Genomic DNA, 72,089 nt, shown 5'->3' with positions numbered 1-72,089 from the left:
GGTGAAATTAAGCTTCCTGCGTTTAGGGGGCATCTCATACACCACCCAGCAACAACAAACACACCCGACAAACAATCGACAATACACACCCAAAAACCTGACAAAAATCTATACCACAAAAAACTAAACAAAATCTAAACACACAAGGACACAGCTAATAGTAATTCAAAAAGAAACACGCACCAACAAACAAACAAAAAACAAACCCCAAAAAACAAACACCAAAAAACAAACACCAAAAAACAAACACCAAAAAACAATCAGCAAAAAACAATCAGCAAAAACAATAACAAACAAATTAAATAAATACACTTCTCAAAAACAAACAACAACTAGACTCTCCAACTCCTCAAACACTTTTCTCACAAACACAACTTACCAACACACAAACAAACAGAGCAGAAGCAAATTGCTCATGGAAGGGGAACAATGGGATATACTTTAGCAAGGGAAGTGTGTGTGTGTGGTGCTTTTTAGACACAGGGCGATCCTCAAACTAAGTACACTTGGCCTTTTACCTATCTCACTGATTGCGCCGAGATCAGTTCTGCACATGCCCAGTGAGGTCCCGATTCGTGCGCGCATGCGCAGTACGGCCGGCGCCTCATTTGCATGGGGTCACGGCTCATTACAATGAAGCACGCCCACTTCCTTCCCACTTGCAAAAACCCCGCCTTACGCCTCTGAATTTAAGTTACGCTGGCGCACATTTAGACGCAAATGCGCTGTGGATACGGCACTTACGACACCAACTTAGGGCAACGTAACTTAAATGACATAAGTTAGGACAAACTAAATTTGCACCGCTGGCTGAGGATCTGGCCCATTATAATTTTTTTGGAAGTGGCACACAAAGTCACTAAAATTGTATTCTGTCCTTTTGTAAAAAATGCTGAGTTTGGCATTTGAAGAAACATATTGTAGCGGTGTGAGGATCCATAAATCTCAACATTTATTTATTATGTTTTAAGTGTTTGTCTATCCATATCAAGAAAAGTAAGAGGTCTTTCTTTAAAAGCGTATATCTATTTATGAAGGTGGCAGATTCATTTGTCAGTTAGCTCTAAATGAAAGACATTCATGTCAATATGGCACCATAAGGCCTTGTGCCACTTTATCAATTATATACATGATTGCTTATGAACAAACTCACTGGTTGATGTATCATTCAGCAAAGTGAGGGCATGGGACGCACAAAACACCATATGGTATTTGGTGGACTGGGTGTTGAGACAGCACACAGTGATGAAGCAGATTACAAACATGTGTCAGAAGGCACAGTTGAGACTCCCAGGGCATTGTTTGCTGGATTACAAATTCAAAGTTTTAAATGTATGTTATAAAAGTTGTAGAAAAAGAATGCAAGGGCTTCCTTCTTTCTTGCCTAGGCACAAACAAGGTCCATAAAGACATGGATGAGTGAGTTTGGGGTGGAGGAACACCTTTGGGATGAAGTAGAGCAGAGACTGCAAGCCAGGCCTTCTCATCCACCAACAATGCTTGACCTCACAAATGCGCTTCTGGAAGAATGGTCAAACATTCCCATAGACACACTCCTAAACCTTGTGGACAGCCTTTTCATAAGAATTGAAGCTGTTTGTCACGATCAGCAGCTAAGGAGACCAGACACAGAACTGAGACCAAACAAATAAACATACACAGCAATCAGTGAGAACATATATACTGTGATTAATGTATTTTTTTCTTAATTAATGATTATAAAATGTAAATATTTATATATTTATGATAACATTTTTAAATTGTATTCATGTCTCTCTATCTATCTATCTATCTATCTATCTATCTATCTATCTATCTATCTATCTATCTATCTATCTATCTATCTATCTATCTATCTATCTATCTATCTATCTATCTATCTATCTATCTGTCTATCTATCTATCTATCTATCTTGTTAAATTCCCTGGTTGCATCCAGGATGCAGTATATATATGTCCTAGGTTCAGGCTGTATGCCAGTTTGTACCTCTAGGGGGGGGGGTGCTGGGAGTCCTGCTGGGAGGACTTGATGAGCCCATCTGAATTAGGTGGGCTCATTAGGTCCTCTACAAAAACTCCCAGCATGCTAAAGGAGATGTTCCAACCTGGAACCAGATCTGTGTGGATAATCTGGGGAGTGTGATCTCTGTGCGGTGAGACAAAGCCTGTGTGGCTATTACTAAGAACTTTAAAAAGCAGGGAGTCAGGGACTGGGGGCAGCACAAGGCTGTACCCAGTTGTTAGTTAGGGACACCATTGTGAATAGCGAGCAGGTCAAGCTGACCAGGATTTTTTTTGTGTTTCTTTTGTTTTCTGTTATATTTCTTTTTTGTATATAGTTCAAATAAAACCGCAACTTTTTGTTTTCCACCTACCATTGTCTGCTGTGCCTAACTTTTTGTGTGCTGAACCCATCCAGGGGGTCACACACACCTGCTGCCGGGCTAACCCCCTCACACTATATATACACACATACAATGCTGTGAAAAAGTATTTGCCCCCATTTTTTTTTGGCCCATTTGTCACACTTAAATGACTCAGAGCATCAAGCAAATTGTATTATTACACAAAGATAACCCGAGTTAATAAAAAAATTCAGTTTTTAAATGATGGTTTAATTTATTAAAGCAAAAAATCTGTCCAAACTTGCCTGGCTTTATTTTAGATATCTAAAAGAGGTAGTGACTAGGGTTGAGCGAACCGGAACTGTAAAGTTCGGGTTCGATACGGACTTTGGGTTTTTCCCGAACCCGAACCCGAATAATTGAAAAAAGTTCGGGTCCGGGATCGGAGTTCGGAAAAAAAAAAATGTGCGGAGGTCCCCGCAAATTCAATAACCAGACCCTTTAGGTCTGGTATGGATATTCAGGGGAACCCCGCCGTCAATTTAAAACAAAAATGACGTGCGGTTCCCCCTAAATATCCATAACCAGACCCTTCAGGTCTGGTATGGATATTCAGGGGAACCCCGCCGTCAATTTAAAACAAAAATTACGTGCGGTTCCCCCTAAATATCCATAACCAGACCCGTTATCCGAGCACGTTTACCTGGCCGGCCGCAGAAAAGAGGGGGAGACAGAGTGCGGCCCCCCTCTCCTGAACCGCACCAGGCCACATGCCCTCAACATGGGGAGGATGTCCCCATGTTGATGGGGACAAGGGTCTCATCCCCACAACCCTTGCCCGGTGGTTGTGGGGGTATGCGGGCGGGAGGTTTATCAGAATCTGGAAGACCTCTTTAACAAAGGGGACCCCCAGATCCTGACCCCCCCCTGTGTGAAATGGTAATGGGGTACACTGTACCTCTACCATTTCACGAAGGAAGTGTAAAGTATTGTAAAAAAACACACTGACACCAAAGAATAAAGTCCTTTATTAAAAAAAAAAAACATCCAGCGGTGAGAAATCCACTCGTTCCCGGCTTCCTGCGTTGTCCTGATCCTGCGACGGCTGCGGGTGATCTCCCGCGATGAGAAGATCCTGCGTCAGGTGATCTCCGCTCCGGCGATGAGAAGATCCATCCATCCAGCGCAGCAGCATCCCGGACCTCCTCTCACTGCTGGGCACAGCCCAGCGAATGAGCGGCTGAAGCTGTGACATTTCTTATATAGAGGAGGCAGAGCCACCCGTCATGTGACCCCGCCCCCTCTGACGTACCCTCTGCTACGTCACTGGGTAAGCCCAAGAAGAGGAAAGACCTTTAAACGTGCTCGGATAACGGGTCTGGTTATGGATATTTAGGGGGAACCGCACGTCATTTTTGTTTTAAATTGACGGCGGGGTTCCCCTGAATATCCATACCAGACCTGAAGGGTCTGGTTATGGATATTTAGGGGGAACCGCACGTCATTTTTGTTTTAAATTGACGGCGGGGTTCCCCTGAATATCCATACCAGACCTAAAGGTTCTGGTAATTGAATTTGCGGGGACCTCCGCACATTTTTTTTTCTAAAAGTCCGTGTCCCATTGACTACAATAGGGTTCGGAGTTCGGGTTCGGGTTCGGGTTCCCGAACTTATTTTTTAAAGTTCGGGTTCGGACCCGAACCCGAACATCCAGGTGTCGGCTCAACTCTAGTAGTGACTTGCAGTTTACAGTCTGAGTGAATTAGCGGGAGTACAGTATGATCTAGTGGATATAGGATAGATTAATCCCAGTTCACCCGAAATCTGCAATAGTCACCAAATGTGTTAACTTCAGACAAAGAGATTATCAAGAGATGTATGAGTATCGTCAACATAGAGAGATATACACTCTTCTATGTTATTTATAGGAAGACCCTTAAAAATCAGAGAGCTACAGATACTTACAGAAAGGGGCTCTATAGCCAAAGAAAACAGGAGGGGCAAAAAGGGACACCCCTGCCTGGTGCCTCTAGTAATTGGAAAGGGCTCAGTGACCTGAGAGTTAATTCTCAGCCAGGCAATTGGTGATGTGTAGAGTAGCCGTATCCACACAATGAGTCGAGGGCCAAACTCATACAGTTGCAATACCCGAAATAGATAAGGCCACTCTCCGGCCAATCCCCAGACGACGTTCTATAATGACGAAACGCGTAGACGGGGAATCACCGTCTGGGTCAAGTAGTCATCCAGTTGTGCATTAGAGTAGTGGGCACCAGTAGTGTATAAATCACGATAGAAGGCGAGGAAGGCATCTGTTATCTCCTGAGGGACATCGCTAACCTTATCCTGAGAAGTTAGAATCCTAGGAATGGAGATGGGTGTGCGATTCGGCTTAGCTAGATATGAAAGTAGGTGACCCGCCTTACTGCCATGCTCAAACGACTTCTGAGTGACATAGAGCATACATTTTTTAGTAAGGTCAAAGAGGCAGAGCTCATATTCTCTACGACTATGTAGCTTTGGTGTCCGGGTAGCTTGATCAGGATTCACAGCATATGCTGCTTCTGCAGCTACCATCTTATTTTCTAGATCCTCAGTGCACTGCTGGGTGTTCTTGCGCAAAATTCCAGTAATGGGCATAAAGGTACCTCGTAGCATGACCTTAGAAGTCCCCCAGGCAAGACATTTTTCTAATTCAGATTCAAAAACTATACATTTTCTATCATTCAGAATGCTCCTCTGTAGGTCTTGGGTATTCTCCATTGAATTGTCTGTTCTAGAAACTTGGAACAGGGAGATGTGATGCAGCCAAAATATCTGGAATATGGCTTGCATCCATGGTATTATTTCCATCTACTGAGATTTCCACAGTTACATCCAAATCCATATTTAAATAATTTTCAAAATTTTGTAATTGCTGATCACAAATATCTTCACAAATAGAATTTGATTATAAATCAATGGGTCAAATTGAGTGAGAGGAGATTGGTTTTTACTCTGTGTGTCTTATTTGCTCTGTGTCAGATCTTATTGAACTGGCAAACTGTCCTCACTATTTATCAGTTCACTAGCACTTCATGTGAATCAAACATTTACCCAATCCATTTTAATTACTAGTGAAGTAGATCCTTTATTACTGGCTTATGTCAGTAAATTTCCCACGGCAGATAGTGTTTTATTATGATTGAATAAAACTCTTTGATTTTACTCTTTTGTTCTTTTTAGGGTTGTCCCCATACCACTTTTTTGAGACCGAGTACAAGTACTGATACTTTTTTTCAAGTACTCGCCGATACCGATTACTGATACTTTTTTTAATGTCATGTGACAGTGGCAGTATTTTTTTTTTACAATTTTTTTACAGTAATTTTCTTCTTCTTTTTTTTAGGGGGGGTGGATTGTCAGTGTTTTTTTATTTTATTTATTTTTTATTTACATTTTTTTTTTTTTTATTATTTATTGCAATTTTATTTTATTTTTTAATCAGCTCTGTTGGGGGTCTTTGGAGAGATATCAGGGGTCTTAACGTACCTCTGACATCTCCCCTTTAAGACAGAGAATATGACTAAGGACACAGATTCCCCAGTCCCTTTCTCAGCAGTCTCAGCTAAAATGAATGGAGAGAAGCTTCTCTCCATTCATAAACTGAAGCATCGTAAAAACACAGGGTACGATGCTCAGTTATGTGAATGGACAGTCAGTGATCACTGACTCTGTTCATTCGGAAAAGGTAGGAGCCGGATTTAGCGGGTCCTACAGTACCTCCGATCTCCATCCTGACAAATTGAGGGGGAGAGCGGCACGGAGGGGGAGAAGACGGCACAGGGGGAGAGCGGCACAGAGGGGGGAGAAGACGGCACGGAGGGGGGAGAAGATGGCACGGGGGGAGAGCGGCACAGAGGGGGGAGAAGACGGCACGGGGGAGAAGGCAGCACAGAGCACAGGGGAGAAGACAGCACGGGGGAGAAGGCAGCACGGAGCATGGGGGAGAAGGCAGCACGGAGCATGGGGGAGAAGGCAGCACAGAGCACATGGGAGAAGGCAGCACAGAGCACGGGGGAGAAGGCAGCACGGAGCACGGGGGAGAAGGCAGCACGGGGGGAGAAGACAGCATGAGGTGAGAAGGCAGCACGGGGAGAGAAGACAGCACGGGGAGAAGGCAGCACAGGGGGAGAAGACAGCACGGAGAAGACTCCCCTGCCGCACCGATCACCCTGACTGCCCAGGTATTGGGTGAAGTATCGGAGCATTTCCCCCGAGTAAAAGTACTCGGGGAAATGCTTGGTATCGGTACCAATACCGATACTAGTATCAATATCGGGACATCCCTAGTTATTTTACTACCTGGTGGACAACTGCCATAAAAGTCCAGTCGGGGCTCTCTTCTTTGGTTTATATATGCAAGTAATTGGCAAAAAATGGTTATGGGGATCTGAGTAGTGCCCTGGGGGACATGTATCAATGCAAATAGTGATTTTAATGATGCTTTAAGTGCAACAGCAACAAATCTAAATTCCTTTAACCACTTAAAGTGGAGGTTCACCCTAAAAACGATTTTTTTACATTAAAAAGTACAATAGTAAGTACATTTCATTTCGGCAGTTTTTTTTTTTTTTTGCTCTGTACTTACCTTTATATCCGGATTTTGTCCAGGGCTTCCGCGTTCTGACGACTCCGGGACTGGGCGTTCCTATCCCAGCCTCAGGGTTCCAATGACTGCGGGACTGGGCGTTCCTATCCTTCCGTTCGATGATTGACGGCTTGTGAAACAGGTGACCTGTCGCACAACGCGCGTCACCAGATTTCCGGAAATACCCGAGCTAAGAGTCGGTACTATACGGCGCCTGCGCCTGCCGCGTAGAGCTGACTGCGCAGGCGCCATATAGTGCCGACTCGCAGCTCGGCTCTTTCCCGACGTCTGGTGACGCGCGTTGTGCGACAGGTCACCTGTTTCACAAGACGTCAATCATCGTACGGAAGGATAGGAACGCCCAGTCAAGCAGTCATCGGAACCCGGAAGCCCTGGACAACATCAGGATATAAAGGTATGTACCAAGAAAAAAAACGAAATCTATTGTCCTTAATATGCTCTATCTGCTAGATGCAATTTAAAACATTTTTTTTGGGTGAACCCCCGCTTTAAGACCTGGACCATTATGCAGGTAAAGGACCTGGCCCTTTTTACGATTCGGCACTGCGTCGCTTTAACTGACAATTGCGCAGTTGTGCAACGTGGCTCCCAAACAAAAATGGCGTCCTTTTTTTTCCCACAAATAGAGCATTCTTTTGGTGGTATTTGATCACCCCCCTTTTTTTTATTGAGCTATAAACAAAAATAGAGTGACAATTTAAAAAAAATTCTATATATTTTACTTTTTGCTATAATAAATGTCCCCAAAAAATATATAAAAAAAAGTTTTTTTTTCCCAATTTAGGCCGATAAGTATTCTTCTACTTAATTTTGGTAAAAAAAATTGCAATAAGCGTTTATTGATTGGTTTGCGCAAAAGTTATAGTGTTTACAAAATAGGGTATAGTTTTATGGCATTTTTATTAATATTTTTTTTTTATTAGTAATGTCGGTGATCAGCGATTTTTTCATGACTGCGACATTATGGCGCACACATCGGACACTTTTGACACATTTTTGGGACCATTGTCATTTTTACAGCGAAAAGTTCTATACAAATGCACTTATTACTGTGAAAATGACAATGGCAGTGAAGTGGTTAACCACTAGGCGGCGCTAAAGGGGTTAAGTGTGTCCTATTGTGTTTTTTTACTGTAGGGGGGCGTGGCTGGATGTGTGATGTCACTGATCGTCGTTCCCTATGACAGGGAACAGACGATCAGTGACAAGCCACAGAGAAGAACGGGGAAGGTTTGTTTACACTCACCTCTCCCTGTTCTTCAGCTCCTGTGACCTGATCGGGGGACACCGGCGGCGATCAGGTCCGCGGGTCCTGCGGAGCTCAGGACTAGGTTGCGAGCGAGTCATGAAATTTGAGCAAATCACATATTTCTGTAGTGTTTCCTTATCTCTCTCCAAAACGCTAAGTGTGCTTTCTCTTTTTTTTTTCTCAATCAAAGGTTTTTATTTAGAGATAATAAACATAGCAAATAAAGGGACAATTCCATTACATGGATTCTGCAGGATACAAAACAAGTACAGATAACAATATATGTCTGTGAACAGTAGAATTTAGCCAAAATTGGTAAATTACATTCAGATAATTTAAAACATATAATAATAGTTCGTAAGTGGGAGGGGGGGGGTAGGTGGGCAGGAGGTGAGGGGAAGGAAAGGAGGGGGGGGGATGGGGAGAGGTGTGGGTAGGGGTTGCAAAATTGAAGGCATTGGTAAGTCTATCGACGAGTGTGTATAGGGTATTTCCAGGGTAGGACGGGTGCTACTTATTTCAGCTTCTTAGTACAGGATTGGGTGTGTGTTTGTTGGAGATAACATGTCAGTCTAAACATACAAGTAGGGAGGGTACAAGAAAATCAATTGCATAGAGACTGGTATTCAGCAGAGTAGGTAAACAGGAACCATGGTTGCCAAAGATCATTGAATTTTGTGCTATTTTCAGTTTTCATGGCCAAAATTTCCTCCATTTTGTAAATGTAAGTGATTCTATCCAACCATTCTTTGATCTTAGGTGTTTGGGTTGACTTCCAATATACAGGGATGAGGGTTTTGGCGGCATTCAGTAGGTGTCTGGTAAGGGACCTTTTGTATTTGCTAATGGGTAGGTGGTTGACGTGGATCAGGCATGCGACTGCGTCTAATGTGATTTTTGTTTCCGTGATGTGCCTGATCCAGTCAGTCACCTGTTTCCAGTAGGCTGAGATTGCGGGACAATCCCACCAAATGTGCAAGAAGGTGCCCATGTCCTTACCGCAGCGCCAGCATGTGTCTGATGCCGTCTCAAACCATTTTTTGGCCCTTTGGGGTGTGATATACCACTGTGTTAGTATTTTGTAGGAAATATCTTGGTATCTTGTGCTCAAAGAACACTTGTGTGACCATATGCATGCTTTTTCCCATTGTTTGTCGTCTATGCTAATACCTAGATCCTTCTCCCATTTCATTTTGTGTTTGCTCGTACCTTCTTGCATTGGTTGGATTAGCCAGGAATACGCCAAGGACGTAGCATGTGGGACTGGTCGCCTTTTATAGCAGATGTCTTCTAGGGTAGTTAGGGGTCGGCTATAAGAGGGAATAGATCTGGTGTTAACTAGGAAGTTTTTCAGTTGTAGATATAGCCAAGGGCCTGGGCACATATCACCAAATTCCTCCCTCATCGTGTCTAGGGATTTGACTGTGGTGCCGGAAAAGCAATGTAGGGCTAGTAAGTCTGGAATTTTTTTGCCTTGGAGACCTGGGGGGAAATCCGGGTTATCGAAGATCGGGGTGAGGGGGCCCGGTGTCGTGGACATTCCATGTTTTGCCGTTACCGTATGCCAAATTTTGAGTGTGTTTGCTATTATTGGGTTTTTAATTGATTTGCTTGTCTTTGAGTGGGAGGCCCATGGGGAGAATAGTGTGTGGTGTGGGGCTATGTACCTCTCTAGTTGGACCCAATCTTTTTCTTTGCTGTGGCAGTGCCAGTCTATTATCCTAGTGATATGCGATGCTTGGTGATATTTCTTGTAATCAGGGAGTCCTATTCCACCTCTGCATTTATGTAGTGTTAGTAATGAAAGGCTAATCCTGGGGTTTTTGTCAGCCCATAGAAACCTTCTTTGTATTCTAAGTAATTTGGTAAAAAATAAGTTCGGTACATGTATAGGTAAGGCATTAAAAATGTATAAAAGTCTAGGGAGGATTGTCATCTTCAGAATTGAAGCTCTTCCGAACCATGAGAATAATTTTGGTGTCCATTTATTGAGATCATTGGAGACTTGTTTAAGTAGTGGGGAATAATTGGCCTGGAAAAGTGTATCTAAACTGTTGGTCAAGTTTATTCCTAAATATTTTAGGGATGAGGGGACCCAGTGGAAAGCGTGGTTAGATTTCAGGTGGGTAATTTGGTCAGGTGGTAGTGTCAGGTTAAGGGCTTCAGATTTGGATTTGTTAATTTTGAAATTAGAGATATATCCGAATGTTTCAAATAGTTTCTGTAGATTGGGGATTGAAAAGAAGGGACTAGTAAGAAAAAACAGCAAATCGTCTGCGTAAGCCGCGACTTTGTACTCCTTTTTGCCTACCTTTAGTCCTTTTACGCCTGTAGCCAGGTTGACTGCTCTTATCAGCGGTTCCAGGGAGATAATAAAGAGTATGGGGGAAAGGGGGCATCCCTGACGGGTCCCCTTTTGTATCTCTATAGGGTCAGATAAGGTGTTATTTACTTTTATTCTGGCTTGAGGATGCTGGTATAAGGCCGACAACCATGACATCATGCTTTCTCCTAGACCTATGTGCGTACAAGTGGAGAACATATATTCCCAGGATATTCTATCGAAGGCCTTTTCGGCGTCGGTCGATAGTAACATTCCGTTGGTCTTGGTTATTCGTGCGTGATGTATTAAGTTGAGTGCTTTTGTAATATTGTCTCGTGCCTCTCTGCCCGGCATGAAGCCGACTTGTTCGGGGCCAATTATTTTGTTAAGTATGGGTTTCAGTCTGTTAGCTAGGATTTTTGTTAAAAGCTTTAAATCAACGTTTAATAACGATATGGGTCTGAAATTGGCACAGTCAGAATGGTCTTTGTCGGGTTTAGGTATCACTGCAATATGGGCCATGAGAAAGGAGGTAGAGTTATTTTTATTTTTTGCTAAATAGTTAAAGGATGAGAGAAGGGGTTTACAGAGGGTATTCATGTATGTCTTATAATATTGGGACGTAAAGCCGTCCGGGCCTGGGCTTTTCCCTGTTTTTAAATCCTTGATAGCTACCTGTAGCTCCATGAGGTTGATTGGTTCGTCTAATTTGAAGGTGTCATCTTGTTTGAGCGTCGGAAGTTTGCTATCTTTTAGGAATTCTGATATCGCTTCCTTTTTGGAGTTTGTGATGTGATGTGGTTTGTGTTGATCAGGGAGGTTATATAGTTTTTTATAGAATTTTGAAAAAAGGTTGGCAATCTTTTCTGTGTCATGACTTAGTACCCCCTGGTTATCTTTAATAGCGTGAACGAGGTTCGTTGATTGTGCGTCTTTAAGAGCTTTCGCAAGAAGTTTCCCGCTTTTATCCCCTTGCTCATAGAAGATGTTTTTCCGGAAAAAGAGGGCCTTTCTGATTTTAATGTCAAGGATCTGTTTCAGTGAAGACCTACAAGTTTGCAGCTCTTCTTCTACGGACTTCGAGAGGGACTGTTTGTGTTGAGTCTCTAATTTGGATATTTGGTGTGAAAGACGGGCAATTTCTCCCTCTCTATCCTTCTTTCTTCTGGAGCCCCATTTGATTAGTTCACCCCTTATTACCGCTTTGTGCGCCTCCCAGTTATTTAGGGGGTTTGTGTCATTATCAAGATTAGTCTGGAAGTAAGTCGTGATTTTTTGGTGTATGTCGTCTCTGATTTCTTGGTCGGTGAGTAATGTTGCATTAAGTCTCCAGTTAAAAGTGGAGCGTTTAGGTGGGCCAAGTTGTAGTGTGATGGCAGTGGGGGCATGGTCGGATAATGAGATTATGCCAATATCAGCTCTTAGTAACCTGCACAGGTCTCTTTGGGAGATGAAAATCATATCGATGCGGGAATATCTTTTGTGGGGGGGTGAAAAGAAGGTGTAGTCTTTTTCTGAGGGATTTATCGATCTCCACGAGTCGACGAGTGTCAGAGATTGCAGCAGTATTTTAATACGTTTCAGTGTCCTGTAAGGTACGTGCGTGTGGCCATTCGATGTGTCTTTAAGTGGGGAAAGGGGAATGTTGAAGTCGCCCCCTAGAACAATACATCCTTCTGCAAACCATTTAAGTTCGTCAATGATTTTACGGCAAAATGTGATGTGTGCTGCATTGGGGAAATACACGTTTGCTAGAGTGATCGGGGAGCCTCCCCATGTGCCTTTTAAGAAGATATAACGTCCCTCTGGGTCTGAAATTTGGTGTTGAAGAACGAAAGGTGCGTCTTTATTAAGCAAGATAGACACCCCTTTAGTCTTGGCCAGACGGTTGGTGGCGTGATATGCTTTTGTAAAGATGTTGTTCGTGATTTTGGGGATGTTTCGCCCTTTGAAGTGGGTCTCTTGTAGGAAGACCACAGAGGGACGGATTTTTTTGAGTTCCCTCAGTAGTTTAGTTCTTTTTTCGGGGATGTTCAAACCGTTAATGTTATGTGAAATGAGCATGGGTGACTTACCTAGAAATGAGTATGCCATTTTATGGACTTAGTGCCTTCTATGTGGTGGTGATCTGGGGGGAGTGGGAGCTGTGATGTGTGTGGTGAGGGGAGGGATGGTACAGGGTAGGGGGATAGGAGGGGTGTTAGGATCAAAAGGTTAGGGGGGAGAAAGTAAGTATGGATGAGTTGTACTCAATTCACACCCGGAGGGTGATGAGTTAATTAGTATCTTAAATATTAAGATCTAGTAAATACTCCTGGGGGTGAGTGGGAGTCACGTGCACGAATCGCCTCAGGGCAAAATCCTTCTTTGTTGTATATAGAATGGGTAATGCCTGAAGTTGACTATGTGGTAATATAGAATTAAGTTTTATACGTGGGGAGAGATGCCATGGGGCCTGAGAAGTATGTGTGTGATATATTTAAGGTTCTAGTATACTTAAGCCGGTAGAGAGGAGATGAGAGAAAGAGGGGTAGGCTTTAATTGAGGTGTTGAAGAAACAGGGTGTAAAGTAGTTTTTACTTGTCTTAGGAGTTAGGTTTAATCTGTGTGAGATGGTGTGGTATTCGAGTCAGTTATGGGGATACCTTCAATTATTCCTTCAGTGTCATTATTTATATCTATTACCATCTATTCACCTCTAAGATGAAGGTTTAGGGTGAAAATCGGAACCATAAAACCAAGAAAAAGAAAGAAAACAACAAAAAGGATAAACCAATGTTTACATAGAATACTCGGATCTCTAACTGTATAAAATGTGAGTTCCGTCAGGGTAACATCTATGAAGTATGGTGCGCCAGCACTGTGGAGATCCATGACAACCTCTAGTATGCAGTAGTGGTCCATTATGAGAGGCATTAATGCTAGGACCTGATTGGTATTTAAGTGTGTGCGGGTCATGTGAGCCCGTCATCCCCGTGCCTAAGGCCTAACCTGGATATCTGGGGTGGTCACCTCAAGGGTGCCTGATGTGGTCGTAATAATCTGCTAGGCCGCCTGTTTAGGATATTAAAAAGGGAATCAGGCATGGTGGACATTGGAATTAGAGCCTGTCGTGTGATAGAGTTCAATTGTATCATATTTCATTAATGCGTGAATTTTTGGGTGTGTTGTCAGGGCAAAAAAAAAAAAAAGGGGATCTCCACCATTGTAGCTAGGGTAAACTGTAACTATGCACATAAGGAAAAATCAAAACAACAACATATAGGGTGCCTAGGATAATGTCCCCCTTAAAACACCTGTGGCCCTTGCCACTGTAGGGTAAACAATGAAAGATCAATGTTTCCTGTATAACAGTCAAACAGGGTATTTGCTAGTATAGTTCAAGGTGCGGTCAGTTCTGAGTTAGATCTCATGTAAACCCGATCATAAAGGGCAAAGGTACCCAGCCTACATCCTTTCATATTCAGGTATAACCGGGGCACGCGTATACATGTAAAGAGTAAGTGAGCACCCGTTCAAATTAACTTCATAGTCTGCCCGAAGGGGTGCAGCGTGCCATGTGTGCGTCCAACGGGTTAGCAGGTTACTCACGATTAACATATCTATAGATATGTGTGTTATCTGGGATGTTGGGTTGTATCGGTCCTTCTTTGAGTAGCTGCAGGGTAGGCTTGGTGTAAAGGTCCTCTTTTTTTTCGTGCACGGCTGGTCTGTTCTCTGTAAAACAAGGTTAAAACCTGTAGGAGAGAGTCATTGAAACAAAGGTAAGCCTGTAGGGGTACAAAGGGTTAGTTGCTGGTTATAGCTCGATTTGTCCTTCTAGAGTGCTACTCTACTCTGTTCAGCATATTGTGCAGAGGTGGGCGGATGAGGTGAAGTGGGTTGGTGACTATCAGATGATCTGTCCCCGTTCAAGAGTGTTCGCTGATGTATGGATCTTGGAAACGGGAGAAGCAGCGCCATCTATTGGTTGTTATCATGTTGAATCGTCTCATGCATTCTGGCATTAGTATTAAAAAGGAGAAGCTGCATAAGGTGATATGCTGAGTGGGACACTTGGGACCCAAAAAGAAAAAAAAAAAAACACGTAATAAAAAACAAAGAGAAACATTTGAATAGGGAACGTAAAGATGGGGATGAAAAACCGGACCCATAACTGCAGAACTTGTGATTCAAAGTAATGAGTCAAGGATATTTTCGACTCGTTATTACCACATGTGAGCAAGTTTCTGTCTTGATAGAAATGGTGGTCTGTTATCCAGGTTCTTTACAGACGTTGTGCTTCCTTCACTCTGGGGCTCCGTGAGCTTTTGGAGGTTGCTGGGGAGTCGTTGTATCTTCTGTAGGAGTTGCCACGTTGGTTTCTCTGTTGCATCGGGGAGAAGAGTGATGGCGGACCGGGTGAGTGCTGTGGGTTGTTGATAAGGGGTGGTAGAAGGAAGTCAGCATACCAGTCTGGTAGCTCTACAGGCGCAATCTGCAAAGCCTCGCAGAATTTCAGGAGATCATCCGGGGTTCTCAGCAGGTGTTGTTTGCCCATGTATGCGGCCTGTAGAGCGAACGGGAACTTCCACCGGTAAGTTATTCCCTTTTCCTTTAGGATGGCAAGGAGAGGTTTCAGTGCTCTCCTGTTCCTAAGGGTGATTGGCAAGAGGTCTGCGTTCCTCGCCTTGAGCAGTATTTCCTCCTTTAGGCCGAAGTTTGGGAGGAAGCATATGATATCCCTGGGAGGATTATCATCTGGGGCCCTGGGTCTGAGCGCTCTATGAGCGCGGTCGAATTTGATGGGGGATTGTTCTGGCCTCTCCAATAGGTTGTTAAAGATGGCGGATAGCGCCGGTCGTATGCCCTCGGGGACTACCGATTCAGGGACCCCCCTTATCCTAATATTATGTCTGCGTCCCCTATTGTCCAAATCCTCAATTTGTCTGTTCATGTCAATCAGGTGTTGTGAGTGGGACGCCGAGATGTCATCAAGCCTAAGCAGGGCCCTGTCTCTCCTCTTGCCAGCGCGCTCCGTCACGGCCATCTGCTCTGAGAGCCTGAGTAATTCAGCCTTGATGTCCGTGATGGCTATGGTGAAGGAATTTTTTATATCCGCTGCAATGTCTGTCATTGCTGCGTAGGTCAGGGGTATGTCAGCCCGGTCAGTACCTTTAGATGAGTCCTCAGACGCTGGGAGGGAGACCTCATCATCCTCCAGGTCCTCCATCATGTTCAGCCTAAGCGGCGGCGCCATCTTGGAGGCCTTGCTTTTGCCGCTGAAGCAGAATTTGCTGAGGTTCGTGGGGGTAATTTTCCTCTTAGGGGTGTTCAGGGATCGCAGGGAGCGGTTGTGTGATCCTCTCTTGGGTTGGGAGGACATAATCCTTCAGAAATCCGGCCGATTTCAGCTCTCAGGCCCCACGGAATGTCGGAGCTCCTCTACACTGCTGCCATTCGCATCGCGCGCCAAGCCACGCCCCCGTGCTTTCTCTCTCATGCTCCGTTTCCTCTGTTATCAGCATGTGTCACTTCTGAGAAGTTTTCCTGTCACATGAGATAAAATTTGTGTTGGTGAGTGAGCTCAGAATGCAGCTTGTCTATTCAAAAAGTTATTTTGCTGTGTGAAGGGCGGTGTGTTCCTCCAATTAGCTCTCACAGACTGTGACTGCTGCCTCTTTGCCTCCTCCTCTGTGCTCCTGACAGATGAAAAGAAAAAGTATTTTAACCACTTAAGGACCCCTTCACGCCGATATACAGCGGCAGAATGGCACGGCTGGGCACAATTGCGTACCTGTATGTGTCCCTTTAAGACCGCCGGCGGCGCGCTCGCGATCCGGTCCGCGGGACCCACGGACCCGAATGCCGCTGGTGTCCCGTGATCGGTCACCGGAGCTGAAGAATGGGGAGAGGTGTGTGTAAACACACCTTCCCTGTTCTTCGTTGTGGCAGTGTCATTGATCGTCTGTTTCTTGATATAGGAAAAGATGATCAATGACGTCACACATCCAGTCCCGCCCTCCTACAGTTAGAAACACACATGAGGTCACACTTAACCCCTACAGCGCCCCCTAGTGGTTAACTGCAATTGTCATTTTCACAGTAAACAGTACATTTTTATAGCACTTTTTGCTGTGAAAATGACAATGGTCCCAAAAAAATGTGCCACTTTACAGGCATATTGTAGATACATTGATATATGTCCACTGGGGCAGGACCCAGGTCCCCAAACACTTTTTTTGACAATGCCATGCATATAAGCCTTTAAAATTAGCACTTTTTATTTTTCATGTTAGTGTCCTAAAGCAAAGCTGCACATTACATGCTACCCACAATCTCCAAGGTTATATGCATTGCCTACTTTCATATATCAATAATAAATGTCAATTAAATGGCAAATATCGGTTTATAAAAAAACTGAAATCCCCCAAAAAAGACAATGGTTTTGCAATGTGATTTTCCACCACAATTATGTTTGTACTATTTGTACATAGGGATAGTACATTGCGAGATTTTCTTAGAACACCACCTCAGTACAGTGCTCTGTATTCCTATATAAATACCATATATCAAAATTCATGTGATGGTAATCCAAGTGTACAAGTGTTCAAAGTACCCCTCTGGGAACATTTGCTCAATACTCATTATAAATATTGATTCATAAAAGGAGTTTCGATGATATGTTAGACCCACCCTATTACAATAAAATTGTCATTAATGCCAGCATCAATCACTTTCAATCCTGTTATATTTATCAGTGTCAAACACACCGTAACATTATCCACATTCACTTCACACCTCTTATCTTTATATACACATCTTTGTAAATGTATGCTTAAATAATATCATCAGAGGGGAAATAAGAGTAAAATGACTGTAAGTCCCTAAAGACATACAATTCTGGAACTTAAGTAGATATCCACTGATGAGATAATAACTTTCGCACACTTGCATATGTGTCAGCAACAATCAATATCCATGCAGTATGCAATTTCTCAGAGATTACAAATACTTGTATATATGCAATGTGCAATGGACTATGAGGTCCATCCATCAGGCAGTGTGCAGCTTAATAGCAATCAAATCAAATACAAGTTAATCTTATCAAGTTCCCCAAAGAACTCGGATATCCACTGATAAGATGACAATATATCCAATCAAATTTCTATAGCAATAAAATATATAGTTCCTCAAAAATTGCTTTTGTTGGTATATAACCTATTTTTTTTTCAAAAATACAATTTCTAAGGCAATCATTGTACTAGTGAAGAGTGAGATAATGGTGGATCTTACCAAAGTCCTGGAAGTGCTTAGATGATAGCATGGTGGATTTACAGGATAAACGTCCAAAGTTCATACAAAGCAGCAACAAAGGGTATGCACAAAGCATAAATTGCCAGGTAACCATCTAAGCAACCTATGCTTCCCTCTTATGTGTTTCAACTGATAGACTTCTTTGGGTGGCAAAAAGATTGCAATTAGAAATGGTTCAGCTTAAATACAGTGTCCAATGAGAATGTAAATGAAATACCCCCACCTACATGTTCTGGGGTGCTATGTGGTGGCACTCGCACCACCCTACACAAGCATCAGATGGCGCCTAATGTGAAGGAACTGTCACAGTCACCCACAAACACATGACCCACCCAATAAGTGCAAATTTATATCTACATAACTGTAAAAAAAAAAGCTTTTAATAAAATAAATGAACAAACAGTGTGAAACGTGTAAGCTGTTTGTCCCTTCTTCTGTACAGCATAGACTGACTGTTTTTTGGATTTTAACTACGAATAAGGTGTTGTATTGGTGTGCGGCCATCCAGGTCTAGTCTTTTGCTCCCTGATCTCATGCAGAGCCTGCACCTGTGTGCCTCACTAGGGCATGTATTCTATGGAACTTCTGTCTGAGAGCGGCAACCTTCTCTCCTAGATGCCTAAATGCATTGAGTTACTGCCATGTGAGTGGCTGATTTACAATTTGTGTTACCAAGCAATTGAACAGGTGTACCTAATAAAGTGGCCAGTAAGTGTATGAAGTAAACCTCAGAGGAGCACTTGAAAAACCTTAGTGCAGTTCATAGAGGATATTTTTCTAACAGTGTTAGTCATACTTTGAGTTTTGCCTATGCTTTATTGTTGTTTCTGGCTGCCAAATACTGGTTACACTGAACGTATAGGGCTAGCAACAAGTATATACAATGAATGATGTATATCAGAAAATACAGATACATGTATGGACAAATAAATGGGTAAATGATGTATCCATAAATCTCATTGTAATAATAAAAAAATAATCTTACATTTTTGTTCTAGAAATTATGAGGAAAAAACAATAAAATAAAAAAAAGTATTCAGCGCTGACACAATAATAACAAAGGAATATTGCAAGCCAGCACTTAAGGTAAATTCATAAAAATCCCTCAAGCAGAATCATAAAGTAGAACAGTGCAGCGCAATAATAAATATTTAATATATAGAACTCAAATCAATTATTACAATAATAAATGTCCATATATTAAATCAGAGAGGAGTCCATAAGTGTATGTGAAAAAGGCACAAAACTGCAGTGTAGACGTTTTGACAGGTGACAGACAATCCCTCCACCACACACAGATTGGCCTCTTACCTCAACTGCTCAACCTATGAAAGGTCACAAAGCAATGAACCCAGCCTTGGGATATAGTATGGAAATCCTGCTCCTATCCTGAACTCATCCAAATGACCGGTGAACAGCAGTAAACCCACACTGAGGGTATAGAGCGATATCCTGCACTATACTTAAACTCCACCGCACATGGAAAACAAATGAAGCAATCTAGTGCCCTCTGTATAACATTTTTAATGGTCATAAAAAGCAAGAGAGAATTACTCACAATCAATGGCCCTCTCCTGGAAGGTACCAGTAATTGGGACAGGAAGCAAGGAGAAATCTCCCTAATATGGAGCATAGGCAGTAATCAAAACCTGATTATTGTTTGAACCATTTTCCACTTCATCCACAACTATATAAGATGTTTTTGCTGGAATTCTACTTTAAAATTATTAGTATAGACAATCCGTATACAGTATAAATTCATTATTGTACATTATTTGAGAATACAATTGCAAGTTATATGCTTTTAAGTCTTAATACTGCACAGATAATGCATTTAATGTGATATTGAAGTACTACATTGTTTTTTGTTACTAAAATGTATTTCATATTCTGCCTGAAGTGAGATAATAGTTACTAAGATGATTTCCATCCGCTGTTTCTATGGCCTTAAAAAACATTGTAAAAAGAGAATTTAATTAAGCTGGCATAAAATGATTATTATTCAATTCCCTCTGCTGTACTGTAAAAGAAGAATATTAATATTAATCTTAATGTATATTACATTTTACCTTACCATGACTTCATGCTGTTAGGTAAAGGCATACATGATATGATAGCCAAAAGGAGACTCATCTGATGCTGCTTTTGCCCACGATGTCCACATCTCCTCTGGCAAGAACTCTCAGGTTTCTACCGCAGTGCTAATGAGAAGTAAGATTATAGGTTCGCAAAGCGAGCTGTAACATATTTGATTACTCATGATTAGCCAAATTTCCTTAAGCAAAAGGCCATACTCTACCATCTTCTTTTATTTCCTACTCACCTGTATAATCCTCTAAATCATTAGTCATCCATTGTGGTGTTTTTTCATAGGAGACAGAAGCCTCAGTAGCTTCACTTATCAAGCAACTAAACAATCTGACCATAATTATGGTGGTAGAGATGCTACGTTAGTAGTTAGCCAATTAAGTTTGGTGTGAAAAATTATGAAGTGCAGAGTGGAGGACACAAAGTCACCACATCCTTCTAAAAATGTTGTCCCTGCATGCTCACATAACTGTAAATGGGGCATGCATGCCAGGAAAATAACTGTGTTGTCAAGTGTTTGCATTTACTGCTAACTGAAGCAACCACAAGGAGTATTCCTCTTTCATGGACACCATGCATCATCTTGACATTTGACAGTGAGGATACAAGTAGTCTACAACTAGCTGAATGTCTTTTTCCTCTACAATCTTCTGGCAGAAATACATACCATCTGCAACAACAGCATGGGCAATTAATGCCCCTATAAAACATGTAGGGTTTAACAACACTACCATATCATACTGCACCTTGCAACCTTGAGAAAAAAAATATAAACTCCCTGGCATGTCTCCAGAAGCAAATTACTGATGTTTTACCTTTTTTTGCAAACAGGCCGTGTGGTCAAAAAAAAGACAATTTGTTACCTGCACTGAACCTGGGTAATCTGACACATGTATACTGATCACAACTGTATTGTTAGTAACACACTGCAGGATGTACCCTTGTGGCTGACAGAAGCCGTTGTCCTGAAAAGACTAGAAAAGCTTAAAGTGGTTGGTAACCCACTTCCAATAATTCGCCTCATGCCCGCTGTCATTATAACATGTGTATCTGTGCCTGTGTAATGTAAAAAATCTGCTGATCTGTACTTGTATGAGCTGCACTCCGGGCGCTCAGCTGCCTTTTTAGCTCCCTTGTCTCTCTGACTCACAGCTGCAGTGGGCGGATCTGAGCCCTCCCACTGACATCAGCCGGGGAGGAGAAGGAAGAGAGAAGAGAGAGAGCGCCGACAATCAGCTGAATGCCCAGAGCCTTGTTTGTTCAGGTACAGATCAGATTTTTTACATTACACACACAGGGTACAGGGATACATGTTATAATGATACAGAGGGGATAAGATTATTTATTATCAATTACGGGTGCCAGTAGGAGCAGGGAGGGGAGAGGGGAGGAGGACAGAGGAGACACAGGCACATGAGAGCAGTAGAAGGCTGTGGATGATGGAATCACATAAAGGGACGACGGTGTCAGGGCTCAGCAGCCATGATTATCGTGGTCAGTTTGCAGAGGGGAGGGTATAGCCAGGCAGGATCAGCCAGGGTTTTTAGGCTATACAGAGGGCCAAATGAAACAGCATGTGCTGCATACCATACTTTAAGGGAACAGGATCTGTTTGTTTTTTTGGGTCAACAAATGCTTTAACAAATAAATCACCAGGACCGAATAGCTTACATCTTATGTCGCGTACAGACGATCGGACATTCCGACAACAAAACCGTAGATTTTTTTCCGATGGATGTTGGCTCAAACTTGTCTTGCATACACATGGTCACACAAATGTTGTCGAAAATTTCGGACGTCAAGAACACGGTGACGTACAAGACGTGGGTCTGATATGAATATTAAGAAAATATGCGTGGGGGTCCCCCCAAATTCCATACCAGGCCCTTCAGGTCTTGTAGGGATTTTAAGGGAAACCCCGTGCCAAAGTTATAAAAAGATGGAGTGGGGTTCCCTCAAAAAATCCATACCAGACCCTTATCCGAGCACGCAACCTGGCAGGCCGCAGGAAAAAAGGGGGGACGAGAAAGAGCGTCCACCTCCTGAACCATACCAGGCCACATGCCCTCAACATAGGAAGGATGTCTCCATGTCGATGGGGACAGGGGCCTCATGCCCACAACCCTTTCCCGGGGGTTGTGGGGATCTGCGGGCGGAGGGTTTATCGGAATCTTGCCTGGTACGGTTCAGGAAGGGGGGCGCTCTCTCATCCCCCTCTTTTCCTGTGGCATGCCAGGTTGCGTGCTCGGATAAGGGTCTGGTATGGATTTTTGGGGGGAACCCCATGCCATTTTTTTTTATTTTAGCGCGGGTTCCCCTTAAAATCCCTACAATACCTCAAGGGCCTGGTATGGAATTTGGGGAGACCCCCACGCATATTTTCTTAATATTCATATCAGACCCACGTCTTGTGCGTCACCGTGTTCTTGACGTTTGAAATTTTCGACAACATTTGTGTGACCATGTGTATGCAAGGAATAAGGAAAGGGGAACAGTATCCTCACATGTAGTGAGCAAGTGGATACTTAATAATGTAAAAAGGTGCCACGTCCTAATAAGTATGGGAAAAAAGAGAAACTAGGGGCAAGTTTTTGGACTTTTCAGGCACTGTATGCTGGTAAGAATATAGTCGTACAGAGAGAAATTCTCTAAAATTTAATTTATTTGAACATAAAAATACAGTTCACATATTAAAAACTTGACGTTCCAACGGAACTACCTAACAAACTAGCTAGACATTGCAAGATGCCTCCAACACATAACAGGAAATTGTGAACTAATGATCAAACATGGTAATACAGCATTTTAAAGATGAAGTGCAAACTATAGAAGATTGGTTAGATAATTAGAATATCCTGTATAAATGAAGGAGGTTCAGACATGAACTATCTGAAAGATGGAACTTGCAATGTAATGACTCGACCGGTTTTGCGCGTCTTACATCGCTTCTTTACAGAGTCTCTTAGGTGTAGTTTGCTACAAGACAAAAAATAAAAAATGGAAAGTAGGTATACAGCATAGAAGAAAAAAACTTCTTATAGAGGCTTAGTAACTAGGTCCGGGCTGCTGGACACTAGATAGGTGGAAATGAACCCTTTTGGGCAAAAAGATCTATAAAGTAAATATGCCAGGTTATTTTATTTGTATTGAAGAGATATAGCAGAGGATATAAGTTTACAAAGTAGTTGCATCTTACCTTAGATGGAGTGTTGCACTGCCAAAGAGGGGGGGCGCCGTGGCTCCCAACCCTATTATAGTATTCAAATATTAAAAGGTTTATGCTAGGATTTAAGCCTTAAAGGGCTTGTGGCCCATAGGCAGTATTAGTTCTGATGGGTTAAGGAACAAAGAAGATATGCAATGTCAGCGTGACACAGTCAACGGGATAGATTGAAAAGTATACGATCGGGCTAGGGTTTAAAAGCTTACCTAGTGGTTCAAATGGCAGCGGGTGTAATCCATAAGCCTCCCGGGAGACTGCAGCATGGTGCGCACGAAAACCGGGGCTTAAATAGGGCCACGTCCCAATCAGGATAGAAGTACAATGCGGCGCAGGCGTGTGATGTCATCCGAAGTGGTCGCGATCGACTCCCAGCATCAACGCCGCATAAGGAAAAGAGGCGTGCTGCATAGGAGATTAGACAACTAGGTGGGAACTCCATCTAGTGGTGTCCAGGAATATCAACGTAACTGGTACGAAGATATTCTGGGCGACCAACACTATGCATAGAAGAGGGAGGGAGTGTTGAGGCGCATCAGAACAAGGTCAGGACGAGAACATAAAAGGGGGAGCGAATAGAAAGTGGAGATACATGAAAAGGGGTTGAAGATTCACACGCCCATCAATAAAATTACAATTAACATTCATAATATATAGCACAAATGTTACAGAAGTTAAACAATTAATCAGAAGATTTGTGAAACCAAGAATAGTTGGTCATTCATTTATGTAATTGAATGAGTACATTTAATACAGTTATTAATGTAAGGTAATCAAAAAACTGTTATACGCCATAGCCTAAAATAACGGAGTAGGAGGGGGAGGAAGAAGGAGGAAATTATAGCCCAGATAAATTTTACTATAGCTATACAATAAATTAAAAACCAAGTATCATGTATAGCACTGACTTGTATAACCTAAGCGGTAAATAATAGTCACTATGGTTATACCAGGTATTAATATAGTAAAACATGATTCTTTGGATAACATTGTTGGATATGTACACTAGATGTCATAATAGAGTTGATAGTAAAATATGTATTCAGTTTAAAACCCCCGGAAGGGGGAGCAGACTGAATTCTGACAAAGTATAGAACATAAATAGGTAAGATATTGAAAGACAATGGGCCAGATCCACAGCCAGCCAGCGCAACGTAAATTTTTCAATTTAAGTTACACTGCCGCAAAGTTGCCAAGTTAGGTGCCGATCCACAAAGCACTTACCTGGAAATTTGCGGCGGTGTAACTTAAATCCGTCCGGCGCAAGGCGGGCCAATTCAAATGGGCGAGTCCCATTTAAATTAGGCGCGCTCCCGCGCCGGACGTACCGCGCATGCTCCGTCGGGTAAATTACCCGACGTGCATTGCGCTAACAGACGTCGCTCCGATGTCATTTGCTTAGACGGTAACGTAAATGGCGTCCAGCGCCATTCAAGGACGTCTTACGCAAACGACGTAGAGTTTGAATTTTCGACGCGGGAACGACGGCCATACTTAATAGGGCTTAGTCAAATAGGACTCAGCCCTATTTTTACACGGCGTAACTCGGCGTAAACAACGTAGAATTAGCGCGACGGGCCCGTCGGAACGTTCGTGGATCGCCGTAAGTGTTCATTTGCATATTCTAGGCTGGCCGCAATGGCCTCGCCACCTAGCGGCCGGCCTAGAAATGCATCCTTAAGATCCGACAGGATCTTCTGTCTATCTCTTGGAAACTGATTCTGTGGATCAGTTCCAAAGATAGAAACAGGGATACGACGGCGTATCAGTAGATACGCCGTCGTATCTCTTTTGTGGATTACCCCCATTGTACCTTAAACCTAGAGGGTTATAGGAGACGAACAAGGGGTGAATGAAGTGGGAACTGGGAGGGGGAAGCAGGTATAGGTGGTAAATTATTCTTAAAGGAATGGTTTATAGGATTGTGCCTCATTAAGGCCAGGACTACATAAGGCATTGAGGCGCTCGATCCAGAGGGTTTCTTTTTGTAGCACCAGTTTGTCCCAATTTCCACCTCGATCATTTTTGCGGACTACCGCAAGGGCAATAAAGGAGACCATCTTGTTGTTGAACCTATGGTAGAGGTCCAAATGATGGCTCACTGATGTCAACATTTTCCCCTCCGCAGAATAGTAGACATGGTCCCTTATTCTACATTTGAAATTCCTAATTGTTTTTCCAACGTAGAAGGCTTGACATTGACAGGTCATTAAGTAGATTACCCCCTGTGTATTGCAATCAGCATGGAAATTAGGTGTAAAGCTGTCCAAGGTGTAAAGCTTTTGCAAGGGTCTGGTATGGATTTTGAGGGGGACCCCTACACAATTTCTTTAAAAAAAATGGTGCATGGTTCCCCTTGATATCCATACCAGACCTGAAGTTTCGAGGTTCCTCTTAATATTCATACCAGACCCAAAGGGCCTGGTAATGGACTGGGGGGAACCCATGCCATGTTTTTCAATGACTTTTATCTGTATTGCCGGGACCCGTCAATTCATTATAGCTGTGAGTAGTTTTAAATTACTTTCTTTCCTTTAGAAATTTCATTTTGTGCAGGGACTGTTCTAAACACAGGACAAATGCGCTACTTTACAGGCATACTATAGACACCCCCCAGGTACGAAATTTAAAGGAATATTTCACTTTATTGTTTCACTTTAAGCATTTTTAAAATCACTTTTTCCGAAAAAACTGCAGTTTTTAAATCTTTTTTTTTTGTATTGATACATGCCCCCTTGGTCAGGACCCGGGTCCCCAAAGACTTTTTATGACAATAACTTACATATTAACCTTTAAAATTAGCACCGATGTTACATTCAACTCTAACATCAGGCTCGTCCCTAATTGACAGCTAGCCAAAATTTTAGACTATAAAAGTAGGGATGATGTCATGGACTAAGCAGGCCACTAGGTGGCGCTATCAGCGCATTGGCGCGCACGGGAGCGCCCAATAGTGGCAATGGCGCATCAGCGCGCATGGGAGCGTGCAATCGTGGCAATTTGGCGCGCATGGCCACGCGTAATCGCGGCAACGGTGCGCGGGCACGTGCTGACGCCATTTTGGTGCCTGTTCAGGCTATTTAATGGGGCTCATCCTGCAGCCTCTTGCTGCTCGGTCTTCAGCGGTTCCCGTTACCCACCTGACACCTGATACCCGATTGACTACAGTTCCTATGTACCCGGCTTGTCACTGATCACCCTGACCTCCGGCCTGCCCTGACCTCCGGCTTGTCTGACCTTGTGTCTGCCTTCTCCTTCTCCTTCAGCCTGTTGCTGATCCAGCCTGAACCACAACTTTGCTCTTGCTTCTCCTCTGTACCTGATCCGCCCGCCTGTGTCTGACCCAGCCTGCCTGACCCTGCTTGTACTATCACTACAGTACATCTCCCTCCTGCTGTTGATCCTGGCTTCCTGCACCAAGCTCCAGCTACCTGTCATCCTGCTGATCCCGAGCTTCCTGCGCCAAGCTCCAGCTACCTGTCATCCTGCTGATCCCGGCTTCCTGCACCAAGCTCCAGCTACCTGTTATCCTGCTGCCCACGGCATCACTGACATCTCCCTGGAGTCTACAGGAGTCCACCTCAGTTCCTGCACAGCGTTCCTGACAGGCGATTGTGCGACTCCGTACTCCCACGCTCCTGTCCACACTACCAGGGGTTCCGGAGTCAGAGGAGCAATAGTAGCCGCTCCCTGCACGTCAGGCTCTATCTCCAGGTACGTGACAGATGAGCTCAAACATTGGGTGTCTGCCCGTTCGCCGAACTGTGGACAGAGATAGATTGAGCAAGATTAGGCATGCTGGTTAGTTAGTAAGTTGCAGTGTATTTGATATATATACTTTGCATTCAGTGTAGCGTATATATACAGTTAATTCATTGGTTTACATTATCACTTCAGGCGGTGTATATATATTCAACATTCATCACACCACAGTACAAAACATTAAAGACAACATTGTCAATAGTATTGGTGCGTCCCATGAAAGCAGATGGCTGTACTTGCTGAGAGTCGATCAATTGATCAGGTGAAGAGGGCCCTGATGAAACGCACGTCATGTGAGGGAAATGCATTGGTGTTTCAACGTCATCTGACCCGGACTCACCTGCATCTGCACAGCTCCTTCCATCTGCCTCCCCACCTGATCAGTTGATCAACTCTCAGCACATACAGCCATCTGCTTTCATGGTGTGCACCAAGCTGTCTGAGCTTTGAATATTGGATGACCTTGCGGTCTGTGGAACTGTGAAAGAGACTTTACTGGTGGCCCACTACCTACATAAACAGATCTGTAAGTGAGGAAACAGCATCAGCATGGCCTTGGGTGAGCTTGTTCCAGGGACTGAGGGGGTAATCCACAAAGATCCGGCGTAACTTAATTTTTTCCATTTAAGTTACACTGCCTTAAAATTTCTACCTAAGTGCCCGATCCACAAAGCACTTACCTAGAAATTTTGGGCTGTGTAACTTAAATTCCGCCAGCGCAAGGCGTTCCTATTTTCATGGGGGCGATTCCCATTTAAATTAGGCACGCTCCCGCGCCGGCCGTACTGCGCATGCTCGTGACGTCATTTTCCCGACGTGCATAGCGCAAAATTACGTTACGCCGAGCTTTGTGGATTGCGACGGGTCAATAAAGTTACGTAGGGAAAAAAAAAAGATACGGCACAAAAAAAAAATTCAGAATAAAAAAAAAATTGCGGCGCTGGACAGAAAGGTCTGTTTTTACAAGGTGTAAACAGTTTACAGTTTGTAAAAGCAGCCCTAATTTTGCATTTGCAAACTAAAACTTACGGAGAAAAAACGAAGCTGAAAAGCTTTGTGGATCTCCGTAAGTGTTAATTTGCATACCCGAGGCGGCATTTCGACACAAAATGCCCCCAGCGGCGGATGCGGTACTGCATCCTAAGATCCGGCAGTGTAAGTCCCTTACACATGCCGGATCTTCTGCCTAACTATGGAAAACTGATTCTGTGGATCAGTTCCATAGTTAGGAACAGGGATACGACGGCGTAACAGCAGTTACGCCATCGTATCCCTTTTGTGGATTTGGCCCTGAGTTCCCGTTCTTTTCACCATTACTGCACTTCCTCTTCCACCGCTGAGTGGATGTCCCCCCACCTTCACATATCAGGCTGTAACATGAACAGTCTCTTCTGCCTCTGTTATTCTGTCAGCCTTTGTACATGCTAGTTGATCAGATCCTTCATCTTCCATTAAGCGTCTGCAGGCATTTGTTTAATCAACAAGCAGTCCACACAATACGGATGGATTGGTTCCCCTCATTGTTTTCAAGGACAATTTTTGATGGGTCTAAACCATTGGTCTAGCTAGATTCATAATTGTTTCAGCAATTCTTTGGCCATCTGTGCTTTCATATAAGTGCCTCATCCCTGCATATGGTTGACTGCTGGTATTATAGTGGGTAATGCATGTGAACCCGGGTTTTTTTCTTTGTTTTTAACACTATTGACAATGTTGTCTTTAATGGTTTTTACTGTGGTGTGGTGAATTTTGCCTTTTTGTGGAAATTCTATTAATAATGTTACTATTACACTGCTGTGTGTTTCCATTTGGAGTTTTTTTCTCTTGGTATATTTCTATATCCAATTCCTCCTCTCCTTCTCAGCCTGTTACTGAACTCCGGGATTTCCCACCCCTCGATAGGGTGAGTCAGTGAATTTTCACTTTACTTCTAATTTAATCAAGTGTTGACTTTCCCTGTTTTAACCCATTTACCAGTTGATATCAACAGGCACATTTCCCTACCCCAGATGCTGAAACGTAAAAAGAACTTTGGTCCCAGCAATCCACATGCTCAGCATCTAAATGCTAGCTGGCTAAATTGCTAGCACTGCAACTGCTGCCTTTTCAGCTAGATAGACTGGTAGACTGAGCCCCCTTTTGTGAATTTGTGGAATGTGCTGTACCACAGTGGCAGGTTCCAAAACACAATTTCTGTTGACGTAAGGCCATTCCGGCTCTCTTCTGCCATGTGGAAGGCAATGTTTTGGCCTCGTTGGACAGGGCAGTCAGCAGTAAGGTTCATATTTGGCACACTTCCTGAATTTGGTGGTGCAGCATTTCTTGACCCAGGCTTACAATATCTCCTGAGGCAGGCCAGAAAAGTCTGTGGTCATTTCCGCTGGTCATACAATGCCAGTGCTCGGCTGGCTGACATTCAAAGGGATTGCAACCTGCCCATCAACCGCCTCATTAGTGACATGCCCACCAGGTGGAACTCAATGATGGCAATGCTGCAGCGGTTGCACACACAGCAGAGGGCCATCAATGAGTACCTGTGCAAATATTGCACCAGGACAGGGTCAGGGGAGCTTGGCTTTTTTTTGCCACGTCAGTGGCTACTGATCAAGGATGCATGCACTGTTCTGTCACCATTTGAGGAGGCCACAAGGATGGTGAGCAGCAACAATGCATGCATCAGTGACATTGTCCCTCTAGTTTTCCTGCTGGAGTACACACTTCGTGGAATCATGGACAGATCACTTGAGGCAGAACAGCGGGAGGAAGAGGAGGAGTTCCTTTCCTCTCAAGGCCCCCTATATCCAGATAGCTATCCTGCATGTCTGCCAAACACACAGGAAGAAGAGGAGGAGGAGGAGGATTGTGTCAGCATTAATGTCAAGGATAACACTCAGCAGCAGCCTTCAAGGGATGGTTTTCAGTCCCCAGAAACCCAAGGAGTTGTACATGGCTAGGAGGAGGTAGTTATGCATAATGTGATCCTTAGTTTCCCTAGTCTCCAAGTAGAGAGACTTTTGGACTAATGTAGAAAAGGCTTTTTTAATTGGCTTTTTAAAAAACATGTGTTCATCTCTGCCTAAAGAAAACGTTAGATAAATGTGAGGGTTGCTATCTCTTCTGTGAGGCCATTATAATTGTTTTTAGCCCTGTCCAAAACACTAAGCTAAGCAGTAAATTATAGAATAAAATTATATAGGCAGCTAGAATTGTTCATAGTATTTTTGGGCAGTGGCGTCAGTAGGGGGTGGCTATTGAGGCTATACCGAGGGTGTATAGCCTAGGGGCATACTGAGCTGGGGTAGTGCTGGCTCCGGCTCCCCCTCCACCTGACTCTACTCTTGTTCACTGATTGCTAGAACTGCCTAGCTTCTAGCAACCAGTGATGTCACTGCTGCAACTCCCTTCCTGCCCAGCTTTCAAAGTGGAAGAGGATTCCACTTCCTCCTCTGCTCTAGTGCTTGTGGGGCCTAAAGAGTCATGGTCTTGGGACTCCTGGACTGAAACTTCTCGCCACTGGTCCGGTGGCAACGTGGGGTGCAGAGCAGTGACATCAAACAGAAAGGGGGAGGTCTGGGCAGCTGGGAAGAGCCCAGGAGTGAGAGAAACAAAAGTGAGCACACCCCTATGTGAAAATGTCCAAATTGGGCCCAAAGTGTCAATATTTTGTGTGGCCACCATTATTTTCCTGCACTGCCTTAACCCTTTTGGGCATGGAGTTCACCAGAGCTTGACAGGTTTCCAGTGGAGTCCTCTTTCACTCCTCCATGATGATATGATGACATCACGGAGCTGGTGGACGTTATAGACCTTGCGCTCCTCCACCTTCCGTTGGAGGATGCCCCACAGATGCTCAATAGGGTTTAGGTCTGGATACTTGGCCAGTCCATCACATTTACCCTCAGTTTCTTTAGCAAGGCAGTGGTAATCTTGCAGCTCCCCAGTGCCGGCAGAACTCATGCAGCCCCAGATCATGACATTCCCATCGCCATGCTTGACTGTATGCAAGACACACTTGTCTTTTTACTCCTCACCTGGTTGCTGTTACACACGCTTGACACCATCTGAACCAACTAAGTTTACCTTGGTCTCATCAGACCACAGGAAATGGTTCCAGTATTCCATGTCCTTACTCTGCTTGTTTTCAGCAAACTGTTTGTGGACTTTCTTGTGGATCATCTTTATAAGAGGCTTCCTTCTGGGATGACAGCCATGAAAACCAATTAGATGCAGTGTATAGCATATGGTCTGAGCACTGACAGACTGACCTCCTACCCCTTCAACCTCTGCAGCAATGCTGGCAGCACTCATAAGTCTATTTCCCAAAGACAACCTCTGAATATGACATTCAGTACGTGCACTCAACTTCTTTGGTTGACCATGGCAAGGCCTGTTCTGAGTGCAACCTGTCCTGTTAAACCGCTGTATGGTCTTGGACACTGTGCTGCAGCTCAGTTTCAGGGTCTGGGCAATCCTGGGAAGGGAGGAACTGCTGGTCCAGGTGAGTGCACTGTGCAATCAATGTCCTCTCAGAAACATGGGTGCCTGCAATGCACAAGGCAAGACTTGAAGAGAAAATATGGACGACCACACACCACAAAAACCTTAAAAAGGTATCTTTTAATGGTAAAAAAGGAATAAAGCACTACAAAGCACAGCAAGCAGTGGGGTGTATAGCTGACGCGTTTCGCACTGGGGTTCAGTGCTTAGTCATAGCCTCTTATAGCCTAGACCATCTTTTTTTCGATCCTCAGAAAATTATTTTCTATAAAGTGTCATGTTGAACTTCCAGTGAGCAGTATGAGAGCGTGAGAGTGATAACACCAAATTTAACATGCCTACTCCCTATTCTTTGGCCAAGCACATCTTCAGGCCTAAACCCTATTGAGCATCTGTGGGGCATCCTCAATGGAAGGTGGAGAAGTGCAAGGTCTCTATCATCCACCAGCTCTGTGATGTCATCATGAAGGAGTGGAAGAGGACTCCAGTGGCAACCTGTGAAGCTCTGGTGAACTCAATGCCCAAGAGGGTTAAGGCAGCGCTGGAAAATAATGGTGGCCACACAAAATATTGACACTTTGGGGTGTACTCACTTTTGTTGCCAGTGGTTTAAACATTAATGACTTTACACTGTAATGTAAGCCGTACACTAACTACTTTACATTGTAGCAAAGTGTCATTTCTTCAGTGTTATCACATGAAAAGATATAATAAAATATTTACAAAAATTTGAGGGGTGTACTCACTTTTGTCAGATACTGAGTATATATATATATATATATATATATATATATATATATATATATATATATATATATATATATATATATATATATATATATATAGAGGCTATATTTGGAATATTTTGCAAAAAATTGGATATAGGTTTTGGTTTTAAGTATCACTACTTTGTATTCACCGGGGATCCTATGAATGCCCTGCAAATTGAATCCATGTACATTCTCATATTCCTGTCTAAGCAACAGAAGCCATGCTTAAGTCAAATCTTTTTATCTGCATACCTGTTTCAGGTCAGTCAATTTAAAAAGACTAAAATCACTGTAGCAACTTGACAGCCTGGCAATTAGCATGTTCAAAAGACGAGGCCATCAATGGCAAGCTACATTATTTTCTCAGTATACATTTCCTTGAAAAGTTTTTCTTTTCTCTTTATTTTCCTCTGAAAGCAGTTTTGAGAAAATACTATTTATCTCTTAGCTTTTTAATGACTTTTTCAACTGGTAGGAAGCTACCTGATGTTCAGTACTCATGTCAGAATGTCCATCGACAGGCCACATGCTGTGCATGTTGTACAAAAGCTTTTAAACTACATGTTGGTTACTTCATCTGTGTTCTTTGCAAGACTTATGTTGTCAACAAACCTATTGATTTCTGCAGAGTAACCTTAAAATAAATCAATATTGGTTAAGTTACAATTTAGGGTTAATTTTATTGGCTTATATTTAGTGTTGATTTTTCATGAAAGTCATTAAGTGGCTTGACATCTCCTTCCAGCCAGAAAAGTATACAGGGAACAATTTATCACTGTATAGAGTGTTGTGGCTGCAGGCTCAGTGTGTACCTTCCCATGGAGATTCCTAAGTATAGCGATTTTATACTGCTCTAAAGGCACCACAAATATTTTATGCAATAAAAAAAAAGAGAGCAAGAAAAAGAGAGTGAGGGGGAGTGAGGTAGAATGAGAGAGATTGTGAGAAAATTAGAGAAATAAAGAGAGAGAGAGAGAGAGAGAGAGAGAGAGAGAGAGAGAGAGAGAGAGAGAGAGAGTGCGCTTTAAATTCGTTTTTTTTTTTTTATAATTATTCTTTTTAAATCATATTAATGGAAAAATACATACTTCTACTCTTGACCTCTCTCTCTCTAAAAACTCTTGTTCAGGAGGCATTTAACAAAAGCATATTCTCATGTGCTCTTTAATATGTGGAGGAAGGAAAACAGACGCAATCTGGGCCGCTAATAGAAATCATGGGGCCCGAACAGCCTACCTGACAGGGCCCGCTTCAGCCCCACCCCTGACCCCGCCCCTGGTCCCTCCTTCAGCTCCACCCCTGGTCCCTGGAAATGTTTCCTCACTGTTCCAGCTGCCTGGACAAATGTCAAAGGGTAGGCACTGGAAGTTAAGCTGTCCTGCCTCAGGATACAGTTAAGCTGACTTACAGTTGTGCTCATAAGTTTACATATACTGGCAAAATTTATGAAATCCTGGCCATTTTTCAGAGAATATGATTGATAACACAAAAACCTTTCCTTTACTCATGGTTAGTGTTTGTCTGAAGCCATTTATTATCAATTAGCTGTGTTTACTCTTTTAAATCATAATGACAACATAAACTACCCAAATGACCCTGATGAAAAGTTTACATACCCCAGTTCTTAATATCTTGTATTACCCCCTTTAACATCAATGACAGCTTTAAGTCTTTTGTGGTATTTGTGGATGAGGCTCTTTATCGTCTCCGATGGTAAAACTGCCCATTCCCCTTGGCAAAAAGACTCCAGTTTCTGTAAAATTCTTGGGCTGTTTTGCATGAACTGCACGTGTGAGATCTCCCCAGAGTGGCTCAATGAGGTCAGGAGACTAAGATGGCCACTTCAGAACTTCACGTTATTCTGCTGTAGTCAATGACAGGTCGACTTGGCCTTGTGTTTTGGATCATTGTCATGGTTGAATCTCCAAGTATGTCGCATGCACAGCTTCCTGGCTGATGAATGCAAATGTTCTTCCAGTATTTTTTGATAACATACTGCATTCATCTTGCCATAAATTTTGACCAAATTTCCTGTGCCTTTGTAGCTCACACATCCCCAAAACATCAGCAATTCACCTCTGTGTTTCACAGTAGGAATGGTGTACCTTTCATCATAGGCCGTGTTGATTCCTCTCCAAACGTTGTGTTTATGGTTGTGGCCAAAAAGTAAAATTTTGGTCTCATCACTCTAAATGACTTTGTGCCAAAAGGTTTGAGGCTTGTTTCTGTGATCTAAGATAAGGGGAAATGGGGAAAAGGGAAATGCAAGTAATGTCACTAGTTTATAGATATCAGTGAAATGGAAATATCTATAATGGATCGCACATCAAATGATGGTTTAGTTGCTGTAACCATATAGTCATAACATAAAACGTATAGAGGGTAAAGGTTGGGGGATTTGGGACGTGATCTAAGTGAAGATCGGAGGGTGAGATAAGGGGTTACTTTGGCAACTAGAAAATAATCAGAAGATATATTGATACAAATTGTTTTATTAAAGTATCAATAAATATGAAAAACGTACTGTCTCAAATAGAGAAAGTGTGTCTTTAAAAATTCCATTGAGTACATGAAAAACCTACTATACACTAATGAAGACTGACAAGACTCACAACTTAAAACAACAACAACACCTGTCCGGACGCTGTGGTGGTTCAGGCACCAGTAACATGCAGTAAGCGCTGTAATGCAGCAAATTGGTTAATAGGTGGTGATTGTCTGGAGATCAAATTATCTCAACAGGTCAATCATGTAGTATAGCCAATTAATGCAATACCTGGTGACTGGATCTGGTGTGGGGGGAAGGGGGGGAAGGAGGTAGGAATGGGAAGGCTGAAAACGTTGGTAATTCAAGGATGGTAATGTCTTATTAGGAAAATGCTGAAGGCATTCAAATCATGAGGAAAAATCCAAGTTGTAGTAATAGCCGTTGTGGCTGTTGATATTAAGAAGATAACTTAGAATGTAGATAGTCATTTGAGTTGTATTACGTTTTCAGTTTTTTTACGTTTTCAGCCTTCCCATTCCTACCTCCTTCCCCCCCTCCCCCCACACCAGATCCAGTCACCAGGTATTGCATTAATTGGCTATACTACATGATTGACCTGTTGAGATAATTTAAACTCCAGACAATCACCACCTATTAACCAACTTGCTGCATTACAGCGCTTACTGCATGTTACTGGTGCCTGAACCACCACAGCGTCCGAACAGGTGTTGTTGTTGTTTTATGTTGTGAGTCTTGTCAGTCTTCATTAGTGTATAGTAGGTTTTTCATGTACTCATTGGAATTTTTAAAGACACACTTTCTCTATTTGAGACAGTATTTTTTTTTATATTTATTGATACTTTAATAAAACAATTTGTATCAATATATCTTCTGATTATTTTCTAGTTGCCAAAGTAACCCCTTATCTCACCCTCCGATCTTCACTTAGATCACGTCCCAAATCCCCCAACCTTTACCCTCTATACGTTTTATGTTTATTTTTTGTTTCTGTGATGTTTGGTGTATTATAAGCGGAATATTTTGTGGCATTTGTGTAGTAATGGCTTTCTTCTGGCGGCTCGACCATTCATCCCATCTTTCTTCAAGTGCCTTCTTATTGTGCATCTTGAAACAGCCACACCACATGTTTTCAGAGAGTCCTGTATTTCACCTAAAGTTATTTGTGGGTTTTTCTTTGCATCCTGAACAATTTTCCTGGCAGCTGTGGCTGACATTTTAGTTGGTCTACCTACTGTGGTTTGGTTTCAACAGATCCCCTCATTTTTCATTTATTGATTAGAGTTTAAACACTGCTGGTTTGCATTCTCAATTCCTTGGATATCTTTTTATATCCCTTTCCTGTTTTATACAGTTCAATATACCTTTTTACGCAGATCTTTTGACAATTCTTTTGCTTTCCCCATGACTCGGAATCCAGAAACGTCAGTGCAGCACTGGATGAAAAATGCAAGGGTCTGCCAGGAGTCCAGAAACTCATCAACCTTTTAGGCCGCGTACACATGGTCGGTCCATCCGATGAGAACGGTCCGAAGGACCGTTTTCATCGGTTAACCGATGAAGCAGACTGATGGTCTGATGTGCCTACACACCATCAGTTCAAAAAACGATCGAGTCCAACGCGGTGACGTAAAACACAACGACGTGCAGAGAAAAATTAAGTTCAATGCTTCAAAGAATGCGTCGACTTGATTCTGAGCATGCGCGGGTTTTAACCGATGCTTTTGCGTACTAACATCGGTTTTGACCTATCGGTTAGGCGTCCATCAGTTGAATTTTAAAGCAAGTTCTAAATTTTTGGACCGAAGGATAACTGACCGATGGGGCCCACACACGGTCGGTTTGGACCGATGAAACTGAACTTCAGTCAGTTTTCATCGGTTTGGTCCGATCGTGTGTACAGGGCCTCATACACACACACTAATTACAAAAAAAAAAGATCACAGGTGAGGATGGTTTCCTTTACTAGCCATTCAAACCCCTTTGTGTCAACGTGTGTGCATGTTATCAGGCCAAAATCACCAGGGTAAGTAAACTTTTGATCAGGGTCATTCAGGAGGTTTCTGTTGTCATTATGATTTAAAAAGAGTTGATTGATAATAAATGGCTTCAGCCAAACACTAACCATGAGTGAAAGAAATGTTTTTGTGTTATCATTCATATTCTCTGATAAATGGCCAAGAAATCATAAATTCTGCTAGGGTATATAAACGTATGAGCACAACTTCATGGAACACACTTAGCAATGTTAAGTCCATAAAGCTAAATTCTTTTTTGGTGGGATCTTCATGAAAGAACTGTTTGATTTGAATTATTCCAGCATAAGTAGCTTAAAGGTTAGGTATGGGTAAAGGTCAAGGGTTAGTGTTAAAGTGGTTGTAAATCTTTACATATACCCAGTAAACTGACTAGCCTCAGGCGATACACTGATATTTAACAAATCCTCCTACACTAGTCATACCTGTTTATCTGGAGTCATCTGTGTGCAGAATTTATACAGCTTGTCTGCGCTTTCAGAAAGCAGGGGTCAGGGAGCTAATGTTCCACTCTGCAGAGCTCAGTAAGAGCTGATTGGAGGGAAGGCACACCCCCCTTTCAAACAGCACACAGGAACATAGCTGAGGCTGTCAATTGCAGGCTGATTGCTGGAGCTCTCTCCCCTGTGACTTTTTGTTCTCTTGGTATTAGGAAAACGTGTCAAAAAGTAACTCATTCAGATAGAGGAATAAGGCAGCAGAGAGAAATTACACTTTGTGCTTTGGCTAGAGACAAGTACACACTATAGAATGATCTGCTTTGTTTATATTTTATATCTGAGGTTTACAAACCTTTTAAAGGATAAAGGTTAAGCTTAGAGATAGGGTTTAGAGTTAGTGCTGATCATGCACAGGGGGAAAGATGAGGCAGAATGAGAACAGTATGTGTGGAAAGATGGAGGGGAATATGTAGCATTGCTTCTATATTAATTCATGGCAGAAAATGTATCCAGCAATTAAAGGGAAAGTTACAATCTCTCTCTATACTACTCCTAAGGCTAACTGTTCAGAGTCTGGACCCTGCAATTTGCATACAAGAAATGGCAGAATCTCCAGGACAAAATATAAATTTATATCCCTTTAATCAATTTAGTAACAAAATTGGAAAGATGTGAGTAAATATATATATTTACACACACATACATATACACACACACGTGCACACACACACTTTGTGTGTGTGTATATATATATATGTATGTATTAACTTGAAAGAAAAAACATTGGACCCATTAACAAATTCAATAATGAAATTACTTTAATAGGTAACTCCTTATTGAAAAATATGTTAGTGTCAACCCAATAAAATGATGCAAATGCTGAGTATGAAACTTTGCTTAATGTCCGGGTCTAAAAATGTAAATTAGCATGAAAGATTAAAGTAAAAACGTAAACATACCTCTACAGATGACCGCTATGTATTCCAATTTCTAAATTGCTTGCAAAGCAGGATTTCAGCTGACTCAGGCTTCTAATTCAGATGTGAAGTGAAAACCCAGGCTTATTTTTTTTTAATCAGTAACTTTTTAGCAAGCATATACAAAATGAATGTATTAAGTCGCACTGATTTATAGCAGCGCAAGAAAACCACAAAACAACATATGCGGTTACACTAACTCAGCTATGTTTACATTTTTCTTCCATTTTGCCATATTGCATTTTATGTTCAAGCCATTGCTTTTCTGGTATATTGCCCTGCAATGGAATTGATAATAAAATATTTATTATGCAACATATATCACTTTGACGTGACTGTTCATACAAATATATCATGCATTTCACTCCAAATAACTTCATTCAAATTGTATGATGAAGCTGGGATAGATTTTCAATGTAATCAAAGGTTGTAGCAACAACAATCTATATGGTTAAATGCAATTCATCATTGGGATATCACAATATTGTAAAACACTTCCAAATGGCTTAGCACTACTCAGATTCACTTGACAGCAATAGAGTGACTCATAAAAAATGAAACTATTATAGGCTTAAAGGAAACCCATATGCATAAATATATAAGCTGCTAAAGCTGAGCCATCCACCTAAAATGCTACTTTCCTGGCTGCTACTGTATGCTTATCTACTCTTTTCAAACAAGTGAATTACTTATTTAAAAGAAGAATGCAGAAAAGATGATTGACATTAATCTGACTTCACTTATGCAACTTTACTGGGTCTGTGACTGTGAAAGTATTAAAACAATTAGATTAGTTTGACATCTAGGCAACAAGTAGCATCAGACTGAAAACAACAATGGCAGTCTACATATTTATTTAATTATGAATTATATTTTATTGACTTATTCAAATCAGGAGCACAGATAAGAAGAATGAATTTATTCTGACTTCACTGTCGTTCTCCTGATCTGCATTCTTCTTCTAAGTAAGTCAAATAAATATGTTATAAAGTCCCTTAAGTGAAATCAGATTAGAGTGACTTTGATATATATATTTATCTGACTAAAAGGTTTCCTTTAAAGCAGAACTAAACTCTATTGATCAACATTTACTATTTTTAATCCTTATGCTGCTGCTAGCATTGGTAAATAGATAGGAACATATATTATATTTCCTTTTTTGTGCATTTCTTTACTTGCGGGTCTATGACCTAGGCCAAAATGATGTCATAAATCCCGGGGGTTTTCTCAGGTATTTTTTCCCTTTCATCTGGAGAATGGGAGGAGGGGCTTTCTCAGCTATGCACATCCTCTTGCCTGCATGAGCTTAGGGCAGGTGGATTCCACAAAGTAAATCATACATGAATCATCTGCCCTTACTCTGGCTAGAAATGTTAGAGGTGTTTTTCAAAGTAATTTCTCAACAAAATAAAATATGGAAACATGAATGGATGGGTTAGTTTGCTTTGAATATTAAAAAAAATAATAAAGTGTTTTCGGTTCATGGTTCCCAGATACAGTTACATTCCACGTTAAAGGCATGCACAGAAAGAGTATCATTGTTGCTTGACTGACAGGGTAAGACAATGACTGCGTCAGTACAAGGGTTTTGGTTGTTCCTTTAAGAGAAAAACTAGAGATAAGCCATTGCCTGGGAAGAGACAGTAATTGGCCAGCTCATCACTGTTTACCCTGTTCCAACACACCACCAGTGCCTGCGATAGCTACTTGTGCGCTTGCTTGACTTAGCTGATTTTTTTCTACTTGTGTATGACCCAGCACGCGCTGATCCTGCTATTCCTTGCTATCGACTCAGTACTGTTTGAACTGTGATCTACTTGTGTGTGAACTGGCTTTTCCTGACCCTGCTCTTCCTTGTTGCTAATTCGGCACGGTTTGAACATTGAGCTACACATGTGTGACCCCCACGTGCCTGACTTCTCAGTGTTTCCAGACTCACCACTACAACTTGGCTGTCTAGACCTGCTTATGCTACACACCAGTCTCTTGCTGATCCCACTACATCTGCAGTGGTACACTACAAGTACCAGCCGGCCTGTTCTATTTACAGTGCTGCTCAAGGTATGTGCTCTACTGAACTTTCTGCATAATCAGCACATCTGAACTGTTTTATCTGCTATCTAAGGCTGCTATCTGCTATCTATCGAGTATAGCAGCTGTTAGCGATAATCATAAGAGAATCCGGCAGGCTGGGTGTACCAAAGTTGATAAATCAATTAACTTAATTAATTAATTAAAATGATCTTGGACTCTTTCATCTGATTTTGGTTTGGTGTTCTTTTCTGTATTTTCATGTTTTGACTACTGTTGAGTACCCATCAAGGGAATTGTTGCTGTGTAGGAGCCACCTTGTCAGAGTTATTAAGCATGTAAGTAGTTTTCCTTAATCTGGCTACACTTGCAAGTCTAAAAGTTTCCAGCAGCTCCTTTAGTATGTTGTTCTGGAGTACCTTAAAGGAGTTGTAAAGGTAAAAAAATGTTTTGCCTAAAATTAATGTCTGCAAGGTAGACAGACAGAATTGTGTAATGATTCTGTTAAAAAACGAGTAAATGTGAAAAAGATTTTCTTTCCTACAAGAGGAAGGAAAAGAACACTGCGCTAACAAAATAAATAAACAAAAACATACATGAATGTAGAAAAAGCTGCCAGTACTATTACTTAGACATGTGCAAAAGGAAAACATTTGTTTTGTTTCGTTTCGTTTTAATTCGCTATTTAATTAATTTCGTTAAGTTAGATTCGTTAAATTTGTTAAATTCGTTTTCGGGAATTAGATTGTTTTCAAACGAATTTGAAAAAACCCGGTCAAATTAGATCGTTTTCAACCGAATTCAAAAAACCCGGTTGAATCCGATCGTTTTCGACCGAATTCGAAAAAACCCAGTCGAATTCAAAAACATTTCTACCGGATTCGATAATATTTCTACCGGATTCGAATTCGATCATATTTTGATCGGATTCAAAAAAAATTCACAGAATTCAATAATATTTCATCCACTATCGATGATATTTCAACCGGATTGGAAATTATTTCAACCGGATTGGAAATTATTTCAACCGAATTTGAAATTATTTCAACCGGATTGGAAATTATTTCAACCGGATTGGAAATTATTTCCACCGGATTGGAAATTATTTCAACCGAATTTGAAATTATTTCAGCCGAATTTGAAATTATTTCAACCGGATTTGAAATTATTTCAACCGGATTTGAAATTATTTCAACCGGATTTGAAATTATTTCCACCGGATTGGAAATTATTTCAACCAAATTTGATTGTATGTATTTGTATTATTGTATTTGATTACATTCTATTAAATTCTATTCTGTTCTTTACTATTCTTTGATTTTCATTCTATTGTTTTATTATTTTATATTCTACTTTATTGTATTCTTTTTTAGAAATCGATTTATATTTTTTAGATTTTGATTCAAATTTGCTTTAAATTTTCATTCGAATTTGTTTTCGATTCGAATTGTTTTCAAATTCGATTCGAATAGAATTTGTTTTCGAATCCGATTCAAATTTTTTTCGAATTCGAATTTGAATTTCATTCGCGTTTTTCTAATTTGTTTAAATTCGTTAATTTTGTAATTCGGAAATTCGGATGCATCCGAATGTCCGAATAATGAAAAATTCATCCGAATTCAAAATCGTAACGAAACAAAATGCACATGTCTACTATAACTCAAGAAACCAAAGTAAATAAGACAATATAAACAAAGAAGTACGGCGCTCAGTGAACCAGGACAGCCAATATATACGGTTAAGAAATATTGGTATGTTAAACAATGACAGCCAATATATAATTAAATAATATTGGCAAAAAACTTGCCTGGGAAGAGACAGTAATTGGCCAGCTCATCACTGTTTACCCTTAAAACACCTGTTCCAACACACCACCAGTGCCTGCGATAGCTACTTGTGCGCTTGCTTGACTTAGCTGATTTTTTTCTACTTGTGTATGACCCAGCACGCGCTGATCCTGCTATTCCTTGCTATCGACTCAGTACTGTTTGAACTGTGATCTACTTGTGTGTGAACTGGCTTTTCCTGACCCTGCTCTTCCTTGTTGCTAATTCGGCACGGTTTGAACATTGAGCTACACATGTGTGACCCCCACTTGCCTGACTTCTCAGTGTTTCCAGACTCACCACTACAACTTGGCTGTCTAGACCTGCTTATGCTACACACCAGTCTCTTGCTGATCCCACTACATCTGCAGTGGTACACTACAAGTACCAGCCGGCCTGTTCTATTTACAGTGCTGCTCAAGGTATGTGCTCTACTGAACTTTCTGCATAATCAGCACATCTGAACTGTTTTATCTGCTATCTAAGGCTGCTATCTGCTATCTATCGAGTATAGCAGCTGTTAGCGATAATCATAAGAGAATCCGGCAGGCTGGTTGTACCAAAGTTGATAAATCAATTAACTTAATTAATTAATTAAAATGATCTTGGACTCTTTCATCTGATTTTGGTTTGGTGTTCTTTTCTGTATTTTCATGTTTTGAGCTACTGTTGAGTACCCATCAAGGGAATTGTTGCTGTGTAGGAGCCACCTTGTCAGAGTTATTAAGCATGTAAGTAGTTTTCCTTAATCTGGCTACACTTGCAAGTCTAAAAGTTTCCAGCAGCTCCTTTAGTATGTTGTTCTGGAGTACCTTAAAGGAGTTGTAAAGGTAAAAAAATGTTTTGCCTAAAATTAATGTCTGCAAGGTAGACAGACAGAATTGTGTAATGATTCTGTTAAAAAACGAGTAAATGTGAAAAAGATTTTCTTTCCTACAAGAGGAAGGAAAAGAACACTGCGCTAACAAAATAAATAAACAAAAACATACATGAATGTAGAAAAAGCTGCCAGTACTATTACTTAGACATGTGCAAAAGGAAAACATTTGTTTTGTTTCGTTTCGTTTTAATTCGCTATTTAATTAATTTCGTTAAGTTAGATTCGTTAAATTTGTTAAATTCGTTTTCGGGAATTAGATCGTTTTCAAACTAATTTGAAAAAACCCGGTCAAATTAGATCGTTTTCAACCGAATTCAAAAAACCCGGTTGAATCCGATCGTTTTTGACCGAATTCGAAAAAACCCAGTCGAATTCAAAAACATTTCTACCGGATTCGATAATATTTCTACCGGATTCGAATTCGATCATATTTTGATCGGATTCAAAAAAATTTCACAGAATTCAATAATATTTCATCCACTATCGATGATATTTCAACCGGATTGGAAATTATTTCAACCGGATTGGAAATTATTTCAACCGGATTGGAAATTATTTCAACCGAATTTGAAATTATTTCAACCGGATTGGAAATTATTTCAACCGGATTGGAAATTATTTCCACCGGATTGGAAATTATTTCAACCGAATTTGAAATTATTTCAACCGAATTTGAAATTATTTCAACCGGATTTGAAATTATTTCAACCGGATTTGAAATTATTTCCACCGGATTGGAAATTATTTCAACCAAATTTGATTGTATGTATTTGTATTATTGTATTTGATTACATGGGCTAGTACAGAGGTATTGAATAAGGAGACCAAACAACAATTTGATACAACATTTTTATTTAACTTTGGTAAAATTGGCCACGGTGTCATCCATAAAATGTGGGGGCGGGGTTACAAAAATTTTCTCAATAAATAAATTAAATTACAAAAGGCCAAATTGGCTAAACTTAAAACTTTAAAATCAAATTAATTTCTGTCCATCCAGCAAAAGCTGGACGACTACTCCCCCCATACAGACGACCCCATGACTTATTATGACAAACTGACAGGTAAGGGTGGGCGGGCGGGCGATGCTGCTTGTCAGGAGATGTGACTGAGCAAATCGCCTCAGCCTCTCCCTTATATAGGCTCGTCCAGTGCAGGTTTTACCTCACGCGAACGGACCTATCAGAGAAGGGGGCTGCCGCAGCTGACCAATCAGAGGCTGTTACTACCCCAGAGCGCGGCAGCCCACTTCTCCCTCTGCTCTATCCCATGCAGGCTCAGCATACTGCCGTAGCCTCACATGGGCTAGTACAGAGGTATTGAATAAGGAGACCAAACAACAATTTGATACAACATTTTTATTTAACTTTGGTAAAATTGGCCACGGTGTCATCCATAAAATGTGGGGGCGGGGTTACAAAAATTTTCTCAATAAATAAATTAAATTACAAAAGGCCAAATTGGCTAAACTTAAAACTTTAAAATCAAATTAATTTCTGTCCATCCAGCAAAAGCTGGACGACTACTCCCCACCGGCCGGGGCCAACCGCGAAGCTGTTGGCCGAGGCCCCCCCACCACCGTGGCTGATTCGATCATGGACTGGATACCCATATTAAAAATGTCCAGGCCAATGCCTGACAGATGAATTTGGTCAACCCGAAACAACCCAGGCAAAAAACCCTCTAACTCGGAATGACGAAAGGAAGAGCCACCAATTGAAGGCATAAAACTATGAATCGTCCTATTTAGCCGTCTGCGGATTCTATCCACGTAGAAAAGGGTGCCATGCGGCGACCATAACAGCCTGGGAACCATCTCAGAATATACTAACACTGAACCTGGGAACATTTGAGTTATGGAATAGAGATCCCTTTTCATTTCACATAACAAGTCCCATGTGTTGAATTTACCCAAGTCATTAGCCCCCACGTGGATAACTATCACTTGGGGTTGAGGCCAGACAGAAGACAAATAAGCTAGGTGGTCTTTTAAATTGCGCCACCGCATACCTCTAACACCTGACCATAAAATTAAAAATAAATCAGGATCAAGCCCCAGGTTAGCAGAGTATGATCTGGATCCGGAGTGCTTGTAAGCCCAGAACACGTAGGAGTGACCTATGACCCAAGCGATATTCCTGGATAAATCTGAAAGAGAATCATAAAGTTAGAAGACTGGGACGAACATATAACTTATATCTATTGCTGCCCCACCTGCCCACTTTTTTAACCTTACTCTCTGAAAAACCTATAGAATCAGCTGTGGTGGCAGCGCCAATTCGGAAAGAATGGGAAGAAAATTGGTACCCAGATAAATTCAAGCGCTTCAAACAGGAGGCCAAAACAGCTGAGAACTGGTACCTAGTTAGAGAGGACAAGTCTTCATGAATAAAAAAGGAATCGTTACTCAATGGTCTGACCAAAAGATAATTACGAACATGAAACACGGGACAGATAGCCTCATTAGGAGAACTGGATAAAGAAAACCACTGGCCAACCTGAGAGGACTTTGATCTGGACAAAAACAGACGGACAGAACCGACGTCAAACTGAACATGAGAAAAACGGAGAAATGAAAAAGCGTTTCTATTTGCTGCAGTAAACTCACCTAACCGAAGGGCTCCAAAGAATGCTATAGAGAAAGCAGCCTTAAAAAGCAAAGATTCGAAATTGGATGAGCAGACATCTTGAAGGATCTGAAGAAGATCGATCAAAATGGGGATAGATATGGGACGCCTATTATCTAAAGAGGGCCTAGACTTTTTGAGGCCCTTCAAAACCTGAGTGACCTGAAAGAAAGAGGTAAGAGCAGGAAGGCCTGCAAACTTAAGGAAAAAAGAAACTCCAGCCAATATTTTACCTATGGAAGCCGGGGACAGATTAGACTGAATGAGAAAGGACAAAAAAGACAAAGCCACGTAAGAAGATACATCTAGTGGATCCAAACCCAATGGTTGACAGAAAGAGCACCATTTGTGCCATGAAAGCCTATAATCCCTCCAGGTGTTTTCCGCTACTGAAGCCTTGAGATTCCGGAATATTATTCCCAAATTAAGCCCCAGAGGAAGTCTGGGCAAGGGGTGCCATGTTGATCCGCTGATGGCGCCAACTCTCGGAATCTCTTGAACTGTGAACGAGATAAAGAATCTGCTATGTTATTTTCTTTACCTGCAATATGCTCAGCTCTCAACCATATATTACAGTTCATACAATGAAGTACAAGGAAACGCAATAACCTCAGAACGGGATCAGACTTAGAGGACAGAGTATTGATGGCAAAAAAGACACCTTTATTATCTGTATGAACTAAGATTCTACGATTCCTAAAGATGTCTTCCCACACAACCACCGACACAATCACTGGAAAGAGCTCCAACAGAACTAGATTTTGAAGTATCTCCTTCTGGAGCCAATCAGGGTGCCAGGACTGGGCGCACCAGCGCCCATCCAAGAAAGCCCCGAACCCAGCAGAGCCAGCTGCATCGGTGAAGAATTCCAACTGAGAACTATTAATAAAGTCCATTTGCCAGGCCGAAGAACCATTAAACTCATTTAAAAAAGCATCCCAAATTCTTAGATCATCCTTGATGCTTTTTGAAATTCGGAAATGAGCGTAAGGGTTCACCATACCTTTTATGGCTAACGAGAACCTGCGCGAAAATACCCTCGCCATAGGGATGACTCTGGCTGCAAAAGCAAAAAGACCCAGTAAAGATTGTGCCTCCTTTAAGCACACCTTCTTACTGACAAGAAAGGTTGCAATCATAGACTTCATTTTATGTATCTTCTGTTGTGGCAATCTGAATTCCATTCGTTCGGAGTCAACCGTGATCCCCAAAAATTCAATAACTGTCGTGGGAAAAACTGTTTTCTCCTGGGCCAGAGGCACGCCAAAGTCATGACAAACGTCAAAGAAAACCTGTAAAGCTTCCATACACACTGATGACCCCCGGGGACCTAAAAACAAGAAGTCATCTAGATAATGTAGGATAAGGCCTTGAGGGATAACGACTGACACGACCCAATGTAAGAAGGAGGAAAAAGCCTCGAAATAAAAGCATGACATAGAAAACCCCATTGGCATGCATTTATCAAAATAATATTTATTCAAAAATTGAAAACCCAAAGAATTGAAGCCTTGTGGATGCACGGGAAGAAGGTGGAAAGCCGACTTAATATCAGCCTTTGCTAGCACAGCCCTTTGCCCTGCTTGCCTCAAAAGACACAAAGCCTCATCAAATGAGGCGTAGCAGACTGGAGCCTCCACAGAGGCAACTTCGTCATTGAGTGACGAATGCGGTGGGTAAGATAGGTGGTGGATCAGTCTGAACGCACCCAGCTCTTTCTTGGGTACGATGCCCAAAGGGGACAACCGGAAATGAGAGAATGGCGGGTCATTAAAGGGGCCAGCCACCCTACCCTCAGACAATTCTTTGCAAATTTTCTCAAGCACTAAGTTAGAGTGCATGGATACCGATAGTAAATTTTTAACTGGTGTACACCCTGAACCAGTAAAGGATGGCACTAAGAAACCATTGGCAAAACCTTCAGTTAGCAGAGCCGCCATCCTGTGGTCTGGATAGCGCTCGAGCCATGGGCGCATTCTTGCCAGGCTCACCGGAGTCGGGGCCTTTCCCATGTGTGTCCTTGGGTCCTGAATGAGAGGAACTAGCGGCAGCTTTACGAAAACATCTGCTCGCCGCGTGAGTACCGCCACAATAAGAACACTCATGTTTGTATCTACAATTCAATAAGAATTTACATTGACCCTCATTGAATGCAAAGCATACACCCTTCCTGACTGGACTCTGACCATTTGAAGCGGGGCGAGGGGTGAACTGGGGCCTAGGTGGCAGCATAAGGTTTAACCATAAACCAACGTCCTTAGCCCCCCAATGCAGCGATGGGTGCACAGCTAGTTTTTGACGGAAATTCTCGTCATATGAGAACCATGCGGAGCCGCCAAAGTGGCGAAAGGCCTCCGCAATAATATCCAGGTGTTGGAATAAACCTGAGCACTTCCCCGGGAAGCGTTCTCCCATAACTGCTGAATAGATACAGAACGCTTGCAGCCAGTTTTGAAATGTCTTAGGAACCGCTCTCCTCCTATCTTCCTCTGTTCTTTCGCTGGACTGCCTGTCAGATTTAGCCAAAAACTCCTTAGAAGCAGGGAGAAGTGATAATATATCGAGATATTCACCCCTCCAAATTTTTTCTTTGACTGACTTAGACAGATGAAAACCCAGCGGGGATAAACTGCAAGGGAGGGGTTCCTTAAAGGAAGACTCGCTGACCATAGCAGCCGAGGATCTGAGGGGTAAAGTATTATTAACAGCAGGACACCTCACACTCGATCTGACAGTAACATCCTTATTTAGCAGAGAGGGATGACCAGCCTCATGCCACACCACACCAACCTCCTCCATATCAATAGCATTATCGCTATTTCCAGCACCAGTCTCCTGTGCACTCTGACTTACTGTGCATGCCTGAGTACTCAGACTCTCACCTGGTTGCACATACATATTTACATTTTGTGAGGTAAAATCCGCATCATGTATACCTTTGAACTGCTGCACAATGACAGACAAAGATTCAATTAGACTAGAAAATGCAGATAACTGGTTAACATTACTGAAAACAACTTCAGGTAAAACATGCTCACCCAAGTCCCCAGGAGGGGGGGAAGAGGCAGCGCTGCTCCCTTGCTGGCAAGAAGCACCTCTTGTTGCAGCTCCCTCAGCTTGAGGAGCTAAATTATTGGTCTTACATTTCTTTTTTCTTCCAGGCTGTTTCCTGGGGGCGCCCACGCTCATCTCTGGTACTGCAGCTGGGCTGACAGATAAAACAGAGCCACTCTCCTCAGACAGGCAACGCTTCAGCCACTCTTCACCTCCCCTGCTCTCCGCCTTCTCTAGGAGTCTACATAAGAGCTCCTCACGGCTGTCCTGCACAGCGCGCTTCATCCTGAGAGAGAGGGAGAGGCGGGCGATGCTGCTTGTCAGGAGATGTGACTGAGCAAATCGCCTCAGCCTCTCCCTTATATAGGCTCGTCCAGTGCAGGTTTTACCTCACGCGAACGGACCTATCAGAGAAGGGGGCTGCCGCAGCTGACCAATCAGAGGCTGTTACTACCCCAGAGCGCGGCAGCCCACTTCTCCCTCTGCTCTATCCCATGCAGGCTCAGCATACTGCCGTAGCCTCACATTCTATTAAATTCTATTCTGTTCTTTACTATTCTTTGATTTTCATTCTATTGTTTTATTATTTTATATTCTACTTTATTGTATTCTTTTTTAGAAATCGATTTATATTTTTTAGATTTTGATTCAAATTTGCTTTAAATTTTCATTCGAATTTGTTTTCGATTCGAATTGTTTTCAAATTCGATTCGAATAGAATTTGTTTTCGAATCCGATTCAAATTTTTTTCGAATTCGAATTTGAATTTCATTCGCGTTTTTCTAATTTGTTTAAATTCGTTAATTTTGTAATTCGGAAATTCGGATGCATCCGAATGTCCGAATAATGAAAAATTCATCCGAATTCAAAATCGTAACGAAACAAAATGCACATGTCTACTATAACTCAAGAAACCAAAGTAAATAAGACAATATAAACAAAGAAGTACGGCGCTCAGTGAACCAGGACAGCCAATATATACGGTTAAGAAATATTGGTATGTTAAACAATGACAGCCAATATATAATTAAATAATATTGGCAAAAAAATTGACATACGTAAAAAATAAAAAAAGAATAGAAATAATATAAAAGTCCATAAACGTGATCCACATCCAACTGATTGAATGAGAAGAAATTTGATGGTGTGCTGGTGAGTGTTATAGATGAAGATAAAAATCCTCCACCGGAAAAGGACACCCAATTAGTGAGAATATAATCTCCTTACCAGATAGATTGACCGAAATTGCACCGGTCTCATAAGGCCCAGGGATGTTTAAAGTCTTCCCAAACAGATTTTCTCTACTCTGACTTCCAGCTCTCACTGTGAGTAGAAGATCGGCTGCTGCATTCTTCTAGTGGGAGATCTGATCTGTGGAGGACCCTGGGAGGGAAACCATCACATCCTGCACTGTATATGTGGCCCTGACCATTTACTATGGAGCCTGATTGGGTGCTGATCTACTGAAGCATATACTGTTTGGAATTATTCTCTACAATATTCTCACTAATTGGGTGTCCTTTTCCGGTGGAGGATTTTAAAAAAAACGAGTAAATACCTATTAAATTCCTTCATCTATATCACCTCCGGTGTTCTAGTTTCTGTTCTCTCATTTACTTCCTGGTTTGCGGCACTCGTTCATTTAAGAACTACATTTCCCAATATGCATTGCGGCACGCCCAGTAATTCACACCTCCTTGAAGTCTCTAACACGCAGAGAGCGTCCTGCTGCACAGATGTAGTTCCAAGGAGGGGGTGAGCACGTTACTGACCACCGCAGTAAAGCCTCCCTTCACAGTGGTGAGTAATAATCAGACAAGCAGGAAGTGAACAGAACAGAGAAGAAATAGAGCAACTTCTGAGCAAGAACGAACAATGAGGAAGTGAAAAGAGGAATGTCTGCAGGTAAAGGATGCTTATTATGAAAAAAAAAATGTTTTCCTTTACAACCCCTTTAATTCTTTAATATTGTACCCTTCAACATCAGTTTGTATAATTCAGCAGATTTCCACTATCACTATTCATGGTGATCTAAAGATCAGTAGATTTTTGCTGTTGTACTAAACAGAACTCAAAACTCAAGAAAATCGAACATAAAAATATGAAGCAAGTCTGAAAACTATATTAGGAAACAATGTGCTTGTAGCTGCATTAGAGTACTTGAAACAATACTGCTAAATACTGTACATGTTTTTTTTTTTTATATTTGCACTAACTGTCAGTGCAAATAAAAAATTATCACAGGCAGTACTTAATAGGGTTCTACAAACTTTGTGGCATTCCCTCTTTCTTATCCAGAAAAAGAACAAAACATAAAGCTTGAAATATGTATATTATTGAGGAAACGTTATTGAAGTTCTGTGCTTTTTCGTATTTTGTTTTACTGCCTGGGGAATAGAGGCAGATAATTTTAGCGGTTTTTCTCCATTGTTTGCCACAAAATTAGATTATATTTTTAAAGTACTTCAATAACTGATACAAACATATGGTCTGTATTTTTTCCAAAGTATTTTTAACTGCTTACTAAGCTAACACTTACCCGTGGAAGAGGTTTACATCATTTTGAAATTTAGGATTCTAATTAAATAGAGAATACGAGATTGAGATTATGGGTGTCTTGGAAATACAGAAAATAACTTTTGTATTTATAGTTCTAATATTGTTCACTTTACAGAATGTTTGTCATCAAAAGCTTTGTTTTCCTCAAATAATTGTACTTTTTATGTGAATGATGTTTGCTAAGTCTTATGATATTGATTGTTTAGGAGAATGTGAGTTTAGCCCAAGCCTATTTGTCATTGGTATGTACATCAGTGAGTATTCGGCACTGTAAGGAATGTACAGTTAATTAATTGGAATTAATGGTAAAATCAGGGTGGGTCACAACCCGAATTTTAAGCTGGCCGTACAATCATCAAATTTTGCCCAATTCCTCATGAACCAGCCAAAATTCACGTTGTGGGTGGCCCTGTTGGCACCCTCCTGCCTGACATCATTCAACTGAAAAATGAAAGGAGCTGGGTGAAAAATTGTCAGCTGAATAGTGTTTGTATCCATTCAGATTCTGTGAGGGCTTGCAGAACACTACACTTTTGCATTTGTGATCCTAAGGTACAGAGCTAACTGAATTGGCTATGTACACCGTGTCTATAAACCAAACTTTCCAGTATTATTGGGTGCACTAACTTGTACTGAAGTGGTTTAAAAAACTAAATTATATGCGCCTACCCTTTAAAAGTCACCCACTTATGCCAAGTACAAGTCTTCTGCACTTGGCAAAGGAAGTTCACTGGAGGATGAAAAAACACATTGTGCAATGATTAGATGTGATGTATAATCCCAACTATCCTCCAAATCATTGGTGGTCAGTGGCATTATAAAACCTACCATGTCCCATCATTGGTCGTCAGTAGGACTTTAAACCTCATACCAAAATAAATCCTCCAACATTGGTGGTCAATGGTATTTTAAACCCCTCCCAGACAATCCCACATACAATGGTTGTCAGAGGCTTTACACTTGAATAACATGTCAGCGGTCAATTTGTAAACAGGAGTATAAGATGACTATGAGAGTCTGGAGCAATTGTAAAGGAATTTAAATGGGGAGATAGTTTTCAAATGGAAAGAAGACAGGAGGCCCAATAAATGAATGCCCCTTTTCCTCCAGCACACACAAGGGAGCAACAAAGCGGGTGCAGGAAGGCCAACCCTGTTCCCTCAAATACAAGCCCCTACTCTGAATCACTGCGTGCAGCAAGCCCTCTTTATGGCAGACTAGCAAAGGGCAGAATGAGACTGGATCAAGATGTGCCTGAGTTGAAGGTAAGCCAGAATGACAGCCACCAGCCACCCTCCATGTCCCTAATCACAGCTTCCCACACTTTAAACCAGCCTGATTGAGCACAAGTGGAAACAGCCCTCCAAACTCATGGTCGAGATAAATGGAACTTTGCACATCATCACCTGTGGAAAACGGCCTTGCTCTGCTCCGCACCTGAGACATAATCCCAGATCCATCTCCTCTAATGGGTCCCAACAAGCATTTGGGTAAAGTCACCCCACCCTGGAACACTTCCAGTGGGCAATCTCACATCCGTCCAAACTAAAGTTCTCAAGACCGCTTGTACCGCTCCCCTCATCCAGAGCCCCTGTTCGTGTGATCCCCATTGACCTCAAAACTATTACCCCCAATTTGAATATGCAGCACCATTGCTCAAACCTTAGCTGCCTATTGCAGGTACTTGTTTGTTTTTTCTCAGTTTTTGGTCCTCTTTTTCAAGATCATCCTTCCATCCTGTCTAAAAGCAGGACTACAGATTTATTCTTAATTTTCATGATGTGATCCCTCCACTTTGTTGCCATTCATCTAATTGATTTTGTACCATGTTCAAGTACACAAGTACATCTTCAAGGCATCAGGTCCTAAGAAAACAAAGTGTGTGGCATTTCAACTAAAGGAGTGTATCTCAGACCCATCAGGTAGATACTTAACTGTGACTGAGACTCCTTTCACTCCAAACACTGGTTTCATTATACGCCCCAAATTCCTGCCAGATTCATTTCCCTTAACAAAGTGATGAAAAAGATCCGCCAAATGCAAAAAGGTTTCCCAACCATCTGTGGAGACTTTAACCACTTGCCCCCATCATATAGCAAAATTATGGCGACAAAGTGGTTGTGTTATCCTGATTGGACGTCATATGATAACGCAGGAGTGCATTGCAGCGATAGTTGTTGAGGCGTGTCACTCTGACACACCGCAACTCCGATCTAGGTAAAGAGTCTCTAATGGAAACTCTTTACCATGTGATAAGCCAGTGTCCAATCACGGTTAATCGTGATGTAAACAGGAAGAGCCGTTAATCGGCTTTTCCTAACTCGCGTCTGACAGACGCGAGTAGAGGAGAGCAGATCGACGGCTCTCCTGACAGGGGGATCTGTGCTAATTGTTTATCAGCACAGCCTCCCATGGATGCCCACCCAGGACCACCAGGGATGCCTCCAGGACCACCAGAGATGGCCACCAGTGATGACCACCAGGCATCCCTGGTGGCCATGGGTGGCAATGTGTGCCCACACATGATGCCAATGTGTGCCCACTAAGAAAAAAAATTTGGTTGGAGATCAATACTCACTATTTGTTAACACCATACTGGGTGTGCAATATACCCATATGGTGTCACAATTTTTTTAGGCTCACCAATGGTAGGTGTGGTCTCTGTGCCTAGTAAATATACAGGAAAAAGAGTTACAGGGGAAGGATTGATAAATCCAGAGTTCCTGGTAAAACATGTCGGACTGGCAGTGAATATCTCGGCTAAGAATCAAGCGGACAGTGGCCCAGAGGACCTGACACTTATACAGTGTTTACAGCAAACTGTCCACCGGAGGCCTATGGACCCCGCTTAAACAAACAGAGCATACAGGACGACACCCACAGCCCCCGGACCGGAGATAGAGAACACAGGACTGTTACTATATATTTATACATATATATATATTTACCAGCTTTACAAACAGTGTCACTGAGCTATTGGTGCTTCAACAGTTAGATGACAGCAATACATGCTATTCCATATTGGGAAAACTGAATACCTATGCCATTGGAATGAATGCTAACTGTGGGCTCTAATCACCTTTACACACTAAGGCTGTTTCCATCGGTTCACTGCTGAAGTGGCCTGATGGTCTGATGTGTGTACACACCATCATTCCAAAAACCGATCGGGTCAGAACGCTGTGACGTAAAACACACAACGTGCTGAAAAAAACTAAGTTCAATGCTTCCAAGCATGCGTCGACTTGATTCTGAGCATGCGCAGGTTTTGAACCGATGCTTTTCTGTACTAACCAACCATCGGTTTGGACCGATCGGTCAGTGGTCCATAGGTTCGATTTTAAAGCATGTTTTAAAATTTTGGACTGAAGGACAACAGACCGATGGGCCATACACGGTCGGTTTGGACCGATGAAACTGAACTTCAGTCCATTCTCATCGGTTTGGAACGACCATGTGTACGCGGCCTGACAGCTTTGTCCTGCTACAAAATCAACTACAGTGGTTGCTGTGGGACTAGCTACCTGACTTAATTAATCACCTCTAACAGGGGTTTTCCTTTGGAGACCAAAGGAGGTTTCCAATCAAACCTATTCTGATAGGATGGACTTTTTTTTTTGTTATGTATGGTTTATGATATTGAGATCAGGTTCTGGTCCATTGATATTACCTACGTTTATTAACATTAGCCATGTTACAAGTGTGTGTATGCATGGTCAGAGCGTGATGCAGCTGCTCTTAACAGACAACGTTGTCTAATTTTAACATTACCCTGGTGTTGGTGGTGGGTACCTGGTCTTGGCCGCCTCTTTTGTATTAAATCATTTTTCTAATAAAATGTATCCCATATTAAGCAGCATGGTCCGCCTGTATCTCTTCACAGTGGCAATCCTTCCTCTGTAACTCTTTTTCAATGTGTGCCCACACATGATGCCAATCAGTTCCCACCAGAAATACCTGACAGTGTCTTATCAGTGATGCCCAGCAGTGTTCATCAGTGCCACCTATCAGTGCCCATCAATGCCCATCAGTGCCCACCTATCAGTACCCATCAGTGCCACTGAAGATTTCTTTGCCATATCGTGAGATGAAAATTGAAAATCGTGAGTCTATTTATATGAACCTGCTGTATGTGACTTCTGTAATGGGGGTCAAATAAATCCGGTGAGTAGACTGTGTGACCGGTGGAGGAAGATCCTAGTCACTTTATTGTTGGATAAATGGAATTACATTTGGATATCATTTGATGGGAACTGATTGGACTTTGTTCACATATATTTCTAATTTTGGACATTGCACCATAAATTTATAAGAGTTTGTTGTTACACACTGGAGAGACTTGGTAGCCATTGTATGATCAATGAGCGATTGGCACATATGTATCTTAGCAACCTGCTAAGAAATCCTAATGTTTGTCATATATCCTGCATTTATTTGAATGTTTGCATTCATTAGTAATTATGTTATATGTTTAGTTATTGAGTAGGGTGCACAGTTCACCACTATTTTTTTTTCAATTGTAGCAAACTGCTTAATGAGAATTCTTCCCTCCCTCATACATAGAGACCAATCAGGCTTCACAAAAGGGAGGCTGTCTTCCTATGCTACAAGACGTTTCGAAATATTATCAATTTTGATGGACAAACTCAAAGCCTTCTCTGTTCCTTTCATTGGATGCAGAGAAGGCTTTCGACAGAGTAAACTGGGCCTACCTACGTGCAGTATTGAACAAATTCGAGTTTATGGGCAGAATCTTCTCGGTCTATACATCACTATACATCAACCCCACTTCCCAGGTCTACATTGAAAAAATGTGCCCTTGTCTTTTCTCAACAAAGAACAGCACCAGACAGGACTGCTCGTTATCCCCGCTGATCTTTAACCTAGTAACATAACCCTTAGTAGAGTGTATTAGGTTAGATCTAGGGCTGCAACTAATGATTATTTTCATAATCGATTAACCACTTTAGCCCCGAGCCTGTTTTTCAGAGTCGGTGTTTACGAGACAAAACCATTTTTTTTTGCTAGAAAATTACTTAAAACCCCCAAACATTATATATTTTTTTTTTTCTAACACCCTAGAGAATAAAATTGAAGTCATTGCAATACTTTTTGTCACACCGTATTTGCGCAACGGTCTTACAAGCGCACTTTTTTTGGAAAAAATTCACTTTTTTAAATGAAAAAATAAGACAACAATACATTTGGCCCAATTTTTTTATATATTGTGAAAGATAATGTTACGCCGAGTAAAATGATACCCAACATGTCACGCTTAAAAATTGCGCCCGCTCGTGGCATGGCGTCAAACTTTTACCCTTAAAAATCTTGATAGGCGACGTTTAAAAAATTCTACAGGTTGCATTTTTTGAGTTACAGAGTAGGCCTAAGGCTAAAATTAATGCTCTCGCTCTAACGAGCGCGGCGATACCTCACTTGTGTGGTTTGAATTCCGTTTTCATATGTCGGCGCTACTCGCGTATACGTTCGCTTCTACTCGCGAGCTCGTCGGGACGGGGCGCTTTAAAAAATTTTTTTTTTGCTTTTCGCATTTATTTTTATTTATTTTAGAATTTTTAACACTGAAAAAAAAAAAAAAAAAAAAATTATCACTTTTATTCCTATTACAAGGAATGTAAACATCCCTTGTAATAGAAAAAAGCATGACAGGTCCTCTTAAATATGAGATCTGGGGTCAAAAAGACCTCAGATCTCATATTTGGGCTTAAATGCAAAAAAAAAAAAAAAATTTGAAAATGTCATTTTTTCAAATGACAAAAAAAAAAAATGTTTCTTTAAGACGCTGGGCGGGACTGACGTTTTGACGTCACTTCCGCCCAGCGGAGCTATGGGGACGGGCGAAGGAGATTTTTCCTTCAGTCTCGTCCCCGCTCACCATCCGGATGGTCGCGATCTCCTCCGCCGCTACCGACGGCTCCGGTAAGCGGCGGAGGGCGCGGGAGAGCGGCGGGAGGGGGGGGGGCCCCTCTCCCGCCACCGATAACGGCGATCTCGCGGCGAATTCGCCGCAGAGACCGCCATTATCGTTAACACGGCCGCCCACAGAAGAGATGAATATCTCGATTGTGGCAGCAGCTGCTACCGTTACCGAGATATTCATCTCTAAAGTGAGGACGTATAATGGCGGTGGGCGGTCGGCAAGTGGTTAATCGGCCGATTATTTTTTCAATTATGTTGACGTGCTCTGGGCTAAGGCTGACTCTCTTTTTACAAACTATGTTGCCTGCAGCAGAAAAGAGGCGATCCGATGGAGTGGAGGTGCCTGGGATGCACAAAAATGATTTTGCGAGTTTTGCCAAGGTTGAAAATTTCTCTTGGTTACCTTTCCACCAAGTCAAAGGTTTTCCCTCCTTTGGAAGTGGCTTCTCAGCAAAATAAGCCTGCACTTCATTTCGGACTTGTGTGTTAATATCCTCCTCAAGTTGCCCCTCTTCCTCTTCACTGCTGCCCCCAGACTCAAGGAGTATGTCAAGTAGAGAATGAGAATGATATGCTGTAGATGTTGAAGGCTCAGCATCTCTAATTACAGGCGACGTAGTGGTCATTTGCTGCTGCACAACCATCTCCCTTCTTAAAGCAAGCGCCTCTGTCTGTACTTTTGCCTGCACATTTATGATCTGTTCTGGTGATAAAAATTAGACATGTGCACAGAATTTTTTTTCGTTTTTTTTTGTTCTGTTTCGTATCGTTCCGTAGGTTCGTTCCCGTTCGTTTTTTGTAAGATGCCCGTTTTCCTGTTCGTTCCCGTTCGTTTTTCGTACGACGCGATTTTTTCGTATTCCGATCGTTTTGTATTTTGGTTACCGTTTTATTTTCGTACATGCGGGATGGTTCGTTATTCTGTTTAATTCATGTTCGTTACTTGTTAGACAATAATTTTCGTGAATTTTCGTCATTTTGTACTTTCGTAAATATATTGCGGGATTCGCGGCACTTTCAACACGCGGCTCATCCATATTAACTATTGTTAAGCCCCATACACTTGGTCAGACTTTTTTAACAACAAACATAAAAACGATCGTTTTACCGAACTCCATCAGAAAACCATTTTTGGGTTCCAGGTTCAAAAGTCTAGCCAACTGATCTCTCCCTTCAGACGAAAATCCACAGAAAAGTTTATTTGGCTTTACTGTACTACTGTACTCAGCACAAAAGAGAAGCTGCTTCACTAACTAACTACACTCACTGTCCATTAAAAAAAAACGAAAATGACATCTTATAACAAAAGATTTGCATTCTGTATTTTGAAACCAAATTACGAACAGAAAAAAGGAATTCAGAATACAGAATACAAATCTTTTGTTATAAGATGTCATATGAACATACAAACAGAAAAAGGAATCAAACAAAATACAGAATGAAAATCTTTTGTTAGATGTCATATGAACATACGACTGAAAATCAAAATACGAACAGAACAAGGATTCAAACAAAATAAAGAATGCAAGTCTTTTGTTATAGATGTCATATTCGTTCTTTTGCCGTTTTCGTTTTGTCGTATTTTCGTCGGATCGTTCGTTCGTATTTGCGGTTGTTCGTTATGCGGCTCATTCGTAATCCCGTCGTTTTCGTATTTTGGTGCTTACATTTTTTCGTATGTACACATTATTCTGCGGGTACGAAAATGAACATTTTCGTCCGAAAATAACATTCGTATGAACGGGAATGCACATATCTAATAAAAAAATTAGTTTTCTAAATCGTGGGTCCAGGGCAGAGGAAAGGACTACAGTGTTTGGGACGTGTTCAAGGATCCTCTTCCATCTGCTTTGAAGTTGGTCTGTTGCAGTGGCTTGGAAACTCTTTAGTGGAGATGATTCAAAAGAAGCACCTTCATTGGACCGCAACAGCCCCTTTACCAGTGCAGGCACAGATGATAGGGTAACATATTCTTGGCCACTCATGAATACAGTGCCGCATTCAAAGGGCCTAAGAGCACTGGAAAGTTCTTCAAGTATACTCCACTGGTTTTAAGTCAAGATAATGTTTGCCCCTTTGTGTAACTGATGGGTCAGACAGAGTTGCAGTTACCGGCCACCTTTGTTCAATGAGTCGTTCAACCATATAGTAAGTGCTATTCCATCTTATGCTTACATCTTGAAAAAGCTTGTGCTCAGATGTACCCATTTGCTTTTGTTTCTCCTTCAATTTGCTGCTGGCAAGCTCACTTTTTTTTAAATGTTCAACTAGTCCTCTTGCAGCACTAACGGCTCTCTCAATTCCAGAATTCTTTAACGCCGCACTGATCATCAGCTGCAAGGTGTGGCCAGTGCAGCGGATACTGGCCCAGCCATGTGTGTCCGCCAAGATTTTTGTAGCAGCCACAATATTTGCACCATTGTCATGCACAATGCCAATTATTTTCTGAGGTGGAATTTTCAAATTTTTCAGTGACCTCCTCCAACCATTCGGCAATATTTGCTGCTGTATGTCTGTCTTCCAAAAGCATGGTAGTGAGGCAGATAGAAATCATCTTCCACTCCTCCGCTATGTAGTGGCATGTAATGCCAAGGAAAGCCTCAGTCGCTATACTTGTCCATATGTCTGCAGTAAGGGCAATTCTGCTTTCATTAGCGCTGATGGCGTCCTTCACATTCTGAAATGCCTCCTGGTACTTTCTCTCCACTAATTTGGTAAAATGGGTTCTCGATGGTAAAGTATATCCAGGGTTCAGTACACGGATCATGCTTTTAAATCCTCGGTCTTCAACCATGGACAGTGGCATGTCGGTGACTAGCATTTTCATGACAGAATCTGTTATAATTGCTGATTGTTGGGGAGTGCACAAACTCTGTCATGGTGCGCTGTTTCCTTTTGCAATGAAGAAGATAATATGAATGATTAGTATGCAGGAAAAGCCATTTCTGTGTAACTCAATATATCATTTGAGTTAAACTTACCGTGATGTTTCGCCTTCCTCTGGGAACCCCACGTGCTTCCGTTTCATGTGCTCGTTCTTCGTTGTTGTGCTTCCATGCCATGCAAGTTCCGTTTTGCAAAGTTTGCAGGTGACCACCTTCTTTGCAGAATTCGCACACCTTTTTCTGAGCTCATTGTGTCAGCAGCACCCTCTGCCATTTTTATAATGCGTTTATTTTTTACAGCTAGAAGTAAAAAAAAAAAGTGTGGAGACTGAGTGCAACTGCAATTAATATTATTATGTATTTTACAGTTTTATAAAAATAAATGATTCTTTAATATTTATGCACTGCTATTCCTCCCGGGAACACCAATGATGGAGCACTATTCCTCCCAGGAACACCAATGATGGGGCACTATTCCTCCCGGGAACACCAATGATGGGGCACTATTCCTCCCAGGAACACCAATGATGGGGCGCAATTCCTTCTGGGAAAACCAATGATGGGGCACTATTCCTCCCGGGAACACCATTGATGGGGCACCATCCCTCCCGGGAACACCAATGATGGGGTACTACTTTTCCTCCCAGGAACATCAATGATGGGGTACTATTCCTCCCAGGAACACCAATGATGGGGCACTATTCCTCCCAGGAAGACCAAATGATGGGGTACTACTATTCCTCACGGGAACACCAATTATGGGGCACTATTCCTCCAAGGAACACCAATGATGGGGCACTAGTATTCCTCCCAGGAACACCAATGCTGGGGCACTATTCCTCCCAGGAACACCAAATAGTGGGGCACTATTCCTCCCAGAAACACCAAATGATGGGGTACTACTATTCCTCCTGGGAACACCAATGGCGGGGCACTATTCCGCTACCCCTCCCAGGAACACCAATGGGGCACTACTTCCCCCTCCCAGGAACACCAAGGGACACTATTCCCTCCCCTCCATCAGGAACACCAATAGGGCACTATTCCCCCCTCCCAGGAACACCAATGGGGCACTATTCCCTCCCCTCCCCCAGGAACACCAATGGGGCACTATTCCCTCCCCCCAGGAAAACCAACGATGGGGCACTACTATTCCACCCACCCCCCGGAACACCAACGATGGGAGTTAGGAGGATGGGGAATTGTCGTAAAAATGTATGGTACTGTTATGATATTGGTACTGTATTGGTACTGGTACTTGTTTTCTACCTTTCACAGCTCGGCTCTCCTCACGGCTGCTTCTCATCTCTGTTCCCTCGAGGGAACAGTGGGCGGGGCTGAGAAGTTCAGTGGGGCCTTGACGTCAGAGGCGAGGAGAGGCGAGGAGAGGCGTGGAGAAGGGTGGAGAGGCGGCGCGGACATGCAGCGTCATACGGCGGCGCCTTACACAGGACATGCGGCGCGGACTAGTAAGATGGGACAGGACAGGAGGATTTTTATGGACAGACGGAAATAAAGCAAGGTGCGGATGGACCAACTAATCGATAATGAAAATCGTTGACAACGATTTTCATTATCGATTATTATCGATAATATCGATTAATCGTTTCAGCCCTAGTTAGATCCAACCATTTCAGGCTTTAACATTGGTACTTCTGTGCACAAGATTAGTCTTTTCAGAGAGGATGTCCCCCTTATGATTACTAGCCCAACCTCTTCCTTGCCGAATATCAACTATAAGGTCAATGACACCAAATTCCATATTCTCTACCTTAGCCTCGATGTGACCTCCAGAAATGTTCTGGAATTGTCATTCCCCTATCCCTGGATTGACTCCAGGATTAATTATCTAGTAATAACACTTACCGTACTTCTAGTGCTGTTTTGCGCTTTTTGTAACTATATTCCCTTTAAACAGCATTTTTTTTTAAGATCTGGAATCCCTAGCTAAATTTGAATTCTCTTGGGATGATCGCTTAGCAGCTTTCAAATTGATTGTGTTGCCTAAGCTCCGGTATCTCTTCAGGACTTTATCAATTCCACTCCCAAATCATTCCTTAACTCTCTCCAGAGCTACCTAAATAGATATTTTTGGCAAGGAAAGAAACCGTGACGCGCACGCTCCAACCTGACTAAACATAGACTTATATGTAGGAAGTTTCACAAACATACAAGACTACTATGCCACCACCTTAGCACAGCATAAAGTGTTACTCTCCCCACAACAGTAAAATCAGTCTGTATATGCAGCATAGCAATCCTCTTGCATTGTGTAAAAATGATGTTTTATCCTTTATGCACAGACCCTTCCCTCCTGCACTGTCTACCTGGGGAAAGCCAGCTAACACAGGCTAGGTAGCCAACATGCACATGCTCAGTTGTGTCTTTTATGCTGAAGAGAATATTTTCTTGTTCTAAGAGCTAAACATGTCACATGATATTGGCATCACACATGTGCGCATGTATACAGGCAGGCTGAAGTGGAAATCTCCTCCTACCTGAACTCTCAGCACTGGAGAAACTGTGCAGTTTATCACTGACCATTGTATACAGATCAGCCAAAAAGGTATATAGTGGCAATATTTTAACCACTACAGAGCCGCGCTATCGTCAAAAGACGTCTGCAGCGCAGACCTGAAGTGCCGGGAGGACGTCTTTGGACGTCCTATTGTTTACATTACCCGCGTGCGCCCCTGGGGGGTGCGCAGTGGGTAAACACTGTCCCGGCGCATCGCTGGGAAGCCGATGCATGTACCTGGCGGCAGCGATGTCCGCTGGGTACACGCGATCGGCGGGAACACAGCAGGGACGTGGAGCTCTGTGTGTAAACACAGAGCTCCACGTGCTGTCAGAGGAGAGGAGACCGATCTGTGTCCCTTGTACATAGGGACACAGCATCGGTCACCTCCACCAGTCACCCCCCTCCCCCCACACAGTTAGAACACACCCAGGGAATACATTTAACCCCTTCCTCACCCCCTAGTGTTAACCCCTTCCCTACCAGTCACATTTATACAGTAATTAGTGCATTTTTATAGCACTGATCGCTGTATAAATGTGAATGGTCCCAAAATTGTGTCAAAAGTGTCCGATATGTCCGCCGCAATATCGCAATATCACAGGCCTGACAGAAAAAAATCGCAGATCGTCGCCATTACTAGTAAAAAATAAAAAATAAATCATAAATCTATCCCCTATTTTGTAGGCAATATAACTTTTGCGCAAACCAATCAATAAACTCTTATTGCGATTTTTTTTAACAAAAATATGTAGAAAAATATGTATCGGCCTAAACCGAGGAAAAAAATATTTAAAAAAAAAATGGGATATTATTATAACAAAAAGTAAAAAATATTGTGTTTTTTTTTCAAAATTTTCTGTTTATAGCGCAAAAAATAAAAATCGCAGAGATGATCAAATACCACCAAAAGAAAGCTCTATTTGTGGGGAAAAAAGTATAAAAATATAATTTGGGTACAGTGTTGTATGACCGCGCAATTGTCATTCAAAATGCATCAGCGCTGAAAGCTGAAAATTGGTCTGGACACGAAAGGGGGTTTAAGTGCCCAGTAATGAAGTGGTTAATGTAAAAAGAAGATTTATAGGCTGTGGACACTGTGAGGGAGCAGATTAACTATTTTCATATTAGTGGGTTTAGTAACACTTTAGAGTATAACTAAAGGCAAAACTTTTTTTTTAGTTTTGGGTAGAGTGGAGATGGATTAGAACACCTGTCAGTTTTTATTACTGTCTGGTCTACTGTTAACCACTTCCATACAGGGCTGTTATACACACATCCATACCAGGCCTATTCTGGCACTTCTCTCCTACATGTACAAATCATAATTTTTTTGCTAGAAACCCCCAAAACATTATATATTTTTTTTAGCAGACACCCTAGGGAATAAAACGACGGTCATTGAAACGTTTTATCTTGCACGCTATTTGCGCAATAATTTTTCAAACGCCTTTTTTTTGGGAAAAAATTGTTTCATGAATTAAAAAAATAACAAAACAGTAAAGTTAGCCCAATTTTTTTGTAAAATATGAAATATGATGTTACACCGAGTAAATAGATACCTAACATGTCACGTTTTAAAATTGCGCACACTCATGGAATGGCGCCAAACTTCGGTACTTAAAAATCTCCATAGGCAACGCTTTGAATTTTTTTACAGGTTACCAGTTTAGATTTACAGAGGAGATCTAGTGCTAGAATTGTTGCGCACGCTCTAACGCACGCGGCGATACCTCACATATGTGGTTTAAACGGCGTTTACATATGTCGGCGGGACTTGCGTGTGCGTTCGCTTCTGCGCGCGAGCTACCGGGGACAGGGGCGTTAAAAAAAATATTTTTTATTTCTTTTTTTTTTTTACATATTTATTTCTTTTTTTACACTTTTTTTTTATTAAATTTTTTTTATTATCACTTTTATTCCTATTACAAGGAATGTAAACATCCCTTGTAATAGGAATGTGTGTGACAGGTACTCTTTATGGAGAGATGCAGGGTCAATAAGACCCCACATCTCTCCTCCAGGCTGGAAAGCATGAAATCGGTGAAAAAAAATTCACCGATCTCATGCTTGCTGTTGCTTAGCAGCCGCAATTGCGGCTTTGTTTACTTACGGGGACCCGGGCGTGACGTCATCACATCGCGCCCGGGTCCTCCGACGGTCATAGAGATGACTGGTGACCATCTGGTCACCAGTCATCTCTATGCTTCCTGCCAGCGCCGGACGATTCGTTCTCCGGGCCCCCGATGGCACGGGAGAGCCCGGAGAAGCACCGGATGGCGGTGGGAGGGGGGTTGTCCCCTCCCGCCGCCTGTAAGAACAATCTAGCGGCGGATTCGCCGCTATGATCATTCTTACATTGCGCAGAATCGCCGGCACAAGAGAAGGATATCTGAATGATGCCTCTAGCTGCAGGCATCATTCAGATATCCCCCCACAAAGCCCAGGACGTCACATGACGTCCACCCGGATCGAGGAGGGGTTCCTGCCGCCGTCATTTCACAATGACGCGGTAGGGAAGTGGTTAAGGAGACTCACCCTCTCTATGCGTCCTGTTCACCATTATCTCTGAAAGTGAAAGTAAAAGAACACCCCAAATTTGGGGTTGTCCCCAGAAATGAAATAGAGGGGAAATCTTCCAATTGGGTTACTAGTTCTAGTGACCTGGGGGTCACCAAGGAATTCCCTTAATTTTCAGGGATTTCCTTATACTTCCTGTTTGGCTATGGGACAAGAAGTGAAGGGAAATCCTTGCAAGGGGACACAGATGGTGAAAACAAATCTGACAGGGATTATAACCCTCCCTTGCTCTATCTAAAACAAAATAAAAATGTACCTATAGTTCTGTTTAACCCTTTGCAGACCAGCAGCTGTCATTATACTGGGACAGGTCAGCTTTATTGTGCGAATTGCCGTAGGTGTAAGTTGCTTCATTCAATAGATACAGCGTGCACGCCCGCTGATGCGCGTTGCCGGATGCCACAATGTCTGCCGGCCACCCACGATCGCTCCAATGATAGCCAGAGCGGTAATCGGTAAATGTAAACAAACAGATCCCCGTTCTGTCAGGGGAGTACAGGGTAATTGCCTGTTCCTAGTGATCAGGAACAGCAATCTCTTTATACTCCCTGTCAATCCACTCCTTATACAGTTAGAAACACCTCCCAGGGAACACATTTAATCCCTTGATCGCCCCCCTAGTGTTAACCCCTTCCCTGCCAGTGTTATTTATACAGTAATGAGTGCATTTTTATAGCACTGATCTCTGTATACATGTCACTTGTCCCAAAAAAGTGTCAAACATGTCCGATCTGCCCACAGTCCAGATAAAAATCACTGATCATTGTCAATACTAGTAAAAAAAAAAAAACATGCCATAAATCTATCCCCTATTTTGTAGATGCTATAACTTTTGCTCAAACCAATCAATATATGCTTATTGCGATTTGTTTTTACCAAAAATATTTATTATAGCAAAAAGTAAAAAAAAAAAAATCACAAAACTCCACCCTTTATGTAAATGGAAAAAGTATTTGCAGCACCAATACTCTGAGCTCCAATAGAAAGCTGCACTTTCTGCCATATATAAAGCTACCTCCAGCACCTCCTTATGGGAATTAACCCAGAGACGAACCCAGTGCTGGTATCAGACACCTGCACTCCTTGCCAAATTCAAAAGGACACACGACTCCATTTTGTTGGAGAATTTGTGACGGTACAAGAACTATTATACTACATAATGTAATATAATAATATAATAATAATAATAATAAAATATGTTATATTATACTACATAATGCACATAATGTAGAACTGCCCCCATCTGCTAGATTTTTGGGAAAAGACTTTCCAAAACCTAAAGTAGATTTTGGGCCACCCCATCCCACTCAACCCCACCCTAGCTATACTCAATCTAACTATAGATCAAATAACCCCAAAGTCACAGAAGGTGGTGACACATATCCTACTAGCATGATTCTTCACGACATGGCTGTGAAAGACACAAAACTCTACAAACCTCCTGGACACAGTCAGAATGATCCAAGCTCATTACACTTATGAGCACCTTCTAAGTAGAGACAGAGAGGCATACTCTCGAGAGGTTATATATTGGTTCTCGTGGAATGCTTGGTACCAAAATTATATTAGGGGTAACCCTGGTTATGGTTAACCAACACATCTTACATGGATTGCTTCAAACTGATAGTTGTTAATGCTTGTTGATTGGATGGAATGACTATGCTACTACCTATGTTGTAACCATTTGACTATGCTACTATCTATGTTGTAACTATTTTCCTATCTAGATTCCTATCCTAGATTCCAATATATAATAAGACTGGATAGAATTAATAAAATTTGTAGAAGTGAAATAAAGTCATATAGTGCAGTTTTCCGTGCCTTTCTTCACAAATGCTGTTTAATGGTGACTTTTGTGCTCCCCCTGTGGGTCCCCACTCACCAGATGTATGTACCCCAGATGGGTTGAAAGGCAATAGGTGATGGAATGATGGAGCCTTTCTTCTCACTGATAGAAGGTTTCCTTGTTTGGGTTCTGGACAGTTTCGATCCTCCGTGCAGGTCCTGAGGGGTGTATACCCCTTGCGGCGTGTCACAGCGTATCACTCGGATGAAAAAAATGCCTGCACTGTGTAATAGGTAAAAACCAGGGGGTATTTTATTTTAAATTAAAAAAAGGTAACATAAAAGGTCCCAAATGGTTCTGGGTGACCATACAAATAAAACAACGATATCAGCCGTCCCGAGCGGGCTAGAGATGCGTGGGGCTATTCGCTAGCCCACACCTCCACCGCAATCCTCAATGCCGGATGAGACGTGGGCGTGCGTGCGTGCTGGTCAACGGACACGTTTCGTCATGTGACTTTTTCAAAGGTGATGTCATCGCAGCATGAATCTCATCGTTTTATTTGCAGCGGCATGTGGATCCCTCCTCCTATGGGTGTGTTAATGTAAATACGGTCTTGAGTATGATCTCCTGTCGTGTGTAGGTTTGTATCTCCTCCCACCATTAACCCCTTATTTTCCGAATTGGAGTTAGGATTACCACATGCTGCCACCTAGAACAATGCAGATATTACCAGGTAAAATTAATGAGTAAAAAACAGTGTTAAATAATCAATTGCAGGGCATTTTAAACATCTGCACATATAATACATATAAAACAACTGATAATCAGAGGGAAAATAAATGTATATTCCTCAGCCCCTACAGGAATAAATATACCATCATATTACATATAACGTTGTTCCACCCCAGTGTTGAACGTGTGGGGTGTATATGTATAGATATTGTCTCATGGTGATTGTGGGACAGACCCATAAGGGACAATCAGGTGGTGATGACCCTAGGAAAATTGCGTGCTATTTGTCGAAGGAACCAGGATGTATCAATCAACAGTTGAGCATATTGGTGTTGCACAAAAGGCCAGGACTAACCTGACCCGCTAATGGAACTTTATGATATGTTGGGGGTAGAAAAGAAGGGTGGGTAGTAGGTAGATTAAGGGGGCCTTGTGTTGGATGCCAGAAAAGGTGTAGTTATAAAATTCTTATGAGAAATTAATTAATTATTATGTAAATACTTGGAGACAAGTGGGTGTGTATTAGAAGTTAGAGATGAAGCAGTTGAGGTCGATGTCCAGGTTGAGGCCCCCTGGCGCTAGGGACCCCAACCTGTGTATCCATCGAGTTTCATTTTGGGAGACCTGTATCTTCTTATTGCCCCCCCTCCAGTGATCTTTGATAATGTCAACCCCATAAAAAATGAGGCCTGATGGATCCTTCTGGTGTACTTCCTTGAAATGCCTGGAAAGGCTGTGTTTTGGAAATCCTTTGCGTATATTTTCAATGTAAAAAATATGTAGCGCCAAAAATGTAAAATAATGATAAATATATCTCCTAGAAGGATGATGTGAAGGTGCTTATGACAATCAAACGACTGATGACAATGATTGCTATAGTGACACAAAAATTATATATACACAACCTGTGAGGTAAGATCAAAGCAGATGCCACTCAGTTATAAATACCAATGTAAATGGTGCAAAATAACATAATAGGTGATCTGATCAAATATATAAAAAATGAGATAGAGCATCTAGTCTCTCATAAACACCCACTGAGTGTAGGAAAAAATGCAGGTGCAAAATCCATACAAATGTGAACTAAAAAGTCCTTTAGAAGAACATGTAGGTATCTTCAGATATTGGGGTGGAGCATGCGATCTTCAACACAAATAACTCTCTTCAAACTTGGACAACAATTATAAAGATGGGTACTCTTACCAGAAAAGGTGGACCCTCAGCCTCACCATACGGTGGGAGGGTCGTCAAGGCTTTAACAGACTATCGTCTGAATCTGGGAGTCTCCCCTTAGGATGATACGGTCCAGAGATGACAATACACAATCTTGATTGTCCGGAGAGAGTGTTGCAGTTAAAAGTCAGCCCATCAAGGTTGCTCCAAACACCCCGGTTGTTATGAAAAAAGAAAACAATGTAGAGGTGCTCCTCATAGTGTAAAAAGTTATTTATTTAAAACTTTTTCAAAAATTGCACACGCAGTGGCAAAAGATAAAATGAAATAAAAAACAAAGTGAAAAGCTAGCAAAGCCACACTTAAGTGAACAGTTGTAAAACAACAGCAAACTAAAAAAATTCCAATAAAAAAACCACAGCAAATGACCAAAGCAGCAAGCGCTCCCACCTTAAAAGGTAAAGGAGAATTTCCAAAAAGAGTCAGTAGTAGAGTAAGAGAACTATCACCCGACCGGTTTCGTCGCGAGAGGACTTCAACTGGGGTTTTCTGACAGTTCCTTACACTCTACTACTATAAATACCTGTTCCTCCAGATCCGTGACAGCCAACACCTGATCCGCCACGCTACGATGGCGTGCGTTTCATGTATATACTTCCCTTCAAACATTGCGTTCCAAGAGCGGAAGTGATCGTGGACCCCCGTTGATAGGACTATATCAATGTCCATCATTCTCCTCTCCCTGGATAGGACAGAGTGAGAGCTGGATATTTCCTAGGGACGCAATAGCGACATGACGTCATGACGTCAGAACGTCTGCGCCATGTTCTTTGATAGTTGGGACAACTGTGTGGGTTGCCAGGTCACTCCCCTCTCTGCCAATCAAAGTGGCACAGATACAGGAGTCCGCCATCCAATCAGCAGCACTCATCAAATCCCCATGACGCGGGAGGCGCCAGCACGTTAGCGCCGCGCCTCATCATGCGTTCCAGGGAGTACCTAGACAGTATACACTGAAAAAAAGCAGCAATGAATCATTCGTGTACTGTCGGATGGCAAATACTCCGCAGGGGGACATACAAGTTCATTCCAGGTGGTCCTCACAGACTGATGCTAAGTCCCCATAATGGTCAATCCAAAAAATGGAAAAAAAGGAAAAAAAGGCTTACACGGAGGTGGATAAACATGATATAGATACACCAAAATGTGCATCCATAAACAGAACAATCATATATACATAGTCAAAGTGGGCAATTAGATGAAATCACCCACTCAACATATACATTATTATTATTATTATACCTAGACTTCCAAAATAGACGTTAGACACTTAATTGGAAAAAATAATCCCAATAAAAAGTATAAAAATATATATATGTGCCCTGATGGTTATTTTAGGATTGATTTATAAACGCATTTAAATCCCATTCGACGTTAAGTCCGAATGGTGCGTAACTTTTGAGCGTGTAGATCCAGAAGACCTCTAGTTTCGAAACCCCTCTGATCAGGGGTTCCCCCCTCCAGTGGGGAACAAATTTATCAATAATGGCAAATGTAGTACCGTCTAATTTCTTATTATGTGCCTCAAGATAATGTCTCGGTACTGTATGCTTGTCGCATCCCTTGAGGATTTTTGCAACATGTTCACCTGCCCTTGTGGAAAAGCTCCGTATGGTGCGACCAACGTACTGTTTTCCACAAGGGCAGGTGATGAGGTACACTATGTGCGTGGAGGCACAGGTGAAAAATTGTTTCATGGGATAGATTATCCCAGTAACAGTGGATTTAAAAGAGACTGTTTTCTTCCGTCCCTGTGTATTGTTGAGACATACCCTACACTTCCTGCAGGGATGATAGCCCTTAGATAGGGGAAAAAAAGAAGGTTTCACTGGGGGATCGATCACATTCGGGGCAACTTGATGTTTCAAAGAGGTTGCTCCCCTATAGATCACCATAGCATTGGTGGGTAAGGTAGGACCCAACAATTGGTCTTCTTTGAGAATCCCCCAATGTCTATATATGATATTTCTAATTTGTTTGTACTGTCCAGAAAACGTTGTACAAAAAGCATTTTTGAACTTTGGGTCCTGAGCTTTTTTGATCTTCTCAACTGTGAGCAAAGAACGGTCCACCCTCCCAATATCCTCTATTTCAGCGTCTATTTTAGCACTTGAATAACCTTTGTCCAAAAACCTCTGTTTCAATACTTCTGCTTGAGCAAAGAAATCTGTAACATCTGTGCAGTTACGACGGATTCGCAACAGCTGGCTTTTAGGAATGGAGTTGAGCCAAGCCGGATGATGACAGCTGTCAATAGGGATAAAGCTGTTGCGATCCTCCGTGTTCTTAAAGTGTGTTTTGGTAGTCAGACGGTTTGATTGGACTGTGATTTCCAGATCAAGAAAATTAACGCTATTGAAACTTGCCTCGTAGGTGAGGTTCCCTGTACACGAGCATCGCCCACCACTTAGGGTTTCAGGCAGTGGAGAATTTTCTTGATCGTAATGTCAGCATCCCTACTATACAGAAGTATTTTGTTATGGACCTACTGAGGTTTGCCACCAGCAATAATTACTTCTGGTATGATGGTGATTTCTTCCAACAATTAAAGGGAGTGGCCATGGGGGCTAAATTTGCCCCCAGTCTTGCCAACATTTTCATGGCCAAATGGGAGGAGGATGTCGTCTATACCTACAATAGGCCGGAGATTCTTCTTTGGGCCAGGTATATAGACGACATCCTCCTCCTATGGAATGGTGATCTCACCTCGTTGGATCAGTTCATGACCATGTTAAACAGAAATGAGGTGGGGATTAACCTCACCTACGAGGCAAGTTTCAATAGCGTTAATTTTCTTGATCTGGAAATCACAGTCCAATCAAACCGTCTGACTACCAAAACACACTTTAAGAACACGGAGGATCGCAACAGCTTTATCCCTATTGACAGCTGTCATCATCCGGCTTGGCTCAACTCCATTCCTAAAAGCCAGCTGTTGCGAATCCGTCGTAACTGCACAGATGTTACAGATTTCTTTGCTCAAGCAGAAGTATTGAAACAGAGGTTTTTGGACAAAGGTTATTCAAGTGCTAAAATAGACGCTGAAATAGAGGATATTGGGAGGGTGGACCGTTCTTTGCTCACAGTTGAGAAGATCAAAAAAGCTCAGGACCCAAAGTTCAAAAATGCTTTTTTTACAACGTTTTCTGGACAGTACAAACAAATTAGAAATATCATATATAGACATTGGGGGATTCTCAAAGAAGACCAATTGTTGGGTCCTACCTTACCCACCAATGCTATGGTGATCTATAGGGGAGCAACCTCTTTGAAAC

Source organism: Rana temporaria, chromosome 8 (genome assembly GCF_905171775.1).
Source record: "Rana temporaria chromosome 8, aRanTem1.1, whole genome shotgun sequence".
Lineage (NCBI taxonomy): Eukaryota > Metazoa > Chordata > Amphibia > Anura > Ranidae > Rana > Rana temporaria.
Note: the sequence above shows the minus strand (reverse complement) of the source record.